This window comes from Pseudophryne corroboree, chromosome 5 (genome assembly GCF_028390025.1).
Source record: "Pseudophryne corroboree isolate aPseCor3 chromosome 5, aPseCor3.hap2, whole genome shotgun sequence".
Lineage (NCBI taxonomy): Eukaryota > Metazoa > Chordata > Amphibia > Anura > Myobatrachidae > Pseudophryne > Pseudophryne corroboree.
In genome coordinates this window covers 841248746-841320834 of record NC_086448.1, presented here as the reverse complement: position 1 = coordinate 841320834, position 72089 = coordinate 841248746, and the positions used below count along the sequence as shown (strand labels likewise).

The following is a 72089-nucleotide window of genomic DNA, read 5'->3' as shown; positions in this document are numbered from 1 at the left end:
CCACTGCTCGCCGTTGTGCTTGCCCTAGAATGACATATGTAATAATTAGGTTGTGGCTTTTAATGTTTTCAAAACATCATGTAAAAAAACATTGTTAGTTACCATGTTAAATACACATATAGGGGTAAATTTACTAAGATTCGTGTTTTCCCGTTTGAGGTCAAAGTTCAATCACGAATGACATCGAAAGTGTAAATATGCAACTTTTTGAATTGATTACAACTAATTTACTAAGCTGCCGTATTCTGCATTTTCGGGTTTTCCGATGTCGATGTCATTCGTTTTTTTTAGGCAGTGTTTTACGTGAGTGACTTGTAAAACACTGCCGACTTTAATACAATGAATCTCGGCCGGATCTGAGAGATCCGTGCTGGGCTTCATTGTGCACTTTGTTAAACAAAAAAATAAAGTTTAAATGTTAAAAAAAAATTGCGTGGGGTCCCCCCTCCTAAGGCAAACCAGCCTCAGGCTCTTTGAGCCGATCCTGGTTGCAGAAATATGGGGAAAAAATGGACAGGGGTTCCCCCATATTTAAGCAACCAGCATCGGGCTCTGCGCCTGGTCCTGGTTCCAAAAATACGGGGGACAAAAAGAGTAGGGGTCCCCCGTATTTTTTAAACCAGCACCGGGCTCCACTAGCTGGACAGATAATGCCACAGCCGGGGGTCACTTTTATACAGTGCCTTGCGGCCATGGCATCAAATATCCAACTAGTCACCCCTGGCCGGGGTACCCTGGGGGAGTGGGGACCCCTTCAATCAAGGGGTCCCCCCCCCAGCCACCCAAGGGCCAGGGGTGAAGCCCGAGGCTGTCCCCCCCATCCAATAGGCTGCGGATGGGGGGCTGATAGCCTTTGTGAAAAGTGATTGATATTGTTTTTAGTAGCAGTACTACAAGGCCCAGCAAGCCTCCCCCGCAAGCTGGTACTTGGAGAACCACAAGTACCAGCATGCGGCGGAAAAATGGGCCCGCTGGTACCTGTAGTACTACTACTAAAAAAATACCCCAATAAAGACAACACACACACACACCTTGAAAGTATAACTTTAATACATCCATCCACACCTCCATATACACATACTTACCTTATGTTCCCACGCAGGTCGGTCCTCTTCTCCAGTAGAATCCATGGTGTACCTGTAGAAAAAATTATACTCACATAATCCAGTGTTTTCGGCTCCTCGGTAAATCCTTTTGTAATCCACGTACTTGAAAAAAATAAAAAAACGGATACCCGACCACGAACTGAAAGGGGACCCATGTTTTCACATGGGCCCCCTTTCCCCGAATGCCAGAAACCCACTCTGACTGATGTCTAAGTGGGTTTCTTCAGCCAATCAGGGAGCGCCACGTTGTAGCACCCTCCTGATCGGCTGTGTGCTCCTGTACTGTATGACAGGCGGCACACGGCAGTGTTACAATGTAGCGCCTATGCGCTCCATTGTAACCAATGGTGGGAACTTTCAGGTCAGCGGTTGACCGAAAGTGACCTCACCGCTGACCTGAAAGTTCCCACCATTGGTTACAATGGAGCGCATATGTGTGTTATTACCTGAAGGTTGTAGTGATGAAGATAAAGAACAATTATGGTAAATGCAGTGATAAACTATGTGAGTTTAATATACATTTGCCGATTGAGGTCTTGTCTTGTGTCTTGTCTCGATGTACATGTTGACTGTGGTCTCTTTGTGCTTTTGCCAATAAACGCAAGCAAAGCTTTATCAATGTCCATAGACTTACAAAAAGTGTTGGGCTAGCGTAAAATTAAAAGTACTAGGGATATGGGGGTCTATGGCATAGTCCATCAGTTGTCTGTGTAAAAGGTTGTCAAATTCTTCTTTAGTCCATCTGTTGTCTGCATACAAGGTCGTCAAAATCCTCTTCCAAGCGGGTCTTTTTACCTTGGAGAAAAACAAAGGAGAAACGGGTGAAAGAAACGGACCGTGGAATCACATTTTCATCACAACATTGTCTCTATCGTTGGGTCATAAATCACATCAGTCGTTGTTATTACAGTATCTTCACTCCTTAAACTCATCACTCGGGCGCTACGTTTACACTTTGTTAAAACCCGAACGCATCTAAATATCAGACCGACCAATATGATGACACCCAGAATACACAAAAGGAATTTCCCTACATCCATGATAATTCCTTGAGTCCATTCTCCTAAACCAGAGAAGCAATTTCGTGGGTTCAACCATGACACCCAACTGGTCAGCTCATTACCCACAGCGGCAAGGGTGAGATTGTGTTTCCTTCGGAACTCCCATTTTAGTTGCAAAATGTCGTCCATCTTTTGGTCTATGACCTCGACCGGGTCCTCGGTGCTGTTTGTAATATATGTGCAGCACTTTATTCCATACTGAGTTGCTAGGGTGACACAATACCCACCCGTCACAGCTGTGAGATAATTGAGAATCATCCTATGCTGAACCAGTTCTGTTTTATAAGCTTGGAGCTCCCTTCCAGTATACCTGAATGTGTCATCATACATTTCAGTGATGTTGTCTAATAAATTTGCAAGCGCAGATATATATTTATAATTTATCACTCCTCTGGCGGTACGAGTGATATCTAACGCGATTAGGAATTGAATCCCGGTGGATTCACTGATCAGGTCAGAGGCCGGATGCTCTGTTCTCTCTATCAGGTGCCGTTTAACGATGTGCTCGTAATGAGTGTGAGTATAAGGAGCTTGGGCACTGCGGTGAATATCTTTCATTTTAGTATGTGATACAGTCATTACTTCAGGCAGTACTTTTCCAATATAACATAACCCTTCTGAGTTTGGGGCAAGCCACTTATACGCCTTCCTCCCGCATATGAAATATGCATCATCGGGGAGAACATATGGGACGGAGTAGGACATAACCATATTACACATTTTCCATATGAAATTTCCTAACCCTAATTCTTCCATCTGTTTAGTACACGTATCGGTTTGTACGATGTGTGCACAGTATCCTGGTGATACCTCGCCAACTCTCATGGTCCTACTTCCTAGGGTATACCTATATCGGAAATATTTTCCACTACCGGCTATGTGGCGTATAAGTTCTGCATCTGTAGGCATTCTATCGGCTCTGTATGAAAAGGTCATGGTTTGGTTATTCCATGACACTTCCCAATTTCCCGGCTTTCGGGGATTGGAAATGTTAAAACATACTAGGGATCTATCCACATGATATTGGTGGAGCTTCAAACTAGGAGGACTGGAGATATTAAACCTCCTGTCCACCGGTCTCTCACCACTTAGCTCAAGTACCTCCCCTATAGTTAACGGGAAGGGCACTAATCCTAATTTGCTATGGCCTTGAGGTACTTGAGAGCATACCCAACAATCTGTCTGATTTAACACTTTACCCACTAAGGAGTGATAGTCACTCAATGGATACCGGTCCATGTGGATATTAAAACTGGATTGGCATTTCTTGATACACCCATCCTCAACTACACTGTCACAGAGTCTACAGATACAGTTCTCTTCAGCTAACAATCCTTCACAATTTCTTCTATTGTCAATGCTACCAGATCGTTTTCTGATACTCGCCTTTACTCGGTGATTATGTTGTTCTTGGAAATCTACGCCTCCATCTCTGTCATCTGAACCCATTCCAGAACCTCTCTCGACCTCCATGGTACTCTCGCCAGAACAGACTGCTCTGGTCAACATCATGGTCAACAGGAAAATCCGGATCACAGTCTCTTGGGGCAAGTCCATCTTATAGGAGGAAATGGAGAAGAATGAGAAGGGGGAAAGAAACAATTGAGGGAGATGGGATGGGAAGTGGAGAAAAACAATAAAAGGGAACAGGGAATCGACAACTGCCTCCGATCTTATTATTCTCAATGCTCAGGTGCCGTCTCAGTCCTCCTGAAACAGACACTCCAGTGATACAACTTCCTCTACCATCTGTTCTTTATCACGGGACCTCTCTGGATCAGCAACCTTCTTACAATGGGACGAATGAACCCAAGTCTCTCTCTCGGCAACCTTCAATGCTGTCGTGCTAATCAATAAGACTTGATATGGTCCTTCCCATCTGTCAATAAGGCAACCTGAGCGTAGAAAATTCCGTATCATTACATAATCCCCAGGTTCAATGTCATGACAATAACTATCTGGCAAATCAGGAATCACTAACTTCAGATTGTCATTCTGATTCCTTAGCTGTTTACTCATGTTAACCAGGTATTTTACAGTCACTTCATTGTTACACTTCAAATCATCCTGAGGGTTAATCATAACATGCGGTTGTCGACCAAACAGAATTTCAAAGGGGGACAGATTAAGAGGGGACCTGGGAGTGGTTCTGATGCTGTATAGTACAATGGGTAAAGCTTCTGGCCATGTTAATCCTGTTTCTGCCATAACTTTGCTCAATTTATTTTTAATAGTGCTGTTCACTCTTTCTACTTTCGCACTCGCCTGGGGGTGGTACGGAGTGTGCAGCTTACTATCAATTCCCATCAACTTACACATTTCTTGAAAGACATCACCTGTAAAATGGGTACCCCTATCACTTTCAATTATTCTAGGGATACCGTATCTACACACAAATTCCTGCACAATTTTCTTAGCAGTAAACATAGCAGTATTTGTGGCCGCAGGAAATGCTTCGACCCAATTTGAAAACACATCTATACAAACAAGTACATATTTCAAATTTCGACAAGGGGGTAATTGTATAAAATCAATCTGTATTACCTGAAAAGGGCCGCCTGTAGGTGGGATATGAGATGGTTCTGTTGGTATTGCCTTTCCGATGTTCTTCCTCAAGCAGGTAAGGCATGACATTGCTCTCTTACCTGCATGGGATGAGAATCCTGGGGCGCACCAATATGCTCTTACCAACTTGCACATTCCCTCCTTGCCCAGATGAGTCAACCCATGTGCTGCTTCAGCTAAGCATGGAAGGTATGCTCTGGGTGCCACTGGTTTACCCTGTCCATCTGTCCAGAGTCCTGAGGACTCCTGGCCATATCCTTTTGACCTCCAAACTGCCTTTTCCTGTGTGGAACACAAATTTTGCATTTCACACAACTTCTGTGTGTTGATGGTATTGAATACCATCAATTGTGTGGTGTCTGTCTGTCTGGGGGTACCAGCTGCTAACTTAGCAGCTTCGTCTGCTCGGCTGTTACCAAGTGATACTGGGTCTTGGCTATATGTATGTGCTTTACACTTAATAACAGCCACTCTGTCAGGTTCCTGTATCGCTGTTAGAAGTCTTTTGATGTGGGCTGCATGCGCTATTGGTGTACCAGCTGCCGTCATGAAATTTCTGAGGCGCCATAGGGCTCCGAAATCATGGACTACCCCGAAGGCGTATCTAGAATCGGTGTAGATATTGGCTGACTTTCCCTTAGCCAATTCACATGCTCTGGTTAGGGCAACCAGTTCAGCAACCTGGGCTGAGTGAGGTGGGCCTAGCGGTTCTGCTTCTATGGTGCCTTGGTCATCTACGACTGCGTATCCAGTACACAAGTCTCCCGAGTCCGTCTGTCTGTGACAACTACCGTCAGTGTAGAAAGTAAAATCTACATCTTCCAGTGGGTTGTCACTGATGTCAGGCCTTGCCGTGAAATTTTGGGTCAAATATTCCATACAATCATGTGTGTCATCCCTTGTATTAAATCCTCCTTCCCCATCACTCTCGTCCTCCACCCTTTGTGCCTGTCCAGGCACACCTGGGAGATATGTTGCAGGATTTAATGCACTGCATCTCCTTATGGTGATGTTTACGGGGGCCATTAATGCCAATTCCCATCTTGTAAACCGCGCTGATGAGACGTGCCTGGTTTGGGCAGAATTCAACAAGGCTGACACTGCATGTGGCGTATGAATTGTGAGGTTGTGTCCTAGCACTACATCTTCGCTTTTTGTAACTAGCAATGCTATCGCAGCGACACTTCGCAAGCATGTGGGGAGGGATCGCGCTACCGTGTCTAGCTGAGCGCTGTAGTATGCTACCGGCCTGCTGGCATCACCGTGCTTTTGGGTTAGGACGCTTGCCGCGCAACCAGCACTTTCTGTTCCGTACAGCTCAAAGGGTTTCCCATAGTCTGGCATACCTAATGCTGGTGCCTGCGTTAGGCACTGTTTAAGTCTCTCAAATGCCATCTCGGATTCGTTTGTATGCGAAATCCGATCAGGTTTGTTTGATGAAACCATCTCCTGCAAAGGTAATGCTAGAATGGAAAACCCTGGGATCCAGTTACGGCAATACCCACACATTCCTAAAAACGTTCTGATCTGTTGCTGGGTTTGTGGCAGAGTCATGTCTCTAACTGCTTGAATTCTATCAGCGGTCAGGTGTCTCCGTCCTTGTGTTAGACAGTGTCCCAGATATTTTACTTTAGGCTGGCATAATTGTAATTTGTCTTTGGAAACCTTGTGTCCTGTGTCTGAAAGATGAAACAGGAGCTGTTTCGTATCTTTCAGGGACGCTTCCAGTGAATCTGAACACAGGAGTAAATCATCCACATACTGTATCAATACTGATCCACTCTCTGGTTGGAAAGACTGTAAACAATCATGCAAAGCCTGTGAAAATATACTTGGACTGTCTATGAAACCTTGCGGTAATCGAGTCCATGTGTATTGGACTCCTCTGTATGTAAATGCAAACAAATATTGGCTGTCAGGATGCAGGGGTACCGAGAAAAAGGCGGAGCAGAGGTCAATAACAGTGAAAAATTTCGCAGTGGGTGGGATCTGCATAAGGATGACAGCTGGATTTGGCACTACGAGGAACTGACTCTCAACTATTTTGTTAATCCCCCTTAGATCCTGTACTAGCCTGTAACCCCTCCCCCCACTCTTTTTCACAGGAAAGATGGGACTATTGGCAGTGCTGGATGTTCTTACCAGAATGCCCTGTTGTAGCAAGCGCTCTATTACGGGGTATACTCCTAATTCCACCTCTGGCTTCAGAGGGTATTGTGGGATTTTTGGAGCTATCCTACCATCTTTTACTTGCACAACTACTGGAGCTACGTTTGCCATTAATCCAGTGTCTTGTCCATCTTTAGTCCAAAGTGACTCTGGTATTTGGGATGTCATTTCTTGTACCTGGGATGGATTTCTATTTATCATAACAGTATGTGACATTAATTTTGATGGGGAGTCTAGCATGTCTCGCACTTCCTGAGCGTGATTCTCAGGTATGTCTAAGAATACACCTTCAGGAGTACAATAAATGACGCACCCCATTTTACACAAAGAATCTCTTCCCAGGAGATTAGTCGGTGCCGATGCCGCCAGCAAAAAGGAATGCTTGGTATGCAAAGGCCCTATTGTAATCTCTGCTGGTTTGCTAACAGGGTAGTGCTGTACTACTCCCGTTACTCCCATGGCTGGAATTGTCTTACCAGTGGTTCTCATGCCCACTGTTGAATTTATCACTGATTTGGCCGCCCCCGTATCTACAAGGAAGTTTAATGATTTACCAGCTACATCAATTGTGACCTCGGGTTCACTTCCAAGGCTTGCAATCAATTTCACTGGCTGCAGATTACAGGTATGGCCACACCCCTATTGGGTATGGTGACCTCCCTGAATCGTGCTGGCAGCAACTACTTGAGAAGGGGGTAAATGGGAACTACCAGAGACTTGCCAGTCTCTTTTTGGGGGATACCTTTTTGTTTCCCCTGCATGTGGCTCATGACTCCGTCTCTGCGGTCCCTGATCCCAATTTCGTGTGTCATGTCGTTGTCTAGGGGGTTGATATGATTTTTGTGTGTTTTTCGATCTACAGTCTCGTGCAAAATGTCCCTCCTTATGACAGTAATAACAGGTTACCACATTTGACTTACCCACAGGGTTTGGAGATTTATACAAAGGTTGCCTTGTGGTCAGGGCCTGTATACTTACGGCCATTAACTTATCACTTTGTGACTCCCTGTGTCTGGTGATATTCCGATCGTGATCAATAGCAGCCTCTCTCAAAGTAGCCACCGACAGACCTCGCCAACATGGTTGTGTGGTCTGTACCCTTGTCTTCAATACCTCCTTTAAACCATCCATTAACACAGATACTGCTACTTCTCTATGATTGGCATTTGTTTTAATGTCTTCTATGCCTGTGTATTTAGCCATTTCCAGTAGTGCTCTATGAAAATACTCAGCAGCTGTTTCTGACTCTTTTTGCTTAATGGAGAAAATTTTGTTCCATTTAACTACAGCTGGAAAATACTCTTTTAACTGTAAATTTATCCTCTTTACGTTGTCTTGGTTGTACACATCCGTAAGGGGTACATCTTCATCTAATTTACAGTCAGCTAAAAATCTTGCTGAGTCGACATTGGAGGGTAAACATGCCCTCAGCAATATCTGCCAGTCTTTGTTATTGGGCTCTACAGTATTCCCTAGATCTCTAATGTATTTCTGGCTAGCAACTAGATCCTTCCTAGGATCAGGGAATTCAGACACTATTGCTCTTAATTCCATTCGGGAAAATGGACAGTGCATGGCAATGTTTCTGACAGGAGTGACTCCTGAAGTGTCCGTTTTCCCATTTGGCACTGCTATTACCCTAACGGGATTAAGTCTAATAACATCATTCTGAGTAGATTCTACAGCTTGTGGTGAAATGGTTTCAGCATAGTGTATGGTGCCGTACTTACCCGTTGATACGACCTCACCTGTCCCTCCGCTAGGGGCCTTGGATACTAATCTTACGGGTTGGGTCGTGCCCACTGCTGTTTCTGATATGGTGGCTGCTAGAGAGAGTGCCGATAGTGTTGTTGACTCGTTCTCTTGATCACACTCCTGGGGAAAGTTTAAAACAGGGTACAACTTGCACGGGTTAATATTTGCATTACTCATCTTATTCATATTATCCTTAACATTTATACCGTTACTAAGTGCCTGTTTATTACACATTAGTGCGTCATTCTCTGCAACCAACTTCTCTCCCGTTATGTAAGGTGGCGGTGGTGCCGTAGCTATCAGTTTCCTGATAGGGTTAGATCCAGCCGCCTGAGCCAATCCTCTCTGAATTTCACCCTCCTGTTGCCATAACTGTAAGTAGTCATAATGTTTGATCCGTCTCTTTGTTGATTTAATGAGACATATCCTTCTCCTAAGATTTTGTAACACATCTGGGCTAAAGCTACCTACCCGGGGAAACTTCTCCCCGTCATGCACAGTCATTCTTTCCCATTCATCACATAAAACCTCTGTGTGTGAACCGTATTTTTCACACATTACATACCTTGCCGACCCGATTGGCCGGTTTACTGAATCAACCCGAACCGAGGTTGATCGCCCCCTACCTGAACAACTGGCCCCCATACTTGCAGGTGTTGCTTTCACTACCTCTGACCTTCAAATCAGGGTCTTCAGCGAACCCTTACAAAACCAAGATGTTCGGGGTAGGCCGACGGTGGCAGTTTACCGAGTACTCCACTCACTCGCCCCACGCCGACCAATACGCCCACACACTGCCTTAGCGCTGGCGTACTCGACCTAGGGCCCCTGCGACCTGAACCTCTATTTACTGGAACATGCGAGTGTGATCCGCAGAGCACTTAACCCTTTCCAGTAACTATTGGTTGCTGGATAGTTCCTGAGTGACCAGCGAACCTCCCTTAAAATAAAAAATATTACACAAATCACGTTAGAGTGTACAAATAGCGTTTATGACCCCTTTCGTACGCAAATGGTACTGGTCAGGTTACTAACTAATGCACACAATTACGTGCGGTACAATCGTTCTGCACATAAGCAACTAATCTTATGTGCGGAGCGACCAGTGGAATCGAAAATTGCGGCTGCGAATTCCTTCAGCCAGAGCTTTAATGGCCTATATGGGTTCCGCACCAACCCTTCCTGGTGTTGTGCTACTTTTCTCTATAGCGGACTTCTTAGTCTGCTGTACCTAGACCTCCTGGTCTGTTCCGGACCTCCTGGTCTGTGCTACAGTAGACCTCCTGGTCTGCTATACTCTAATGCTCAAATTTATGTTTAACAAGGGATGCCTCCCCAGCCACCATGCACGTCACTTACATGTATGTACCTCACGAGAACTCGACTTCTTGTGGTTCAACCCAAAAATTGTAAAAACTTATATATACAAACACTCACCACATGTACACTCTAATTTTATTTCTGCGCAGAAATTCCTTTCATTCAGTAAATAGTCTAGACCAGATGAGTCGCAAATTGGAGAAGGATCTATTAGCTTAAAATTTCGGACACTAAAATTGACTTGCGCTATTTATCGCGTTGCCTCCTTTTCGCCTGTTAAAAATAATACTATCGTGTGATTTGAATTATGTGGGCGTACCCGGACGCTCCGTTGCGTAATATACGCTGCGTGCGTCGGCCTTTGATTTGCGTATGCTTGTCTCACCCTTTTGTTAGAGACACGTGTATGCCAGCCAGATATGTCCACAGAAATACAATTAACACGTTTATCAATGTAGATGATCTTTAATTGTATTCATCTACCGAGCACCACACAGGTCTCTCAAAGCTGTGTGCGTGCTTTACAAATTACCCCTTAATGTATTACTTTTACTCTTTAACTACTAATAGCAACAAATCTTTCTTAGCACGTTATCAATTGTGAAATGGCAACCAAGAGAGTGATATGTGAAAATACACAAATGAAAAGAAATGCAGATGTATGTGTGCGTGCGTACGCAAGACAGAACAGAGAGAGAGGAAAAAAAAATAAAATAAGAATTTACTTACCGATAATTCTATTTCTCGTAGTCCGTAGTGGATGCTGGGGACTCCGTAAGGACCATGGGGAATAGCGGCTCCGCAGGAGACTGGGCACAAAAGTAAAGCTTTAGAACTACCTGGTGTGCACTGGCTCCTCCCACTATGACCCTCCTCCAAGCCTCAGTTAGGATACTGTGCCCGGACGAGCGTACACAATAAGGAAGGATTTTGAATCCCGGGTAAGACTCATACCAGCCACACCAATCACACCATATAACTTGTGATCTAAACCCAGTTAACAGCATGATAACAGAGGAGCCTCTAGAAAAGATGGCTCACTACAGCAATAACCCGATTTTTTGGTAACAATAACTATGTACCAGTATTGCAGACAATCCGCACTTGGGATGGGCGCCCAGCATCCACTACGGACTACGAGAAATAGAATTATCGGTAAGTAAATTCTTATTTTCTCTAACGTCCTAAGTGGATGCTGGGGACTCCGTAAGGACCATGGGGATTATACCAAAGCTCCCAAACGGGCGGGAGAGTGCGGATGACTCTGCAGCACCAAATGAGAGAACTCCAGGTCCTCCTCAGCCAGGGTATCAAATTTGTAGAATTTTACAAACGTATTTGCTCCTGACCAAGTAGCTGCTCGGCAAAGTTGTAAAGCCGAGACCCCTCGGGCAGGCGCCCAAGATGAGCCCACCTTCCTTGTGGAATGGGCTTTTACAGATTTTGGCTGTGGCAGGCCTGCCACAGAATGTGCAAGCTGAATTGTACTACAAATCCAACGAGCAATAGTCTGCTTAGAAGCAGGAGCACCCAGCTTGTTGGGTGCATACAGGATAAACAGCGAGTCAGATTTTCTGACTCCAGCCGTCCTGGAAATATATATTTTCAGGGCCCTGACAACGTCTAGCGACTTGGAGTCCTCCAAGTCCCTAGTAGCCGCAGGCACCACAATAGGTTGGTTCAGGTGAAACGCTGAAACCACCTTAGGAAAAAAACTGAGGACGAGTCCTCAATTCCGCCCTGTCCGAATGGAAAATCAGATAAGGGCTTTTACAGGATAAAGCCGCCAATTCTGACACGCACCTGGCCCAGGCCAGGGCCAACAGCATGACCACTTTCCATGTGAGATATTTTAACTCCACATATTTAAGTGGTTCAAACCAATGTGACTTTTGGAACCCAAAAACTACATTTAGATCCCAAGGTGCCACTGGAGGCACAAAAGGAGGCTGTATATACAGTACCCCTTTCACAAACGTCTGAACTTCAGGGACTGAAGCTAGTTCTTTTTGGAAGAAAATTGACAGGGCCGAAATTTGAACCTTAATGGACCCCCATTTCAGGCCCATAGACACTCCTGTTTGCAGGAAATGTAGGAATCGACCTGGTTGAAAATTCCTCCGTCGGGGCCTTACTGTCCTCGCACCACGCAACATATTTTCGCCAAATGCGGTGATAATGTTTTGCGGTTATATCTTTCCTGGCTTTGATCAGGATAGGGATGACTTCATCCGGAATGCCTTTTTCCTTCAGGATCCGGCGTTCAACCGCCCTGCCGTTAAACGCAGCCGCGGTAAGTCTTGGAACAGACAGGGTCCTTGCTGGAGCAGGTCCCTTCTTAGAGGTAGAGGCCACGGATCCTCCGTGAGCATCTCTTGAAGTTCCGGTTACCAAGTCCTTCTTGGCCAATCCGGAGCCACGAATATAGTGCTTACTCCTCTCCATCTTATAATTCTCAGTACCTTGGTTATGAGAGGCAGAGGAGGGAACACATACACTGACTGGTACACCCACTGTGTTACCAGAGCGTCTACAGCTATTGCCTGAGGGTCCCTTGACCTGGCGCAATACTTGTCGAGTTTTATAAACATGTGGAAGACTTCTGGGTGAAGTCCCCACTCTCCCGGGTGGAGGTCGTGCCACTCCCGGAATGAATACTGCTGACAGTGCTATCACATGATTTTCCGCCCAGCGAAGAATCCTTGCAGCTTCTGCCATAGCCCTTCTGCTTCTTGTGTCACCCTGTCTGTTTACGTGGGTGACTGCCGTGATGTTGTCCGAATGGATCAACTCCGGGTGACCTTGAAGCAGAGGTCTTGCTGAGCTTAGAGCATTGTAAATGGCCCTTAGCTTCAGGATATTTATGTGAAGTGATGTCTCCAGGCTTGACCATAAGCTCTGGAAATTCCTTCCCTGTGTGACTGCTCCCCAGCCTCGCAGGCTGGCATCCGTGGTCACCAGGACCCAGTCCTGAATGTGCGGCCCTCTAGAAGATGAGCACTCTGCAACCACCACAGGAGAGACACCCTTGTGCTTGGTGACAGGGTTATCCGCTGATGCATCTGAAGATGCGACCCAGACCATTTGTCCAGCAGGTCCCACTGGAAAGTTCTTGCGTGGAATCTGCCGCATGGGATTGCTTCATAGGAAGCCACCATTTTTCCCAGAACCATTTCATTGATGTACTGAGACTTGGCTCGGTTATAGGAGGTTCCCGATTAGCTCGGATAACTCCCTGACTTTCTCCTCCGGGAGAAACACCTTTTTCTGAACTGTGTCCAGGATCATCCCTAAGAACAGAAGACGAGTCGTCGGAATCAGCTGCGATTTTGGAATATTGAGAATCCAATCGTGCTGCCGCAACACTACCTGAGATAGTGCTACACCGACCTCAAACTGTTCCCTGGATCTTACCCTTATCAGGGAATCGTCCAAGTAAGGGATAACTAAAATTCCCTTCCTTCGAAGGAGTATCATCATTTCGGCCATTACCTTGGTAAAGACCCGGGGTGCCGTGGACCATCCATACGGCAGCGTCTGAACTGATAGTGACAGTTCTGTACCATAAACCTGAGGTACCCTTGGTGAGAAGGGTAAATTGGGACATGAAGGTAAGCATCCTTGATGTCCCGAGACATCATGTAGTCCCCTTCTTCCAGGTTCGCAATCACTGCTCTGAGTGACTCAATCTTGAATTTGAACCTCTGTATGTAAGTGTTCAAAGATTTTAGATTTAGAATCGGTCTCACCGAGCCGTCCGGCTTCGGTACCACAACAGTGTGGAATAATACCCCGTTCCCTGTTGCAGGAGGGGTACCTTGATTATCACCTGCTGGGAATACAGCTTGTGAATGGCTTCCAAAACTGTCTCCCTGTCAGAAGGAGACATCGGTAAAGCCGACTTTAGGAAACGGCGAGGGGGAGACGTCTCGAATTCCAATTTGTACCCCTGAGATATCACCTGAAGGATCCAGGGGTCTACTTGCGAGTGAGCCCACTGCGCGCTGAAATTCATTGAGACGGGCCCCCACCGTGCCTGATTCTGCTTGTAAAGCCCCAGCGTCATACTGAGGGCTTGGCAGAGGCGGGAGAGGGTTTCTGTTCCCGGGAACTGGCTGATTTCTGCAGCCTTTTTCCTCTCCCTCTGTTACGGGGCAGAAATGAGGAACCTTTCGCCCGCTTGCCCACGAAAAGACTGCGCCTGATAATACGGCGTCTGCTCATGTTGAGAGGCGACCTGGGGTACAAACGTGGATTTCCCAGCTGTTGCCGTGGCCACCAGGTCTGAAAGACCGACCCCAAATAACTCCTCCCCTTAATAAGGCAATACTTCCAAATGCCGTTTGGAATCCGCATCACCTGACCACTGTCGTGTCCATAACCCTCTACTGGTAGAAATGGACAATGCACTTAGACTTGATGCCAGTCGGCAAATATTCCGCTGTGCATCACGCATATATAGAAATGCATCTTTCAAATGCTCTATAGGCAATAATATACTGTCCCTATCTAGGGTATCAATATTTTCAGTCAGGGAATCCGACCACGCCAACCCAGCACTGCACATCCAGGCTGAGGCGATTGCTGGTCGCAGTATAACACCAGTATGTGTGTAAATACATTTTAGGATACCCTCCTGCTTTCTATCAGCAGGATCCTTAAGGGCGGCCATCTCAGGAGAGGGTAGAGCCCTTGTTCTTACAAGCGTGTGAGCGCTTTATCCACCCTAGGGGGTGTTTCCCAACGCACCCTAACCTCTGGCGGGAAAGGATATAATGCCAATAACATTTTAGAAATTATCAGTTGTTATCGGGGGAAACCCACGCATCATCACACACCTCATTTAATTTCTCAGATTCAGGAAAACTACAGGTAGTTTTTCCTCACCGAACATAATACCCCTTTTTGGTGGTACTCGTATTATCAGAAATGTGTAAAACATTTTTCATTGCCTCAATCATGTAACGTGTGGCCCTACTGGAAGTCACATTTGTCTCTTCACCGTCGACACTGGAGTCAGTATCCGTGTCGGCGTCTATATCTGCCATCTGAGGTAACGGGCGCTTTAGAGCCCCTGACGGCCTATGAGACGTCTGGACAGGCACAAGCTGAGTAGCCGGCTGTCTCATGTCAACCACTGTCTTTTATACAGAGCTGACACTGTCACGTAATTCCTTCCAACAGTTCATCCACTCAGGTGTCGACCCCCTAGGGGGTGACATCACTATTACAGGCAATCTGCTCCGTCTCCACATCATTTTTCTCCTCATACATGTCGACACAAACGTACCGACACACAGCACACACACAGGGAATGCTCTGATAGAGGACAGGACCCCACTAGCCCTTTGGGGAGACAGAGGGAGAGTTTGCCAGCACACACCAGAGTGCTATATATATACAGGGATAACCTTATATAAGTGTTTTTCCCCTTATAGCTGCTGTATTGTTAATACTGCGCCTAATTAGTGCCCCCCTCTCTTTTTTAACCCTTTCTGTAGTGTAGTGACTGCAGGGGAGAGCCAGGGGAGCTTCCCTCCAACTGAGCTGTGAGGGAAAATGGCGCCAGTGTGCTGAGGAGATAGGCTCCGCCCCTTTTTCGCGGACTTTTCTCCTGCTTTTTTATGGATTCTGGCAGGGGTTAAAATTCATCCATATAGCCCTGGGGGCTATATGTGATGTATTTTCGCCAGCCAAGGTGTTTTTATTGCTGCTCAGGGCGCCCCCCCCTAGCGCCCTGCACCCTCAGTGACCGAAGTGTGAAGTGTGCTGAGGAGCAATGGCGCACAGCTGCAGTGCTGTGCGCTACCTTGGTGAAGACAGGACGTCTTCTGCCAACGATTTTCCGGACCTCTTCTGTCTTCTGGCTCTGTAAGGGGGCCGGCGGCGCGGCTCTGGGACCCATCCATGGCTGGGCCTGTGATCGTCCCTCTGGAGCTAATGTCCAGTAGCCTAAGAAGCCCAATCCACTCTGCACGCAGGTGAGTTCGCTTCTTCTCCCCTTAGTCCCTCGATGCAGTGAGCCTGTTGCCAGCAGGTCTCACTGAAAATAAAAAACCTAAAACTAAACTTTTCACTAAGCAGCTCAGGAGAGCCACCTAGTGTGCACCCTTCTCGTTCGGGCACAAAAATCTAACTGAGGCTTGGAGGAGGGTCATAGGGGGAGGAGCCAGTGCACACCAGGTAGTTCTAAAGCTTTACTTTTGTGCCCAGTCTCCTGCGGAGCCGCTATTCCCCATGGTCCTTACGGAGTCCCCAGCATCCACTTAGGACGTTAGAGAAAAACAGTTTTAAAAGATACTAGCGTATTGTTCTTACCTCCGGTTCCGGATTCCTTCAGCACCCTTTACTAAGCGAAGCAGACGCTTATCGGGTCAGCACTACGAGGAATATTACCTCCCGCCCTTTGCTGATCGATAATGTCTGCTGAAATTACCTTGTACAGATATGTGAAGGACGGACGAGCCGCCAATTGATAAAGCCTAATATTTATCTTATTGAAAACCCTCTAAAAGGTTAAAGAACACAGTACGCTATTGGCGTATGGAATACCGTAAGGGTACGCACGTTGCGTATCTAACGCTTAGCCGTGGTCGAGACGCACGAGCGGCACGTTCGCTCACGGCTTAGAGCGTACAGGCAAGCACGCTATAGGCTGCCGACTAACGTAATGATACGCTATCAGCGTAGCGGATGCTCGGGACCACGAGGAGATCACTAGCGGCGCTGACGCTCACAATGTTAAACCTTTTTAACTATACCATAAACAATGTACATATACTGTAAACCCTTATGCAGTGATAAGATGTAAATGCAACACAGTGTAACCTTGTTAGTTTAAAAGCTGTATGAGCGTATGTGACGCTCAGAGAACCCCTTAGCAATATAATAAACAGTCAAATACCGGTCTAAGGGTCTAACGCCTTTTAAGGAAATGAATGAACGTTCAAAAAGAATAACACAATACAAGTTATACACTACCAAAATAACATAGAATATCTAACCAAGTAACTACACATAAAATACAATAAAGATACAATTACTTCTAAAGGGGAAGGAGAGAGAGAGAGGGAGAGAAAGTGAGAGAGAACGAGAGAGAATGGCTTATAACAATAAAGGCAATATGATTGCAGAGAAACTTACGCACAAAGGGAAACAATCGCATGCGCCTTCTGGATATCCAGCTCCCGATTATCAGCAATGAGAACCGTTGAAGAGAATAGAGAGCTGGCCCAGATCGGCTTGTCCTTTTATACCCTACACATAATACAGTACAATGGTCCTATATTCTTATTATTCATTGGACACAGGAATTCGTCTTCGCATTATAACAAAAGGTCATAGGTTGATTCATACAGGTGGGCTGTGGCTATTTCAAACTGCTCAGGTGGGAGGGAAACTGGGTTTCCCGCCGCATGGGTAATAAAGTGCAAAATACAGTAAATGTTCATAAACTTCTTATGTCCATAACTATTCGCACGAGCGATTAATCTGCTTCAAACCAACACCGGAATATTGCTAATTAAATACTCTTCCGATGGATACTAAACACCACTGTATAACCCCTGTCTGACCCTTCGTATCAAACAAAGAGGGATCTCTCTGTCCATGAACATGCTACAATAACTAAACTTTCAGATTCTATCAAAGGGACCATAATCTACAAAATACATTATATGGTTAAAATATGTAACGATTGAGTCGCCCGCTAGACGCATACAAACTCTACCGTAAATGCGCATACCGTGCGCCTGCGGGTGCACGCAACAGCGAGTATGCGCACGCACGGGAGAGCTCATGCATGCGCAGCGGGGACACGCATGAGGTGCAAATATGGCAATGTGTAGCGTGATATTTTTCTGACTTTGACAATGAGGACACAGGGTGTATATACAGTACAGTGATGATGAGGACACAGGGTGTATATACAGTACAGTGATGATGAGGGTACAGGGTGTATATACAGTACAGTGATGAGGACACAGGGTGTATATACAGTACAGTGATGATGAAGACACAGGGTGTATATACAGTACAGTGATGATGAGGACACAGGGTGTATATACAGTACAGTGATGATGAGGGTAAAGGGTGTATATACAGTACAGTGATGATGAGGGCACAAGGTGTATATACAGTACAGTGATGATGAGGACACAGGGTGTATATACAGTACAGTGATGATGAGGACACAGGGTGTATATACAGTACAGTGATGATGAGGGCACAGGGTGTATATACATTATAGTGATGATGAGGACACAGGGTGTATATACAGTACAGTGATGATGAGGACACAGGGTGTATATACAGTACAGTGATGATGAGGGCACAGGGTGTATATACAGTATAGTGATGATGAGGACACAGGGTGTATATACAGTATAGTGATGATGAGGACACAGGGTGTATATACAGTACAGTGATGATGAGGACACAGGGTGTATATACAGTACAGTGATGATGAGGGCACAGGGTGTATATACAGTACAGTGATGATGAGGACACAGGGAGTATATACAGTACAGTGATGATGAGGGCACAAGGTGTATATACAGTACAGTGATGATGAGGACACAGGGTGTATATACATTATAGTGATGATGAGGACACAGGGTGTATATACAGTACAGTGATGATGAGGACACAAGGTGTATATACACTAGTGGTGATGAGGACACAGGGTGTATATACAGTACAGTGATGATGAGGGCACAGGGTGTATATACAGTATAGTGATGATGAGGGCACAGGGTGTATATACAGTACAGTGATGATGAGGACACAGGGTCTATATACAGTACAGTGATGATGAGGACACAGGGTGTATATACAGTATAGTGATGATGAGGACACAGGGTGTATATACAGTATAGTGATGATGAGGGCACAGGGTGTATATACAGTATAGTGGTGATGAGGACACGGTGTATATACAGTATAGTGATGATGAGGGCACAGGGTGTATATACAGTACAGTGATGATGAGGGTACAGGGTGTATATACAGTACAGTGATGATGAGGGCACAGGGTGTATATACAGTACAGTGATGATGAGGACACAGGGTGTATATACAGTATAGTGATGATGAGGGCACAGGGTGTATATACAGTACAGTGATGATGAGGACACAGGGTGTATATACAGTATAGTGATGATAAGGGTACAGTGATGATGAGGGCACAGGGTGTATATACAGTATAGTGATGATGAGGACACAGGGTGTATATACAGTATAGTGATGATGAGGGTACAGGGTGTATATATAGTACAGTGATGATGAGGGCACAGGGTGTATATACAGTATAGTGATGATGAGGACACAGGGTGTATATACAGTATAGTGATGATGAGTGCACAGGGTGTATATACAGTATAGTGATGATGAGGACACAGGGTGTATATACAGTATAGTGATGATGAGGGCACAGGGTGTATATACAGTACAGTGATGATGAGGGCACAGGGTGTATATACAGTACAGTGATGATGAGGACACAGGGTGTATATACATTATAGTGATGATGAGTGCACAGGGTGTATATACAGTATAGTGATGATGAGGGCACAGGGTGTATATACAGTACAGTGATGATGAGGACACAGGGTGTATATACAGTACAGTGATGATGAGGGCACAGGGAGTATATACAGTACAGTGATGATGAGGGCACAGGGTGTATATACAGTATAGTGATGATGAGGACACAGGGTGCATATACAGTATAGTGATGATGAGGACACAAGGTGTATATACACTAGTGATGTGCACCGGAAATTTTTCGGGTTTTGTGTTTTGGTTTTGGGTTCGGTTCCGCGGCCGTGTTTTGGGTTTGAACGCGTTTTGGCAAAACCTCACCGAATTTTTTTTGTCGGATTCGGGTTTGTTTTGGATTCGGGTGTTTTTTTCAAAAAACCCTAAAAAACAGCTTAAATCATAGAATTTGGGGGTCATTTTGATCCCATAGTATTATTAACCTCAATAACCATAATTTCCACTCATTTTCAGTCTATTCTGAACACCTCACACCTCACAATATTATTTTTAGTCCTAAAATTTGCACCGAGGTAGCTGTGTGACTAAGCTAAGCGACCCAAGTGGCCGACACAAACACCTGGCCCATCTAGGAGTGGCACTGCAGTGTCAGACAGGATGGCCCTTCAAAAAAATACTCCCCAAACGGCACATGACGCAAAGAAAAAAAGAGGCGCAATGAGGTAGCTGTGTGACTAAGATAAGCGACCCAAGTGGCCGATACAAACACCTGGCCCATCTAGGAGAGGCACTGCAGTGTCACGCAGGATGGCCCTTCAAAAAAATACTCCCCAAACAGCACATGACGCAAAGAAAAAAAGAGGCGCACCAAGGTCGCTGTGTGAATAAGATAAGCGACCCAAGTGGCCGACACAAACACCTGGCCCATCTAGGAGTGGCACTGCAGTGTCAGACAGGATGGCCCTTCAAAAAAATACTCCCCAAACAGCACATGATGCAAAGAAAAAAAGAGGCGCAATGAGGTAGCTGTGTGACTAAGATAAGCGACCCAAGTGGCCGACACAAACACCTGGCCCATCTAGGAGTGGCACTGCAGTGTCACGCAGGATGGCCCTTCAAAAAAATACTCCCCAAACAGCACATGACGCAAAGAAAAAAAGAGGCGCAACAAGGTCGCTGTATGACTAAGATAAGCGACCCAAGTGGCCGACACAAACACCTGGCCCATCTAGGAGTGGCACTGCAGTGTCACGCAGGATGGCCCTTCAAAAAAATACTCCCCAAACAGCACATGACGCAAAGAAAAAATAAGATTTTACTCACCGGTAAATCTATTTCTCGTAGTCCGTAGTGGATGTTGGGAACTCCGTAAGGACCATGGGGAATAGACGGGCTCCGCAGGAGACTGGGCACTCTAAAAGAAAGATTAGGTACTATCTGGTGTGCACTGGCTCCTCCCTCTATGCCCCACCTCCAGACCTCAGTTAGGATACTGTGCCCGGAAGAGCTGACACAAGAAGGAAGGATTTTGAATCCCGGGTAAGACTCATACCAGCCACACCAATCACACTGTATAACTCGTGACACTATACCCAGTTAACAGTATGAAATATAACTGAGCCTCTCAACAGATGGCTCAACAATAACCCTTTAGTTAGGCAATAACTATATACAAGTATTGCAGACAATCCGCACTTGGGATGGGCGCCCAGCATCCACTACGGACTACGAGAAATAGATTTACCGGTGAGTAAAATCTTATTTTCTCTGACGTCCTAGTGGATGCTGGGAACTCCGTAAGGACCATGGGGATTATACCAAAGCTCCCAAACGGGCGGGAGAGTGCGGATGACTCTGCAGCACCGAATGAGAGAACTCAAGGTCCTCCTCAGCCAGGGTATCAAATTTGTAGAATTTAGCAAACGTGTTTGCCCCTGACCAAGTTGCAGCTCGGCAAAGTTGTAAAGCCGAGACCCCTCGGGCAGCCGCCCAAGATGAGCCCACTTTCCTCGTGGAATGGGCTGTTACTGATTTAGGATGCGGCAATCCAGCCGCAGAATGCTCCAGCTGAATTGTGCTACAAATTCAGCGAGCAATAGTCTGCTTAGAAGCAGGAGCACCTATTTTGTTGGGTGCCTACAGGATAAAAAAACGAGTCAGTTTTCCTGACTCCAGCCATCCTGGAAATATAAATTTTTAAAGCCCTGACTACGTCCAGTAACTTGGAATCTTCCAAGTCCCTAGTAGCCGCAGGCACTACAATAGGTTGGTTCAAGTGAAAAGCTGATACCACCTTAGGGAGAAAGTGGGGACGAGTCCTCAATTCTGCCCTATCCATATGGAAAATCAGATAAGGGCTTTTACATGACAAAGCCGCCAATTCTGACACACGCCTGGCCGAAGCCAAGGCCAATAACATGACCACTTTCCACGTGAGATATTTCAAATCCACAGTTTTAAGTGGCTCAAACCAATGTGATTTCAGGAAACTCAACACCACGTTGAGATCCCATGGTGCCACAGGAGGCACAAAAGGGGGCTGAATATGTAGCACTCCCTTTACAAATGCTTTAGGATCCGGAATTCAACCGCCATGCCGTCCAACGCAGCCGCGGTAAGTCTTGGAACAGACAGGGCCCCTGCTGTAGCAGATCCTGTCTGAGCGGTAGAGTCCATGGGTCCTCTGATATTATTTCTGTAAGTTCTGGGTACCAAGCTCTTCTTGGCCCATCCGGAACCACGAGTATCGTTCTTCCTCCTCGTTTTCTTATTATTCTCAGTACCTTTGGTATGAGAGGCAGAGGAGGGAATACATAACCGACTGGTACACCCACGGTGTCACTAGAGCGTCCACAGCTATTGCCTGAGGGTCCCTTGACCTGGTGCAATATCTAGTTTTTTGTTTAGGCGGGACGCCATCATGTCCACCTGTGGCCTTTCCCAACGGTTTACCAACAGTTGGAAGACTTCTGGATGAAGTCCCCACTCTCCCGGGTGTCGGTCGTGTCTGCTGAGGAAGTCTGCTTCCCAGTTATCCACTCCCGGAATGAACACTGCTGACAGTGCTAAGACGTGATTTTCCGCCCATCGGAGAATCCTTGTGGCTTCTGCCATCGCCATCCTGCTTCTTGTGCCGCCCTGTCGGTTTACATGGGCGACTGCCGTGATGTTGTCTGACTGGATCAGTACCGGCTGGTTTTGAAGCAGGGGTTTTGCCTGACTTAGGGCATTGTAAATGGCCCTTAGTTCCAGAATATTTATGTGTAGGGACGACTCCTGACTTGACCAAAGTCCTTGGAAGTTTCTTCCCTGTGTGACTGCCCCCCCAGCCTTGAAGGCTGGCATCCGTGGTTACCAGGACCCAGTCCTGTATGCCGAATCTGCGGCCCTCTTGAAGATGAGCACTCTGCAGCCACCACAGTAGAGATACCCTGGTCCTTGGAGACAGGGTTATCAGCCGATGCATCTGAAGATGCGATCCCGACCACTTGTTCAAGAGGTCCCACTAAAAGGTTCTTGTATGGAACCTGCCTAATGGAATTTTGCTTCGTAAGAAGCTACCATTTTTCCCAGGACTCGTGTGCAGTGATGCACCGATACCTGTTTTGGTTTCAGGAGGTCTCTGACTAGAGATGACAGGTCCTTGGCTTTCTCCTGCAGGAGAAACACTTTTTTTCTGTTCTGTGTCCAGAACCATCCCCAGGAACAGTAGGCGTGTGGTAGGAACCAGCTGTGACTTTGGAACGTATAGAATCCATCCGTGCTGATGTAGCACTTCCCGAGATAGTGCTACTCCGACCAATAACTGCTCCTTGGACCTCGCCTTTATAAGGAGATCGTCCAATTACGGGATAATTAAAACTCCCTTTTTTCGAAGGAGTATCATCATTTCTGCCATTACCTTGGTAAAGACCCTTGGTGCCGTGGACGGTCCAAACGGCAGTGTTTGGAATTGGTAATGGCAATCCTGTACCACAAATCTGAGGTACTCCTGATGAGGATGGTAAATGGGGACATGTAGGTAAGCATCCTTGATGTCCAGGGATACCATGTAATCCCCCTCCTCCAGGCTTGCAATAACCGCCCTGAGCGATTCCATCTTGAACTTGAATTTTTTAATGTATGTGTTCAAGGATTTCAAATTTAAAATGGGTCTCATCGAACCGTCCGGTTTCGGTACCACAACCAGTGTGGAATAGTAACCCCGTCCTTGTTGAAGTAGGGGCACCTTGACTATCACCTGCTGGGAATACAGCTTGTGAATTGCCTCTAGCACAGCCTCCCTGCCTGAGGGAGTTGTCGGCAAGGCAGATTTGAGGAAACGGCGGGGGGGAGACGCCTCGAATTCCTGCTTGTACCCCTGAGATACTACTTGAAGGATCCAGGGATCCACCTGTGAGCGAGCCCACTGATCGATGAAATTTTTGAGGCGGCCCCCCACTGTACCTGGCTATGCCTGTGGAGCCCCCGCGTCATGCGGTGGACTCAGAGGAAGCGGGGGAAGAATTTTGATTCTGGGAACTGGCTGACTGGTGCAGCTTTTTCCTTTGACCCGCTTGCTTTTCTGAAGCCAAAAGGACTGTACCTGATAATACAGTGCTTTTCTTAGGCTGTGAGGAAACCTGAGGTAAAAAAATTTCATCCCAGCTGTTGCTGTGGATACGAGGTCCCAGAGACCATCCCCAAACAATTCCTCACCCTTATAAGGCTCTATGTGCCTTTTAAAGTCAGCATCACCTGTCCAGTGTCGGGTCTCTAATACCCTCCTGACAGAATGGACATTGCAATAATTCTGGATGCCAGCCGGCAAAATATCCCTCTGTGCATCCCTCATATATAAGACGACGTCTTATTGTTTGAAAGGGTTACAGACCACGCTGCAGCAGCACTATCTGCAGGTCTCAGTCTAGAACCTGAGTGTGTAAATACAGACTTCAGGATAGCCTCCTGCTATTTATCAGCAGGTACCTTCAAAGTGGCCGTATCCTAAGAGTGCCACCTTTTTTTGACAAACGTGTGAGCGCTTTATCCACCCTAGGGGATATCTCCCAGCGTAACTTATCCTCTGGCGGGAAAGGGTACGCCATCAGTAACTTTTTAGAAATTACCAGTTTCTTATCGGGGGAACCCACGCTTTTTCACACTTCATTCACACATTTGATGGGGGAACAAAACACCGCCTGCTTTTTCTCCCCACACATAAAACCCTTTTTTAGTGGTACTTGGGTTAATGTCAGAAATGTGTAACACATTTTTTATTGCCGAGATCATGTAACGGATGTTCCTAGTGGATTGTGTATATGTCTCAACCTCGTCGACACTGGAGTCAGACTCCGTGTCGACATCTGTGTCTGCCATCTGAGGGAGCGGGCGTTTTTGAGCCCCTGATGGCCTTTGAGACGCCTGGGCAGGTGCGGGCTGAGAAGCCGGCTGTCCCATAGCTGTTACGTCATCCAGCCTTTTATGTAAGGAGTTGACACTGTCGGTTAATACCTTCCACCTATCCATCCACTCTGGTGTCGGCCCACAGGGGGCGACATCCCATTTTCAGCATCTGCTCCGCCTCCACATAAGCCTCCTCATCAAACATGTCGACACAGCCGTACCGACACACCGCACACACACAGGGAATGCTCTGACTGAGGACAGGACCCCACACAGCCCTTTGGGGAGACAGAGAGAGAGTATGCCAGCACACACCAGAGCGCTATATACTGTAGGGATAAACACTATCACTGAGTGAATTTTCCCCTATAGCTGCTTGTATAAACAATATTGCGCCTAAATTAGTGCCCCCCCTCTCTTTTTAACCCTTTGAGCCTGAAAACTACAGGGGAGAGCCTGGGGAGCTGTCTTCCAGCTACACTGTGAAGAGAAAATGGCGCCAGTGTGCCGAGGGAGATAGCTCCGCCCCTTTTTTGCGGACTTTTCTCCTGCTTTTTTATGGATTCTGGCAGGGGTAATTATCACATATATAGCCTCTGGGGCTATATATTGTGATTATTTTGCCAGCCAAGGTGTTTTTATTGCTGCTCAGGGCGCCCCCCCCCAGCGCCCTGCACCCTCAGTGACCGGAGTGTGAAGTGTGCATGAGGAGCAATGGCGCACAGCTGTAGTGCTGTGCGCTACCTTGGTGAAGACTGAAGTCTTCTGCCGCCGATTTTCCGGACCATCTTCATGCTTCTGGCTCTGTAAGGGGGACGGCGGCGCGGCTCCGGGAACGAACACCAAGGACGGGTCCTGCGGTCGATCCCTCTGGAGCTAATGGTGTCCAGTAGCCTAAGAAGCCCAAGCTAGCTGCAAGCAGGTAGGTTCGCTTCTTCTCCCCTTAGTCCCTCGTTGCAGTGAGCCTGTTGCCAGCAGGTCTCACTGTAAAATAAAAAACCTAATTTTAAACTTTCTTTCTAGAAGCTCAGGAGAGCCCCTAGTGTGCATCCAGCTCGGGCCGGGCACAGAAATCTAACTGAGGTCTGGAGGAGGGGCATAGAGGGAGGAGCCAGTGCACACCAGATAGTACCTAATCTTTCTTTTAGAGTGCCCAGTCTCCTGCGGAGCCCGTCTATTCCCCATGGTCCTTACGGAGTTCCCAGCATCCACTAGGACGTCAGAGAAAAAGAGGCGCACCAAGGTGTGACTAAGATAAGCGACCCAAGTGGCCGACACAAACACCTGGCCCATCTAGGAGTGTCACTGCAGTGTCACGCAGGATGGCCCTTCAAAAAAATTGTCCCCAAACAGCACATGACGCAAAGAAAAATGAAAGAAAAAAGAGGTGCAAGATGGAATTGTCCTTGGGCCCTCCCACCTAACCTTATGTTGTAAAAACAGGACATGCACACTTTAACGAACCCATCATTTCAGCGACAGGGTCTGCCACACGACTGTGACTGAAATGACTGGTTGGTTTGGGCCCCCACCAAAAAAGAATCTCTCCTTGCACAAACTGGCTCTACGGAGGCAAGATGTCCACCTCATCATCATCGTCCGATTCATCACCCCTTTCACTGTGTACATCCCCCTCCTCACAGATTATTAATTCATCCCCACTGGAATCCACCATCTCAGGTCCCCGTGTACTTTCTGGAGGCAATTGCTGCTGGTGAATGTCTCCACGGAGGAATTGATTATAATTCATTTTAATGAACATCATCTTCTCCACATTTTCTGGAAGTAACCTCGTACGCCGATTGCTGACAAGGTGAGCGGCGGCACTAAACACTCTTTCGGAGTACACACTGGAGGGAGGGCAACTTAGGTAGAATAAAGCCAGTTTCTGCAAGGGCCTCCAAATTGCCTCTTTTTCCTGCCAGTATACGTACGGACTGTCTGACGTGCCTACTTGGATGCGGTCACTCATATAATCCTCCACCATTCTTTCAATGGTGACAGAACCATATGCAGTGATAGTAGACGACATGTCAGTAATCGTTGCCAGGTCCTTCAGTCCGGACCAGATGTCAGCACTCGCTCCAGACTGCCCTGCATCACCGCCAGCGGGTGGGCTCGGAATTCGTAGCCTTTTCCTCACACCCCCAGTTGCGGGAGAATGTGAAGGAGGAGCTGTTGACGGGTCGCGTTCCGCTTGACTTGACAATTTTCTCACCAGCAGGTCTTTGAACCTCTGCAGACTTGTGTCTGCCGGAAAGAGAGATACAACGTAGGTTTTAAATCTAGGATCGAGCACGGTGGCCAAAATGTAGTGCTCTGATTTCAACAGATTGACCACCAGTGAATCCTGGTTAAGCGAATGAAGGGCTCCATCCACAAGTCCCACATGCCTAGCGGAATCGCTCTGTTTTAGCTCCTCCTTCAATGCCTCCAGCTTCTTCTGCAAAAGCCTGATGAGGGGAATGACCTGACTCAGGCTGGCAGTGTCTGAACTGACTTCACGTGTGGCAAGTTCAAAAGGTTGCAGAACCTTGCACAACGTTGAAATCATTCTCCACTGCGCTTGAGACAGGTGCATTCCACCTCCTTTGCCTATATCGTGGGCAGATGTATAGGCTTGAATGGCCTTTTGCTGCTCCTCCATCCTCTGAAGCATATAGAGGGTTGAATTCCACCTCGTTACCACCTCTTGCTTCAGATGATGGCAGGGCAGGTTCAGGTGTTTTTGGTGGTGCTCCAGTCTTCTGTACGTGGTGCCTGTACGCCGAAAGTGGCCCGCAATTCTTCTGGCCACCGACAGCATCTCTTGCACGCCCCTGTCGTTTTTTAAATAATTCTGCACCACCAAATTCAAGGTATGTGCAAAACATGGGACGTGCTGGAATTTGCCCAGATGTAATGCACGCACAATATTGCTGGCGTTGTCCGATGCCACAAATCCCCAGGAGAGTCCAATTGGGGTAAGCCATTCTGCGATGATCTTCCTCAGTTGCCGTAAGAGGTTTTCAGCTGTGTGCGTATTCTGGAAAGCGGTGATACAAAGCGTAGCCTGCCTAGGAACGAGTTGGCATTTGCGAGATGCTGCTACTGGTGCCGCCACTGCTGTTCTTGCAGCGGGAGGCAATACATCTACCCAGTGGGCTGTCACAGTCATGTAGTCCTGAGTCTGTGTTACGCACACCAGTGCTAACAGGAGTATACCAGTGTATGAACAGAGAGGGAAGCGAAGCAAACTAACTCACAGACAGTATAACATAACATACACAGGAGGTGATGGAATAACTAATAAACACAAAGTGAACGGAGAAGCCCAAAGGCTCAGGAATTGGGTGTCTCCCTAGTGTCAGGAATGCTCAGATGGAATAGAGCGGACAATGAAGCGATGTGTAGTGATTTAACATGTGGAGCACCTGAAATGATGTTGCTAAGAGCAACAGAAAAAACCCCAAAGGGTTACCAACGGGTGTGGGAATAAACTCCTTGGTCAGAGATAGAAATATAGACACAAGGAGAGTATCCACAATCCTAACCCCCACTTGCAGGGCACAGGTTCAGCTTACTGCCACTAAACTGACACCTGGACGCCCTGCACAGTGAGGGAGGATTAAGCAAGCAGGTCTGAGAGTACAGCCGCAAACCTGCTGGGTTCACAGAATAGCAAAAGAACCCCGGCAGGTCAAACAACTGACTCCAGTCTTACTGCTAGGTCCGGATTGGCAGAATGAAGTACCGAATCCCAAGGCCTATTCGCAGTAAGCAACAAGTAAATACAAAGTCACACAGTACTAGCTAACTCTCTGGAACTGACAAACAAACAAAGATTCAGCAGCATTTGCCTAGCCTGAGAGGATGGTTTATATAGCAGGTGCTGTCCACGCCCCACTCAGACCTCACAGACTGTGAGCACAAAACCAGCGCCGGATTCCCTGCCGTGCACAGAGCCTGTAACCACTACACAGTAAAAACCCGGACCGGAGTATCAGCTGCGCTCAGGTTACTTCGCTAACACTTGCCTCCCGGTTGCCATGGTGACGTGGCAGCACAGAGCAGGAGATCCTAACAGTACCCCCCCTCTGACGAGGGGTCAAAGAACCCCTACCACCGGGTTTATCGGGGAACTGCGAGAAGAAAGAGCGTATCAGTCTAGGGGCATGAAGATCACAACTGCGCACCCACGACCGCTCCTCCGAGCCATACCCCTTCCAGTGCACCAAAAATGACAGCCGACCCCGAACCATCTTGGAGTCAAGAACCCTTTCAACCACAAACTCCCTCTGACCCCGTATCAGAAGAGGAGAAGGTCTTCCACTGGAAGAAGGATTACTAACCGCCAGTTTTAAAAGGGAACAATTAAATGTTTTATTGATAACCAATGAACGGGGCAGATCTAACTGAAATGCCACCGGATTGATAAGCCTGGTGATCTTATAAGGGCCGATGAACCGGGGGCCAAGCTTATGAGATGGCTGTCTCAACTTCAAATTCTTGGTGGACAACCAGACGAAGTCTCCTAATTTGAAGCTGCAGGGTCTTCTCATTATCAAAAACCCTTTTGGTCACTAATGACACAGACACAAGGGCTTTCTTCACTTTCCTCCAAATACCCCTAAGGACCGAAACAACAGAGGAACCACCAGACGTGGAATCCAGGGGGTCAAAAGAATTGGCCTTAGGATGATGCCCATACACACAAAGGAAGTGAGAGATCCCTGTAGCAGAGTGAGCCGCGTTGTTATAAGCAAACTTCGCCATGGACAGATGAGCAACCCAGTCAGTATGACACTTGCAGACATAACACCTGAGGAACTGCTCCAAGGACTGGTTCACCCTCTCAGTCTGCCCATTAGACTGTGGATGGTAGCCTGACGACAAGCTCACAGAAATCTGGAGATCAGAACAAAATGCGCTCCAGAATTTGGCCACAAACTGGGATCCACGGTCAGAGACCACATCAATTGGCAACCCGTGGAGGCGCACAACATGCTGCATAAATAACTCGGACAGGCGTCTGGCCAATGGCAACCCAACCAGTGGAACGAAATGCGCCATCTTCGAAAACCTGTCAACGACAACCCAAATGGCTGTCATCCCCGAGGATTTGGGCAAGTCCACCACAAAATCCATGGAAATGTGGGTCCATGGCTTAGACGGAATAGAGAGTGGATGTAATGGGCCGACAGGAACCCCTCTAGGAGTTTTATTTCGGGCACAAACGTCACATGCCCGAACCCACTGATCCACATCCCTAGCCACCGAGGGCCACCACACCGCCCTAGACAGCAACTCCCGAGTTCTGGCAATACCCGGATGCCCTGCCGACCTCTTGGCATGGAATTCCAGGAACACTCGCTGTCTTAACCTAGGAGGCACAAACAAGAGACCTACCGGAAGGTCTGGAGGAGCCTGCTACTGTGCTCTAAGGACTAATGACAAGAGGTCCTGGGTAATGCCCACTTTAATACATGATGGGGACACAATGGGCAATGGCTCCTCGGTGGTCTCCTGAACTGGAGCAAAACTCAGCGAGAGCGCATCAGCCTTGATGTTTTTTGACCCAGGGCGATATGTTATCAAAAAATTAAAGCGAGCAAAAAACAAAGCCCATCGTGCCTGCCTGGCATTGAGCCGCTTCGCTGACTCTAAATATGCCAGATTCTTATGGTCGGTGAGAATTGAGACCACAAACTTAGCCCCCTCAAGCCAGTGTCTCCACTCCCCGAGTGCATCCTTTATAGCCAACAATTCCCGTTTACCCACATCATAATTCATCTCGGCAGACGAAAATTTACGGGAAAAGACAGCACAGGGATGAAGGCGATTATCAGACACCCCCATCTGAGAGAGCACTGCCCCAATACCTATCTCAGAGGCATCCACTTCTACCACAAAAGGACGCTCTGGATCTGGGTGTCGCAGCACCTTGGCCGAGACAAATGCCCTTTTGAGACGGGCAAAGGCCGCTTTGGCCTCACAAGACCAGTGAGCAACATCCGCCCCTTTCTTAGTGAGTGCCACCAAGGGGGCCACTATAGACGAAAATCCAGCGATAAACCGTCTATAAAAATTCGCAAAGCCCAGAAAACGCTGAAGCGCCTTCAAACTAGTGGGCTGCACCCAATCCAGGACTGCCTGTACCTTAGAACCCTCCATTTGGAAACCTTCTGAGGAGATAATATACCCTAGAAATGCGATTTGCTGGACTTCAAACTTGCACTTCTCCAGCTTCGCCCCAAGCTGGTGGTCTCTGAGTTTCTGGAGGACTAAGCGTACATGCTTCCGATGTTCCTCCAGGGAATGAGAGAAGATTAGGATGTTATCTAGATAAACAACTAAGAATCTATCCAAATATTCCCTGAGCACATCGTTCATGAATTCCTGGAAGATTGCCGGGGCATTAGAGAGCCCAAAAGGTATCACCAAATATTCATAATGCCCTGAGTGGGTATTAAAGGCAGTCTTCCATTCATCCCCCTCTCTTATTCGGATTAGATTGTAAGCACCGCGTAGGTCAATCTTAGAAAAAATGGTGGCAGTACGAAGCTGGTCAAACAAAACCGAAATGAGAGGCAGTGGGTACGAGTTTTTAATCGTGATACGGTTCAATTCCCTGAAGTCGATGCAGGGTCGCAACGAACCGTCCTTTTTACCCACGAAAAAGAACCCCGACCCAACTGGGGACTGTGAGGGTCTGATAAATCCCTTAGCCAAGTTCTCCTGAATGTACTCTGCCATAGCCTGAGTCTCAGGACGTGACAGGGAGTACAACCTGCTCTTGGGAAGTTTAGCATCCGGCAACAAATCAATGGCACAGTCATAGGGGCGATGGGGAGGTAGTACCTCCGCAACTTTTTTGGAGAACACATCCGCAAAATCTGCATAACATCCTGGCAATCCTGGCAAACTTAGCTGCGAGAGCCTGACTGGAAGGCTCAAGCAACTCCTGAAACAATCACTACCCCAACTAAGAATCTCCCCAGAGACCCAGTCAAATTGAGGGTTATGGGCCCTTAACCAGGGTAACCCCAAAACCAATGGGGCAAAAGAACAGACAGTCACATAAAAAGACAATTTTTCAGAGTGTGTGGCTCCAATAAACAAAGGAATTTGGCTGGTGCAGGAGGTAATTTTACCCTGGGACAATGGTTCCCCATTTAACCCACAGATCTCAATCTCTGATGCCAAAGGTACTGAGGGAACAGAGTGTTCCAGGGCGAATTGACGGTCCATGAAAACCCCATCGGCCCCACTGTCAACAAAGGCCTCAGTCTTGACAGTTTGACCGAGGATCTCCAAAGTCACCGGAATGAGAAAAGTCTTTTTAGGAAATTCTGACTTCTGGCCTGACAGGATATTTCCCATCACCCTCAGGCCCTGAAGTTTTCTGGTTTTTCTGGGCATGATACTACAACATGACCTTTATTCCCACAGTACAAACACAAACCCTGCTGTCTCCTCCGCGTCTTCTCACGCGAGGAGAGGCGGGTAGCCCCAATCTGCATAGGCTCCTCGGAATATTCCTCAGAGTCTGAGGTTCCCTTGGGAAAAAAGGAAACTGCGGTCTCCCTTTCAAGCCTACGCTCTCTCAGCCGTCTATCCACCCGGATGGATAACTGCATGAGCTGATCTAAGCTATCAGGCGAGGGATATTGTACCAGTTGGTCCTTTATCTGGTCAGAAAGGCCCCTTCGGTACTGGTTTCTCAGGGCTGGGTCATTCCACTGGGTATCATGAGCCAACCTCCGAAACTCCGTACTATAAACCTCAGCTGGCCGTCGCCCTTGCTTAAGAACCGTAATCTGAGCCTCGGCTGAAGCCATCTTGTCAGGGTCATCAATACAAAATGCCCAGTGCCGTAAAAAAAGCATCAACACTTTTAAGCGACGGACAGTCAGGCTGTAACCCATATGCCCAGACCTGTGGGTCTCCTTGTAGCAAGGAAATCACCATGCCCACCCGCTGAATCTCCGACCCAGAAGACTGGGGCCTAAGCCTGAAATATAGCTTACAGCTCTCCTTGAAACAAAAGAACTGCGAGCGATCTCCATAAAAATGATCCGGGAGATTTACTTTCGGCTCCTTAACCCCTGAACTTGCCGCTGCTGCTGCGGGAGCTCCGCTAGCGGCCTGCGGGGTGTTCATTTTAATGGACATCTCAATAAATTGTCGAGTCAGGACCTGCACCTGATCGACCACCTGTTGCAAAGTATTTTGAGGGGTATGCTTCATATTCCCACAAAATTTCAACAGGAGTAAGGCTGCTGAATATGTTACGCACACCAGTGCTAACAGGAGTATACCGGTGTATGAACAGAGAGGGAAGCGAAGCAAACGAACTCACAGACAGTATAACATAACATACACAGAAGGTGATGGAATAACTAATAAACACAAAATTAACGGAGAAGCCCAAAGGCTCAGGAATTGGGTGTCTCCCTAGTGTCAGGAATGCTCAGATGGAATAGAGCGGACAATGAAGCAATGTGTAGTGATTTAACATGTGGAGCACCTGAAATGATGTTGCTAAGAGCAACAGAAAAAACCCCAAAGGTTTACCAACGGGTGTGGGAATAAACTCCTTGGTCAGAGATAGAAATATAGACACAAGGAGAGTATCCACAATCCTAACCCCCACTTGCAGGGCACAGGTTCAGCTTACTGCCACTAAACTGACACCTGGACGCCCTGCACAGTGAGGGAGGATTAAGCAAGCAGGTCTGAGAGTACAGCCGCAAACCTGCTGGGTTCACAGAATAGCAAAAGAACCCCGGCAGGTCAAACAACTGACTCCAGTCTTACTGCTAGGTCCGGATTGGCAGAATGAAGTACCGAATCCCAAGGCCTATTCGCAGTAAGCAACAAGTAAATACAAAGTCACACAGTACTAGCTAACTCTCTGGAGCTGACTAACAAACAAAGAATCAGCAGCTTTTGCCTAGCCTGAGAGGATGGTTTATATAGCAGGTGCTGCCACGCCCCACTCAGACCTCACAGACTGTGAGCACAAAACCAGCGCCGGATTCCCTGCCGTGCACAGAGCCTGTAACCACTACACAGTAAAAACCCGGACCGGAGTATCAGCTGCGCTCAGGTTACTTCGCTAACACTTGCCTCCCGGTTGCCATGGCGACGTGGCAGCACAGAGCAGGAGATCCTAACAGTCTGCCCTGCTCCACTTGTCCACATGTCCGTGGTTAAGTGGATATTGGGTACAACTGCATTTTTTAGGACACTGGTGACTCTTTTTCTGAGGTCTGTGTACATTCTCGGTATCGCCTGCCTAGAGAAATGGAACCTAGATGGTATTTGGTACCGGGGACACAGCACCTCAATCAAGTCTATAGTTGCCTCTGAAGTAACGATGGATACCGGAACCACGTTTCTCACCGCCCAGGCTGCCAAGGCCTCAGTTATCCGCTTTGCAGCAGGATGACTGCTGTGATATTTCATCTTCCTCGCAAAGGACTGTTGGACAGTCAATTGCTTACTGGAAGTAGTACAAGTGGTCTTCCGACTTCCCCTCTGGGATGACGATCGACTCCCAGCAGCAACAACAGCAGCGCCAGCAGCAGTAGGCGTTACACTCAAGGATGCATCGGAGGAATCCCAGGCAGGAGAGGACTCGTCAGACTTGCATGTGACATGGCCTGCAGGACTATTGGCTTTCCTGTCTAAGGAGGAAATTGACACTGAGGGAGTTGGTGGTGTGGTTTGCAGGAGCTTGGTTACAGATTTAGTGGTCAGTGGACTGCTTCCGCTGTCACCCAAAGTTTTTGAACTTGTCACTGACTTATGATGAATGCGCTGCAGGTGACGTATAAGGGAGGATGTTCCGAGGTGGTTAACATCCTTACCCCTACTGATTACAGCTTGACAAAGGCAACACACGGCTTGACACCTGTTGTCCGCATTTGTTATGAAATAATTCCACACCGAAGAGCTGATTTTTTTTGTATTTTGACCAGGCATGTCAATGGCCATATTCCTCCAACGGACAACAGGTGTCTCCCCGGGTGCCTGACTTAAACAAACCACCTCACCATCAGAATCCTCCTTGTCAATTTCCTCCCCAGCGCCAGCAACACCCATATCCTCATCCTGGTGTACTTCAACAGTGACATCTTCAATTTGACTATCAGGAACTGGACTGCGGGTGCTCCTTCCAGCACTTGCAGGGGGCGTGCAAATGGTGGAAGGCGCAAGCTCTTCCCGTCCAGTGTTGGGAAGGTCAGGCATCGCAACCGACACAATTGGACTCTCCTTGGGGATTTGTGATTTCGAAGAACGCACAGTTCTTTGCTGTGCTTTTGCCAGCTTAAGTCTTTTCATTTTTCTAGCGAGAGGCTGAGTGCTTCCATCCTCATGTGAAGCTGAACCACTAGCCATGAACATAGGCCAGGGCCTCAGCCGTTCCTTGCCACTCCGTGTCGTAAATGGCATATTGGCAAGTTTACGCTTCTCCTCAGACGCTTTTAATTTTGATTTTTGGGTCATTTTACTGATCTTTTGTGTTTTGGATTTTACATGCTCTGTACTATGACATTGGGCATCGGCCTTGGCAGACGACGTTGATGGCATTTCATCGTCTCGGCCATGACTAGTGGCAGCAGCTTCAGCACGAGGTGGAAGTGGATCTTGATCTTTCCCTATTTTTTTAACCTCCACATTTTTGTTCTCCATATTTTGCGCACAACTAAAAGCCACCACAGGTATACAATGTAGATGGATGGATAGTATAGTATTATTACTTATGGTCGACGAGTGATGACACAGAGGTAGGTACAGCCGTGGCCTACCGTACTGCTATATATATAATATATACAGAATAATAATAACGGACCTGGTGGACACTGTCAGCAGACTGCTAAACTAGTATGAAGAAAAAAAAGCCACCACAGGTATACAATGTAGATGGATGGATAGTATAGTATTATTACTTATGGACGACGAGTGACGACACAGAGGTAGGTACAGCCGTGGCCTACCGTACTGTTATATATATAATATATACAGAATAATAATAATGGACCTGGTGGACACTGTCAGCAGACTGCTAAGCTAGTATGAAGAAAAAAAAGCCACCACAGGTATACAATGTAGATGGATGGATAGTATAGTATTATTACTTATGGACGACGAGTGACGACACAGAGGTAGGTACAGCCGTGGCCTACCGTACTGCTATATATATAATATATACAGAATAATAATAACGGACCTGGTGGACACTGTCAGCAGACTGCTAAACTAGTATGAAGAAAAAAAAGCCACCACAGGTATACAATGTAGATGGATGGATAGTATAGTATTATTACTTATGGACGACGAGTGACGACACAGAGGTAGGTACAGCCGTGGCCTACCGTACTGCTAAATATATAATATATACAGAATAATAATAACGGACCTGGTGGACACTGTCAGCAGACTGCTAAACTAGTATGAAGAAAAAAAAGCCACCACAGGTATACAATGTAGATGGATGGATAGTATAGTATTATTACTTATGGACGACGAGTGACGACACAGAGGTAGGTACAGCCGTGGCCTACCGTACTGCTATATATATATAATATATACAGAATAATAATAACGGACCTGGTGGACACTGTCAGCAGACTGCTAAACTAGTATGAATAAAAAAAAGCCACCACAGGTATACAATGTAGATGGATGGATAGTATAGTATTATTACTTATGGACGACGAGTGACGACACTGAGGTAGGTACAGCCGTGGCCTACCGTACTGCTATATATATAATATATACAGAATAATAATAACGGACCTGGTGGACACTGTCAGCAGACTGCTAAACTAGTATGAAGAAAAAAAAAGCCACCACAGGTATACAATGTAGATGGATGGATAGTATAGTATTATTACTTATGGATGACGAGTGACGACACAGAGGTAGGTACAGCCGTGGCCTACCGTACTGCTATATATATTATATATACAGAATAATAATAACGGACCTGGTGGACACTGTCAGCAGGCTGCTAAACTAGTATGAAGAAAAAAAAGCCACCACAGGTATACAATGTAGATGGATGGATAGTATAGTATTATTACTTATGGACGACGAGTGACGACACACAGGTAGGTACAGCCGTGGCCTACCGTACTGCTATATATATAATATATACAGAATAATAATAACGGACCTGGTGGACACTGTCAGCAGACTGCTAAACTAGTATGAAGAAAAAAAAGCCACCACAGGTATACAATGTAGATGGATGGATAGTATAGTATTATTACTTATGGACGACGAGTGACGACACAGAGGTAGGTACAGCCGTGGCCTACCGTACTGCTATATATATAATATATACAGAATAATAATAACGGACCTGGTGGACACTGTCAGCAGACTGCTAAACTAGTATGAAGAAAAAAAAGCCACCACAGGTATACAATGTAGATGGATGGATAGTATAGTATTATTACTTATGGACGACGAGTGACGACACAGAGGTAGGTACAGCCGTGGCCTACCGTACTGCTATATATATAATATATACAGAATAATAATAACGGACCTGGTGGACACTGTCAGCAGGCTGCTAAACTAGTATGAAGAAAATAAAGCCACCACAGGTATACAATGTAGATGGATGGATAGTATAGTATTATTACTTATGGACGAGTGACGACACAGAGGTAGGTACAGCCGTGGCCTACCATACTGCTATATATATAATATATACAGAATAATAATAACGGACCTGGTGGACACTGTCAGCAGACTGCTAAACTAGTATGAAGAAAAAAAAGCCACCACAGGTATACAATGTAGATGGATGGATAGTATAGTATTATTACTTATGGACGACGAGTGACGACACAGAGGTAGGTACAGCCGTGGCCTACCATACTGCTATATATATATAATATATACAGAATAATAATAACGGACCTGGTGGACACTGTCAGCAGACTGCTAAACTAGTATGAAGGAAAAAAAGCCACCACAGGTATACAATGTAGATGGATGGATAGTATAGTATTATTACTTATGGACGACGAGTGATGACACAGAGGTAGGTACAGCCGTACCCTACCGTACTGCTATATATATAATATATACAGAATAATAATAACGGATCTGGTGGACACTGTCAGCAGACTGCTAAACTAGTATGAAGAAAAAAAAAAGCCACCACAGGTATACAATGTAGATGGATGGATAGTATAGTATTATTACTTATGGACGACGAGTGACGACACAGAGGTAGGTACAGCCGTGGCCTACCGTACTGCTATATATATAATATATACAGAATAATAATAACGGACCTGGTGGACACTGTCAGCAGACTGCTAAACTAGTATGAAGAAAAAAAAGCCACCACAGGTATACAATGTAGATGGATGGATAGTATAGTATTATTACTTATGGACGACGAGTGACGACACAGAGGTAGGTACATCCGTGGCCTACCGTACTGCTATATATATAATATATACAGAATAATAATAACGGACCTGGTGGACACTGTCAGCAGACTGCTAAACTAGTATGAAGAAAAAAAAAGCCACCACAGGTATACAATGTAGATGGATGGATAGTATAGTATTATTACTTATGGACGACGAGTGACGACACAGAGGTAGGTACAGCCGTGGCCTACCGTACTGCTATATATATAATATATACAGAATAATAATAACGGACCTGGTGGACACTGTCAGCAGACTGCTAAACTAGTATGAAGAAAAAAAAGCCACCACAGGTATACAATGTAGATGGATGGATAGTATAGTATTATTACTTATGGACGACGAGTGACGACACAGAGGTAGGTACAGCCGTGGCCTACCGTACTGCTATATATATAATATATACAGAATAATAATAACGGACCTGGTGGACACTGTCAGCAGACTGCTAAACTAGTATGAAGAAAAAAAAGCCGCCACAGGTATACAATGTAGATGGATGGATAGTATACTATTATTACTTATGGACGACGAGTGACGACACAGAGGTAAGTACAGCCGTGGCCTACCGTACTGCTATATATATAATATATACAGAATAATAATAACGGACCTGGTGGACACTGTCAGCAGACTGCTAAACTAGTATGAAGAAAAAAAAAGCCACCACAGGTATACAATGTAGATGGATGGATAGTATAGTATTATTACTTATGGACGACGAGTGACGACACAGAGGTAGGTACAGCCGTGGCCTACCGTACTGCTATATATATAATATATACAGAATAATAATAACGGACCTGGTGGACACTGTCAGCAGACTGCTAAACTAGTATGAAGAAAAAAAAGCCACCACAGGTATACAATGTAGATGGATGGATAGTATAGTTTTATTACTTATGGACGACGAGTGACGACACAGAGGTAGGTACAGCCGTGGCCTACCGTACTGCTATATATATAATATATACAGAATAATAATAACGGACCTGGTGGACACTGTCAGCAGACTGCTAAACTAGTATGAAGAAAAAAAAGCCACCACAGGTATACAATGTAGATGGATGGATAGTATACTATTATTACTTATGGACGACGAGTGACGACACAGAGGTAGGTACAGCCGTGGCCTACCGTACTGCTATATATATAATATACTGTATAATAAGTGGACCTGGTGGACACTGTCAGCAGACTGCTTAACTACTAGTATAAAGAAAAAAAGCCACCACAGGAGTGTTTTTCAGGCAGACAAACGTATACTGGACTGGTGGTCACTGTCAGCAAAACTGTGCACTGTACTCCTGCTATAACTGCTCCCCAGTCCCCACAATTAGGCAGTGTGAGCAGTGCACTCAGCACAGATATATCATGCAGCACACTGAGCACAGATATGGTATGGAGCGTTTTTTTCAGGCAGAGAACGGATTAAACTGGTGGTCACACTCACTACTATCAGCAAAACCCTGCACTGTACTCCTAACAGCTGCTCCCCGTCCCCAATCCTCCCCACAATTATAACAATGTCACTCTTAGTCTTTTCTATTATGACTATAACGGAGAGGACGCCAGCCACGTCCTCTCCCTATCAATCTCAATGCACGTGTGAAAATGGCGGCGACGCGCGGCTGCTTATATAGAATCCGAATCTCGCGAGAATTCGACAGCGGAATGATGACGTTCCGGCGCGCTCGGTTTACCCGAGCCACACGGGAGAATCCGAGCACGGCTCGGACCCGTGTAAAAAGGCTTAAGTTCGGGGGGGGGTTCGGTTTCTGAGAAACCGAACCCGCTCATCACTAATATACACTAGTGATGATGAGGGCACAGGGTGTATATACAGTACAGTGATGATGAGGACACAGGGTGTATATACAGTATAGTGATGAGGGCACAGGGTGTATATACAGTACAGTGATGATGAGGACACAGGGTGTATATACAGTACAGTGATGATGAGGGCACAGGGAGTATATACAGTACAGTGATGATGAGGGTACAGGGTGTATATACAGTATAGTGATGATGAGGGCACAGGGTGTATATACAGTATAGTGATGATGAGGACACAGGGTGTATATACAGTACAGTGATGATGAGGGCACAGGGTGTATATACAGTACAGTGATGATGAGGGCACAGGGTGTATATATAGTATAGTGATGATGAGGACACAGGGTGTATATACAGTATAGTGATGATGAGGACACAGGGTGTATATACAGTATAGTGATGATGAGGACACAGGGTGTATATACAGTACAGTGATGATGAGGACACAGGGTGTATATACAGTACAGTGATGATGAGGGCACAGGGTGTATATACAGTATAGTGATGATGAGGACACAGGGTGTATATACAGTACAGTGATGACGAGGGCACCGGGTGTATATACAGTATAGTGATGAGGGCACAGGGTGTATATACAGTATAGTGATGATGAGGACACAGGGTATATATACAGTACAGTGATGATGAGGGCACAGGGTGTATATACAGTATAGTGATGATGAGGACACAGGGTGTATATACAGTATAGTGATGATGAGGGCACAGGGTGTATATACAGTACAGTGATGATGAGGGTACAGGGTGTATATACACTAGTGGTGATGAGGACACAGGGTGTATATACAGTATAGTGATGATGAGGACACAGGGTGTATATACAGTACAGTGATGATGAGGACACAGGGTGTATATACAGTATAGTGATGATGAGGGTACAGGGTGTATATACACTAGTGGTGATGAGGGCACAGGGTGTATATACAGTATAGTGATGATGAGGACACAGGGTGTATATACAGTATAGTGATGATGAGGACACAGGGTATATATACAGTACAGTGATGATGAGGACACAGGGTGTATATACAGTACAGTGATGATGAGGGTACAGGGTGTATATACACTAGTGGTGATGAGGGCACAGGGTGTATATACAGTATAGTGATGATGAGGACACAGGGTGTATATACAGTATAGTGATGATGAGGACACAGGGTGTATATACAGTATAGTGATGATGAGGGCACAGGGTGTATATACAGTACAGTGATGATGAGGACACAGGGTGTATATACAGTACAGTGATGATGAGGACACAGGGTGTATATACAGTACAGTGATGATGAGGCACAGGGTGTATATACAGTATAGTGATGATGAGGGTACAGGGTGTATATACAGTATAGTGATGATGAGGGCACAGGGTGTATACAGTACAGTGATGATGAGGGTACAGGGTGTATATACAGTATAGTGATGATGAGGGCACAGGGTGTATATACAGTACAGTGATGATGAGGGCACAGGGTGTATATACAGTATAGTGATGATGAGGACACAGGGTGTATATACAGTATAGTGATGATGAGGATACAGGGTGTATATACAGTATAGTGATGATGAGGGTACAGGGTGTATATACAGTATAGTGATGATGAGGACACAGGGTGTATATACAGTACAGTGATGATGAGGACACAGGGTGTATATATTGTGATGATGAGGACACAGGGTGTATATACAGTATAGTGGTGATGAGGGCACAGGGTGTATATACAGTATAGTGATGATGAGGACACAGGGTGTATATACAGTATAGTGATGATGAGGACACAGGGTGTATATACAGTATAGTGATGATGAGGGCACAGGGTGTATATACAGTATAGTGATGATGAGGACACAGGGTGTATATACAGTATAGTGATGATGAGGACACAGGGTGTATATACAGTATAGTGATGATGAGGACACAGGGTGTATATACAGTATAGTGGTGATGAGGACACAGGGTGTATATACAGTACAGTGATGATGAGGACACAGGGTGTATATACAGTATAGTGGTGATGAGGGCACAGGGTGTATATACAGTATAGTGATGATGAGGACACAGGGTGTATATACAGTACAGTGATGATGAGGACACAAGGTGTATATACACTAGTGGTGATGAGGGCACGGGGTGTATATACAGTATAGTGATGATGAGGACACAGGGTGTATATATTGTGATGATGAGGACACAGGGTGTATATACAGTACAGTGATGATGAGGACACAGGGTGTATATATTGTGATGATGAGGACACAGGGTGTATATATTGTGATGATGAGGACACAGGGTGTATATCATAGTTGCCTACCCTCCCTCATTCTGCAGGAGACTCCCTGAAATAGCAGCAATCTCCCGCACTCCCTGAATAGTCCAGCAATCTCCCTGATTGCCCCTTAAGGGCCGTATTCACGGGCCGAAGTGGGAGAGTTGTGTGCTGAGCGTGCGCGGGGAGACGGGGGGGGGGGGCGCTCATTTCACCCAGCGGCTGCGCATAGCTATCGCTGTGGGGGCTACACACGGAGCGACCATGCTTAAAATCTAAGCAATCTAGTCAGATTGCTTAGATTTTAAGCAGCGATCGCTCCGTGAGTACCCCCCTTAACTCCCATTATGCAGCTATTGCATTCTTGGGGGGAAAAGAAATCAGAGCTACATACATTCAATGGGATCATCAGCGCCATTTCCCTGCATTGGTTATAAGGAACAATGAACCTATGGCCACATACAGTATATGGAAGCTCTTGTATAACACAATACACAAACAAATCCTGCAAAATATCAGTGTCTTTTCTTCAACAGGTAGATCTTACTAACTTTGGGGCTCATTTACATGTGGATGTAAGTCATATTCATGACACGCCTCTCCGATGTAGCAGTACACTCCTGCACTGATAGGTGCTACTTTCACAATCTCCCTGAAATACTTTTTCAAAAGTAGGCAGGTATGGTGTATATACACTAGTGGTGATGAGGGCACAGGGTGTATATACAGTATAGTGATGATGAGGGCACAGGGTGTATATACAGTACAGTGATGATGAGGACACAGGGTGTATATACAGTACAGTAATGATGAGGACACAGGGTGTATATACAGTACAGTGATGATGAGGGTACAGGGTGTATATACAGTACAGTGATGAGGACACAGGGTGTATATACAGTACAGTGATGATGAGGACACAGGGTGTATATACAGTATAGTGGTGATGAGGGTACAGGGTGTATATATTGTGATGATGAGGACACAGGGTGTATATACAGTATAGTGGTGATGAGGGCACAGGGTGTATATACAGTATAGTGATGATGAGGGCACAGGGTGTATAATCAGTACAGTGATGATGAGGACACAGGGTGTATATACAGTACAGTGATGATGAGGACACAGGGTGTATATACAGTACAGTGATGATGAGGACACAGGGTGTATATACAGTACAGTGATGATGAGGACACAGGGTATATATACAGTACAGTGATGATGAGGGCACAGGGTATATACAGTATAGTGATGATGAGGACACAGGGTGTATATACAGTATTGTGATGATGAGGACACAGGGTGTGTATATACAGTACAGTGATGATGAGGACACAGGGTGTATATACAGTACAGTGATGATGAGGACACAGGGTGTATATACAGTACAGTGATGATGAGGACACAGGGTGTATATACAGTATAGTGATGATGAGGACACAGGGTGTATATACAGTACGGTGATGATGAGGACACAGGGTGTATATACAGTATAGTGATGATGAGGACACAGGGTGTATATACAGTATAGTGATGATGAGGACACAGGGTGTATATACAGTATAGTGATGATGAGGACACAGGGTGTATATACAGTACAGTGATGATGAGGGCACAGGGTGTATATACAGTACAGTGATGATGAGGGCACAGGGTGTATATACAGTACAGTGATGATGAGGGCACAGGGTGTATATACAGTACAGTGATGATGAGGGCACAGGGTGTATATACAGTATAGTGATGATGAGGACACAGGGTATATATACAGTATAGTGATGATGAGGACACAGGGTATATATACAGTATAGTGATGATGAGGGCACAGGGTGTATATACAGTACAGTGAGGATGAGGACACAGGGTATATATACAGTATAGTGATGATGAGGGCACAGGGTGTATATACAGTACAGTGATGATGAGGACACAGGGTGTATATACATTATAGTGATGATGAGGACACAGGGTGTATATACAGTATAGTGATGATGAGGACACAGGGTGTATATACAGTACAGTGATGATGAGGACACAAGGTGTATATACACTAGTGGTGATGAGGACACAGGGTGTATATACAGTACAGTGGTGATGAGGACACAGGGTGTATATACAGTATAGTGATGATGAGGACACAGGGTGTATATACAGTATAGTGATGATGAGGACACAGGGTGTATATACAGTATAGTGATGATGAGGACACAGGGTGTATATACAGTACAGTGATGATGAGGGCACAGGGTGTATATACAGTACAGTGATGATGAGGACACAGGGTGTATATACAGTATAGTGATGATGAGGGCACAGGGTGTATATACAGTATAGTGATGATGAGGACACAGGGTGTATATACAGTACAGTGATGATGAGGGCACAGGGTGTATATACACTAGTGGTGATGAGGGCACAGGGTGTATATACAGTATAGTGATGATGAGGACACAGGGTGTATATACAGTATAGTGATGATGAGGACACAGGGTGTATATACAGTATAGTGATGATGAGGACACAGGGTGTATATACAGTACAGTGATGATGAGGACACAGGGTGTATATACAGTACAGTGATGATGAGGACACAGTGTGTATATACAGTATAGTGATGATGAAGACACAGGGTGTATATACAGTACAGTGATGATGAGGGCACAGGGTGTATATACAGTACAGTGATGATGAGTGCACAGGGTGTATATACAGTATAGTGATGATGAGGGCACAGGGTGTATATACAGTATAGTGATGATGAGGACACAGGGTGTATATACAGTACAGTGATGATGAGGGCACAGGGTGTATATACAGTACAGTGATGATGAGGGCACAGGGTGTATATACAGTATAGTGATGATGAGGGCACAGGGTGTATATACAGTATAGTGATGATGAGGACACAGGGTGTATATACAGTACAGTGATGATGAGGGCACAGGGTGTATATACACTAGTGGTGATGAGGGCACAGGGTGTATATACAGTATAGTGATGATGAGGACACAGGGTGTATATACAGTATAGTGATGATGAGGGCACAGGGTGTATATACAGTACAGTGATGATGAGGACACAGGGTGTATATACAGTATAGTGATGATGAGGACACAGGGTGTATATACAGTATAGTGATGATGAGGACACAGGGTGTATATACAGTACAGTGATGATGAGGGCACAGGGTGTATATACAGTACAGTGATGATGAGTGCACAGGGTGTATATACAGTATAGTGATGATGAGGGCACAGGGTGTATATACAGTATAGTGATGATGAGGACACAGGGTGTATATACAGTACAGTGATGATGAGGGCACAGGGTGTATATACAGTACAGTGATGATGAGGGCACAGGGTGTATATACAGTATAGTGATGATGAGGGCACAGGGTGTATATACAGTATAGTGATGATGAGGACACAGGGTGTATATACAGTACAGTGATGATGAGGGCACAGGGTGTATATACACTAGTGGTGATGAGGGCACAGGGTGTATATACAGTATAGTGATGATGAGGACACAGGGTGTATATACAGTACAGTGATGATGAGGACACAGGGTGTATATACAGTACAGTGATGATGAGGACACAGGGTGTATATACAGTATAGTGATGATGAGGACACAGGGTGTATATACAGTACAGTGATGATGAGGGCACAGGGTGTATATACAGTACAATGATGATGAGTGCACAGGGTGTATATACAGTATAGTGATGATGAGGGCACAGGGTGTATATACAGTATAGTGATGATGAGGGCACAGGGTGTATATACAGTATAGTGATGATGAGGACACAGGGTGTATATACAGTACAGTGATGATGAGGGCACAGGGTGTATATACAGTACAATGATGATGAGTGCACAGGGTGTATATACAGTATAGTGATGATGAGGGCACAGGGTGTATATACAGTATAGTGATGATGAGGGCACAGGGTGTATATACAGTATAGTGATGATGAGGACATAGGGTGTATATACAGTACAGTGATGATGAGGACACAGGGTGTATATACAGTATAGTGATGATGAGGGCACAGGGTGTATATACAGTATAGTGATGATGAGGACACAGGGTGTATATACAGTATAGTGATGATGAGGACACAGGGTGTATATACAGTACAGTGATGATGAGGGCACAGGGTGTATATACAGTACAATGATGATGAGTGCACAGGGTGTATATACAGTATAGTGATGATGAGGGCACAGGGTGTATATACAGTATAGTGATGATGAGGGCACAGGGTGTATATACAGTATAGTGATGATGAGGACACAGGGTGTATATACAGTATAGTGATGATGAGGGCACAGGGTGTATATACAGTATAGTGATGATGAGGACACAGGGTGTATATACAGTATAGTGATGATGAGGACACGGTGTATATACAGTATAGTGATGATGAGGGCACAGGGTGTATATACAGTATAGTGATGATGAGGACATAGGGTGTATATACAGTACAGTGATGATGAGGACACAGGGTGTATATACAGTATAGGGATGATGAGTGCACATTGTGTATATACAGTGATGACATAGGGAGGGTATATATAGGGGCACAGGGAGGGTATACATAGGGGCACAAAGAGGGTATATGGCTGCACAGCACATGGTGAGGGAGCTGTGTCTCTCCTCTGTGCTTCTGCGGGAGGAGGCGTGACGCTGTGAGAGTGTGAGTCTGTGACGCTGTGATTGGCTGGAAGTGGCGGGAGGCGGTGAGCGAAGAGTGACGTGAGCGGCCAGACAGACGGGGGGAGGAGCCTATGTGACGTCACCGCACACCTCTCTTCCCGTGTCGTCACATCCGGTCGTTCTCTTTCGGCGCCGCGATCTTTTGGCGCCTCATCTCTTTTTCCGCTGCGGTGAGAACGGTGCTGGCGGGGTGTGTGACCGGGGGGCGGCGGTGGCAGAGCGAGCGGTGTGACCCGGAATCCGGGCATCGGGCGGTACAGCTCACCGCACAGGGCGCCCGCGAAGGGAGCGGCGGGCAGCGGGCTGCATGTCACTGTCCGTGCCGCGGCGGGGAGCATGAGGGGCGGGTTTCGGGTGTAGTGATGTCCTCCTTAGTGACCCTGGAGAGAGGACGGGGAGGTGACCCCGTTGTGTGGTCGCCACTTCTTCGGGGTGGAGGGGGGCGGGGGTCTCGGGGGGGGGGGGGGGGGTGGTTTCTGGGACTCCCGGGGATCTGTATTCTTTATGTTAGGGGGGTCCGGTCTCTGTGTGCAGATCTGGTGGAAGTAGGGGAGGGGAGAGACTGCTGGGGGTAGAAGGGGGAGATTATGGAGGGAATACTTGTGGGGAATGAGGTCACTGGTGAATGGGGGGCACTTTGTGATTTTGGGTGTGTAGGGGGAGATCTTATGGGTGGATGGGCAATTCTCAGGGGTGTGGACTCTGAAAGCGGAGAGGAGACCCCTGGATGAGCTGTGTAGGGATATAACATGGGCATGGAGAGGAGACCCCTGGATGAGCTGTGTAGGGATATAACATGGGCATGGAGAGGAGACCCCTGGATGAGCTGTGTAGGGATATAACATGGGCATGGAGAGGAGACCCCTGGATGAGCTGTGTAGGGATATAACATGGGCATGGAGAGGAGACCCCTGGATGAGCTGTGTAGGGATATAACATGGGCATGGAGAGGAGACCCCTGGATGAGCTGTGTAGGGATAGAACACTGGCATGGAGAGGAGACCCCTGGATGAGCTGTGTAGGGATAGAACACTGGCATGGAAGGGAGACCCCTGGATGAGCTGTGTAGCGATAGAACACTGGCATGGAGAGGAGACCCCTGGATGAGCTGTGTAGGGATAGAACACTGGCATGGAAGGGAGACCCCTGGATGAGCTGTGTAGCGATAGAACACTGGCATGGAGAGGAGACCCCTGGATGAGCTGTGTAGGGATAGAACACTGGCATGGAAGGGAGACCCCTGGATGAGCTGTGTAGGGATAGAACACTGGCATGGAGAGGAGACCCCCGGATGAGCTGTGTAGGGATAGAACACTGGCATGGAGGGGAGACCCCCGGATGAACGGGGTAAGGTTATAACACAGGGGCATGGAGGGAAGTCCCCCGTTGAGCGGTGTAGGGATACAACACAGGGGCATGGAGGGGAGACCCCCGGATGAACGGGGTAAGGTTATAACCCAGGGACATGTAGGGGAGACACTCGGATGGATGATGTGACTGTACGTGGCTTTGGTTATAGTCTGGTTATAAGTGGGGATAGAGAACTGCTGTGGGGTATGGGAGGGTGTATTTCGGGGATACAGGTATGTGGTTATTCCCATGTCTTATGCACTGGTAACAGGAATATGAGCCATGGCCGGGATCTGGGAGTGATGATCGGGGTGTATATATGGTTGTTGGTGTATAAAGGGGAATAGAGCTGCCAGCCATGCAGCTAAATACAGTGGGGTGAATAGGACATGGGAAGCCTTAGATGAAAGACATACTGTACTGTATAAAGAGGGTTCTGGAGCATAATGTGCAGATAGTGGGACAGGTAATGGTCTGTATGTAATGACGGCTTCCCAGACTGTCCGTGTCTGCCCGCACTTACACCGCGCTGTCTGCCAGTGCGACTGCAGCTGTAGTATATTAAAATATTTTGGTTCTAGCTGACTTGTATCACCCTCATTTGCCTTATGTCATGCTGGAAATGTTATATATATATATATATATATTAGTATAAAATAATTATAGGCAAAACGTGGATGATGCTCAATTTCTTGCATCATATGCCCTGTTAGGGCACCAGAGGATGGGGAGGGCAGTTTTAAAGTATGGTCAGTATAGAAGTGAGGTATATAGGGAATGATGGGAATTATTACTGTGATAGGATATTTGGGCAGAATATTTAAGGCATACCCAGTTTTACTAAGAAATGTGGCTGATTACGTAAGTATATTAGGAACACGTTTGCTTTGCCGTCAGGTACAATCACCTGCTCGGATGTACAGCGCTGTGCAATCTGGTTTCAGAGACTAGTAACATAATACAGAAGAACTTGTGTTGTATATGGATGGTGCTGAGGACAGAGGGAGACTGATGATCCAGGGGTGTCAGAGATTCAGCTGCCTGTCTACATAGGAGTATCTGCTGGGAAACGCTTGTAGCAGCAGCTGCACAGAAATAAGACTAAATTATGACTGGACAATGACCACATTTCTGACCACTTCATGGAGATTTCTCGTTTTATCCCGCTGCATGTGCTGATAGCTGCCATTGGTGCAGGATGAGTTCTAGTTATTGTGCACTTATCTCACGTGTAAGAAAACGGATCTCCCGGCGATCTTGGTGCTTTTATGGTGGTCTGTTTTATAAATGCTGTTTCTATTAATGGGGTGTACAGCAGCTCGCAGCACTGGGTGCAGAGGGAGCGAGTGACTGATCGAGAGAAGTCATTTACATGGGAATTAGTCACTAGATATAAAGCGTTTTCCTATCTGGCACCAAGTTTTATAATCCCTGCGGGAATGTCTTCTAACATGCGTCTCCTCTCTCCGCAGGCGGCTTCCGGTGCTGGCAGCACTGCTGACATTGTGCCACTGGGGTGTTTCCACATTTACCTGCTGGTCTGCTTTCTCTGGTGAGTACTTCTGGATGCTCTATGACCCTGGTCCTCTTACCCTTCTCCTCTGTCTTGCCTGGGAACCAGCTTGTAGTGAGTGGAGATGTTGCCTTAGTACCCCTTCTCCACCCAACAAACCCCACTTCCCCCAACCCTGCTGATCTCTTCCTGCTGTAGGACCAGTAAGATGAGAAATTGGGAAGTAACTGGTTAATGGAAACGGCAATATCCTTATGTTATCCCTGGTGGAGACACAATATCTCCGGCATGGCAGTGGGGGACTGACCTTAAGGCCCATACACATTAGACGATGTCGCTCTGTGAGCGACATCGTCTAACGTTTCCCCCTCCCGGGCTGGCCGGTCGGCGGCCGCCTGTACGCACTGAGCGATATGACCGCTCATATCGCTCAGTGACGTCACGCCCCCGCCAGCCCTGCATGAAGGTCGTGGACGACAGTCCACATCCTTCATGCATGCCCTACCGACAGCGACGATCGTTGTCGACCCGCGGGGCCGCGCATCGGTCGTCGCTGGCGGCATACACACTTGACGATAAAATGAGCGACGTCGCTCAAGGAGGGGGAAAATGAGCGACGTCGTTCATTTTATCGTTAAGTGTGTATGGACCTTTAGACTTGGGAGTCATTTGGGACTGGCGCTGTGTTATATCTGGGTATAGAGTGGGACTGCATGATGTGATTTCGTAACGGGTTTATTTACTAAACAGAGTGCCACTTCCTGGCACCTTTAAGCCCAACATGTAAGAGATGTGTTTAGAGAGAGCCATGTTAAACTACAGATGTGTCCCCATTCATCTAGCCTCAAAGCTGTGTAGTTCCCAAGACTGCACAGTTTTATTTAATACGTGACACTTGTATATCTGTACGCAATCTGTATATGAAGCACAACGGAACTTGGTGTAGAAAAGTGTCCGCTGCGTCGTAGCGCTTCTCAATACAGATACAGACTCTGCCACACACTGATATACAAGTGTTATATTCATCTGTGCAGTCGCATGAAGTGGGTTTGTTGCATGGCGTTCGGGTGAGAGAGATGCTCGCTGAGAGCAGAGTTGCACGCCGTGAAAGGATGCAATAATGGTGAATGAGGACACTTCCGTTCTGTGCACAAGACGCTCACTATATAGTAAAATAATGGCAGAAAGGACACGGGCGTGTCCCAATTATTGCGGCTGATGTAAAATGGTCATTTGTGTTACTGTACCCATAAATCTTATAGAGCTGTTCGGTTTATGTCTCTTAAACTGATTGGGTGGTTTGCTAACTTTCTGCTGTTATTATTCAGATAAAAGCAAAGGGTTCTCTGCTGCAGCCTCCTCTCTATAGTGCTCTGCCAAACCGTGTCAGTAACACACAGATATGCTATATACAAGCAGCGTTACACAGCATGGTATAGAGGTAGCAGAGTTACACAGCATGGTATATAGGTAGCAGAGTTACACAGCATGGTATATAGGTAGCAGAGTTACACAGCATGGTATATAGGTAGCAGAGTTACACAGCATGGTATATAGGTAGCAGAGTTACACAGCATGGTATATAGGTTGCAAGCAGAGTTACACAGCATGGTATATAGGTTGCAAGCAGCATTACACAGCATGGTATATAGGTTGCAAGCAGCGTTACACAGCATGGTATATAGATAGCAGAGTTACACAGCATGGTATATAGATAGCAGAGTTACACAGCATGGTATATTGGTAGCAGCGTTACACAGCATGGTATAAAGATAGTTACACAGCATGGTATATAGGTTGCAAGCAGCATTACACAGCATGGTATATAGGTTGCAAGCAGCGTTACACAGCATGGTATATAGATAGCAGAGTTACACAGCATGGTATATAGATAGCAGAGTTACACAGCATGGTATATAGATAGCAGAGTTACACAGCATGGTATATTGGTAGCAGCATTACACAGCATAGTATATAGATAGCAGCGTTACACTGCATGGTATTTAGGTTAGCAAGCAGCGTTACACAGCATGGTATATAGTTAGCAGAGTTACACAGCATGGTATATAGATAGCAGCGTTACACAGCATGGTATATTGGTAGCAGAGTTACACAGCATGGTATATAGGTAGCAAGCAGCGTTACACAGCATGGTATATAGGTTGCAAGCAGAGTTACACAGCATGGTATATAGGTAGCAAGCAGCGTTACACAGCATGGTATATAGGTAGCAAGCAGCGTTACACAGCATGGTATATTGGTAGCAGCGTTACACAGCATAGTATATAGATAGCAGAGTTACACAGCATGGTATATAGGTAGCAAGCAGCGTTACACAGCATGGTATATTGGTAGCAGCGTTACAGAGCATGGTATATTGGTAGCAGAGTTACACAGCATGGTATATAGATAGCAGCGTTACACAGCATGGTATATTGGTAGCAGAGTTACACAGCATGGTATATAGGTAGCAAGCAGCATTACACAGCATGGTATATAGGTAGCAAGCAGCATTACACAGCATGGTATATAGGTAGCAAGCAGCGTTACACAGCATGGTATATTGGTAGCAGAGTTACACAGCATGGTATATTGGTAGCAGAGTTACACAGCATGGTATATAGGTAGCAAGCAGCATTACACAGCATGGTATATAGGTAGCAAGCAGCATTACACAGCATGGTATATAGGTAGCAAGCAGCATTACACAGCATGGTATATAGGTAGCAAGCAGCGTTACACAGCATGGTATATAGATAGAGGAGTTACACATCATGGTATATTGGTAGCAGCGTTACACAGCATAGTATATAGATAGCAGCGTTACACGGCGTGCTGTATAGGTAGCAAGCAGCGTTACACGGCGTGCTGTATAGGGAGCGAGCAGCGTTACCTGGCATGCTGTATAGGTAGCGAGCAGCGTTACAAGGCGTGCTGTATAGGGAGCGAGCAGCGTTACCCGGCGTGCTGTATAGGTAGCGAGCAGCGTTACCCGGCGTGCTGTATAGGGAGCGAGCAGAGTTACCCGGCGTGCTGTATAGGGAGCGAGCAGCGTTACCCGGCGTGCTGTATAGGGAGCGAGCAGCGTTACCCGGCGTGCTGTATAGGGAGCGAGCAGCGTTACCCGGCGTGCTGTATAGGGAGCGAGCAGCGTTACCCGGCGTGCTGTATAGGGAGCGAGCAGCGTTACACGGCGTGCTGTATAGGGAGCGAGCAGCGTTACACGGCGTGCTGTATAGGGAGCGAGCAGCGTTACCCGGCGTGCTGTATAGGGAGCGAGCAGCGTTACCCGGCGTGCTGTATAGGGAGCGAGCAGCGTTACCCGGCGTGCTGTATAGGGAGCGAGCAGCGTTACCCGGCGTGCTGTATAGGGAGCGAGCAGCGTTACCCGGCGTGCTGTATAGGGAGCGGGCAGCGTTACCCGGCGTGCTGTATAGGGAGCGGGCAGCGTTACCCGGCGTGCTGTATAGGGAGCGAGCAGCGTTACCCGGCGTGCTGTATAGGGAGCGAGCAGCGTTACCCGGCGTGCTGTATAGGGAGCGAGCAGCGTTACCCGGCGTGCTGTATAGGGAGCGAGCAGCGTTACCCGGCGTGCTGTATAGGGAGCGAGCAGCGTTACCCGGCGTGCTGTATAGGGAGCGAGCAGCGTTACCCGGCGTGCTGTATAGGGAGCGAGCAGCGTTACCCGGCGTGCTGTATAGGGAGCGAGCAGCGTTACCCGGCGTGCTGTATAGGGAGCGAGCAGCGTTACCCGGCGTGCTGCTTGCTCATCCCCATTGTAAATTAGGAATAAAGGAGAATGGTCAGATGGTTTATTGTCTTTTCACGCTGCATTTTTGTCCTTGTACACCTTGCGTCTATACGCCATACATACAGAATAATTACCATTTTATTTATATAGCGCTTTTCTCCCATAGAACAGTCGCTTTACAGACTTCAAAAAACCTTTTACATGATACAGAGGTTTTAGAATTACAAGTCCAAAACTACACAGAAATAATGAACAAAATCCTAGGGAGCACAATAAGCATAATTGCAGGGGTATGGGTCATTGGATTGACACAATTTAGGTCAACAGGTCATTCGGTCGTCATGAGTTTTTGTTAACGTGTTTTTGGTGTTTTCTTCGTAAAGTAACGGGTAACCCCGATTAGTGCACAGTGTCCCCTCACATGATGCCTCTCTGCAAGGGTTACTATTCCCTATCGAAGTCCACGTGGATCGTAAAGTGTGAAAATCCAAAAATTTAAAAAAAAGTTAAACTCATGTCGACCTAGTGACCCTATCCCAATTGCAGGGTTTGGCACAGACATTTTGGGTAATGACATGAGCCGCTCAGGAGTATTGTACAGTCTCTTGCAGCTTAGTTACCACTCTGTGATCCTGACATGCTAGGGTGCAACTGTAAATGCACAGGAACTGGTGTAACGTGTACAAATTCCCAGATTAGTCATGACTGAACTGTGCGTGAGGAATATCTGCGGCCGCTGCACGCGAGCCCGTTTTGCACAGATTCAGACTGTCGCACACAGATGTGCAAGTGACTCGCATGAAACGGATCTATGACATTTTGTTGCTCCAAGTTATTTTATTCATGCGATTAAGATGCCCCTTTTTTAGCGAGAAACATGTTTGGCGCTGCCGAGTTGCCTGGGACCTTGTGTGTTATGTGGCGCAAGTAAATCCAAAGCGTAAAAGGACAATTCTGTATGGGATTATTTTTCCATCCAAGACGGCGAGATTTAAGCGTTTTGCAAAACACCTGACCAATGAGTGATATGAACTTAATAATCTGATCTAGTTTCCATTGGGATGCCGTCAGGAGGCCGACGCTGTTGATGTCACTAAGACGACCTCGCCATATTGGCGCTGTGATCTCCAAACAGCTGAAATGTTCCTTGCGTTTCACCTGTGTGGGTGTTACATCTACAAGCAGGCTGGTACTGACATGTATAGCATATCAACCGCACGGGTGTAGCGCTCTAAGTAGTGTTTCAGCCATGTGGAGATACTTGTGCCGAGAGAGTGATTGGTGACATTGACTTTTTATTGTTGGGGCGGACACATTAAAGAACTGCAGTCATTGTCTAGATGTTGCTTGCACTGTGTGGCTGTAATACAGTAGTTAGTGCATAGCGTTGTCTACAGTACAGTCAGCACCTGCTGTGACACAGACACCCTGTTGGTAGCGAGTCTCTGCATTTATCACCTCCTCCTTCTTACTTTCCAGACTACAGAAATGGATGACGGTACTCCCCATGTAGACACAATCGATGTTTACATCGAGCCTGACCCAGAGGAGGTAGAAGAGAAGAAGAAAAGGCAGGTGAAGAGACCCCGCAGGGACGAGCCTGCAGATGAGGAGGGGGAAGATGATGATGAAAGCGCTGAAGATGATGATAATGACAGTGACTACTCTCCCCCGACCCATGGCAGGAATCTGAGAAGACGCCGACAATATTATTGCTCTGAGTGCGAGAAATGCTACAAGCACAGCGCCGCTCTAGAAGCCCACCGCAAGAGCCACAAAGCTGGCGACAAGACCTTCAAGTGCGATGTCTGCGATGCCCGCTTCAGTCTAAAGTCTGACCTAACTGCTCACCGCACCAAGCATGTCACCAATAACCGCGTGGAGAGCCCTCACACCAGTATGTCCCCGACTGAAAGCTCCAATTCTAGTGGAAGCAGCAGCCCCCTCCTGGAAGGGAAACTTCACCCATGCAAGTTCTGCGAGAAAAAGTTCAGGGACAAGTCCATTCTGGAAGCCCACCAGAGGATCCACACCGGGAAGCTTGCCTATCCTTGTCCGGTGTGTGACGAAAGTTTCTCCAAGCCGGCTCTACTTGCGGCTCACAGCAACATCCACCGAGAGGGAAAGCCCTTCCATTGTGACCAGTGTGACAAGAAGTTCAACGACCAGTCTCTCCTGGTCGCCCACAAGAGAACCCACACTGGGGAGAAGCCTCAGAAATGCAACCATTGCAACAAATGGTTCCCCAACCGCAGCAGCCTGGAGGCCCACGGAGAGTGTCATCTGAAGCCCAAGCCGTACAAGTGCCGACACTGCGATAAGAGCTTCAACGACAAGTCCTTGCTCATCACTCACGAGGGAGTGCACACAGACACTAAGCCCTTCAAGTGCTCTCAGTGCAACGAGAGCTTCTTCCTGAAGACGCAGCTGGTGTCTCACCAGGCGGCACATGCCCCCGACAAGCCCTTTCCATGCAGCCAGTGCGACAGGAGCTTCAACAAAGAGGAGACATTACAGGCTCATATCCGGGTCCACAACCTGCAGAGCGCGGAAAAGCCAAAGTCTCATAATTAGCTGTTTTTAAGAATAGAATTTACACTTCAATGTTTGTTTTTAAAATTTCAAGCTGACCCCCTTTACTGCTTCCAGCTGAGCCCCAGATTGGCGTTCTCCAACGTTCTTTATATTATGGCCACATTGTCATTCTCACAGCTATCAAAAGGGATGTTCCACGCCTATAAGATTACATTGTGAATATAGTACAAATGTATATATCATGCTCCATAGAAGAATGTTGGGGTAAGATCGTCTGCCACAATAATCTGGAGACTTCTGCATGCAAGCCAGCGCCAAAGTGCTGGACCTCCCTGCCGGATGGATGGGGGCGACATGTGCGGCGGCTGCATCTCTGAAGTGATGGGGGTCCTGGGATCACGTTTAGGAAAAGAACTATACGCACGGGATAGATAGCCTTTACGTTGTCAGATATATCAGTCTGCACAGTCCCTGTGCCTTGCTGGGTTTCTTCCCTTTTGTCTGTGGGCATAGTTCTCTCGGACCATCTGTCCTGGTGTACATACCGCCTGATTGCTACCATGTTCATTCTCCTTCCACCGCCTGCTCTGCAGCAGACCGATGCGCCTCGCACTGCGCATTGCACTGCTCAGATGCTGGTGACCGTGGGCTCTGGTAAAATACTAGTTGGTAAACTTAGCTCTTTTTTCTTAAGTTTTAAATTTGTCTTTTCGGTCTGTATAAAATGAAATGTTTTGTCCTGCAGTTTCATCCTGTCGTAGTTTAAGCAGCCGTTACGTTGGAAATACAGAGCTTTTTTCATTTTGAAATAAAGACGTGTAACATTAACAAACTTATGTGTGTGTGCAAAAGTTTTCATGTTGTGCGTCTGGGTTTCAGATTTTATAATTTTGTGTTTCCTTGTTAGCTAGCAGAGTATAAGCTATTGTTCTCCGTTATCAACTGTGGTAGGTAGAGTATCTGTGAGGGTCATCAGACTAGAGAAAGGATTCCTAAACATGGCGGCCGCTCAGTAAAGCGAACCATGTTGTTGACGCTTGTAAATAGATATGTTTGCTTTTTGGAAGCTGATCCTTTTTACAGAGGGCATCTGTACTTTTTATTCACAGGGATACAGAAGTGGCCTGGTTCAATAGCACAGTCATGTCAGCCACATCGCTAACACCGAGGCGCTACCTGAAGGACAACAAGTGCATGTCCGCTACACCCAATGGCGCTGCTTCTGTTACTCGCTACTGATTATTGTGCAAGTGCCCCCCTGACCCAGATAAGATTGATGGTGAAATAAAGAAGCACAGTGGCTCTGTCTTTATTTTAAAAAGTTTGTGTATTTATATAAAAACGTGTGGGGATCTATAAAAATATGAAGTGATAAAAAGGTCTTCTCATTGGCTTTGGGGAACCTCTGAGTTCCCGCACAAGTGTTGGTGATGACACAAAGTGCTCTGGACACTTCTGTTATTATATGTATTTCTCTAACGTCCTAGAGGATGCTGGGGACTCCGTAAGGACCATGGGGATAGACTGGCTCCGCAGGAGACATGGGCACTTTAAGAAAGAATTTTAGTTCCTGGTGTGCACTGGCTCCTCCCTCTATGCCCCTCCTCCAGACCTCAGTTTGAGACTGTGCCCAGACGAGCTGGGTGCTTTTCAGTGAGCTCTCCTGAGTTTACTGATGGAAAGTATTTTGTTAGGTTTTTTATTTTCAGGGAGCTCTGCTGGCAACAGACTCCCTGCATCGTGGGACTGAGGGGAGAGAAGCAGCCCTACTCTCTGAAGCTAGGTCCTGCTTCTTAGGCTACTGGACACCATTAGCTCCAGAGGGATTGGTACGCAGGATCTCACCCTCGCCGTCCGTCCCGGAGCCGCGCCGCCCCCCCCCTCGCAGAGCCGGAAGATAGAAGCCGGGTGAGTATGAAGAAAAGAAGACTTCACAGGCGGCAGAAGACTTCATGATCTTCACTGAGGTAACGCACAGCACTGCAGCTGTGCGCCATTGCTCCCACACACCTCACATACTCCGGTCACTGTAAGGGCGCAGGGGGGGGGGGGGGGGGCGCCCTGGGCAGCAATATAAACCTCTTATTTGGCAAAAGGAGCATATATACAGCTGGACACTGTGTATATGCAGGAGCCCCCGCCAATTTTACACTTTTAGCGGGACAGAAGCCTGCCGTTGAGGGGGCGGGGCTTCTCCCTCAGCACTCACCAGCGCAATGTTTCTCTATCGTCCTAGTGGATGCTGGGGTTCCTGAAAGGACCATGGGGAATAGCGGCTCCGCAGGAGACAGGGCACAAAAAGTAAAGCTTTTCCAGGTCAGGTGGTGTGCACTGGCTCCTCCCCCTATGACCCTCCTCCAGACTCCAGTTAGATTTTTGTGCCCGGCCGAGAAGGGTGCAATCTAGGTGGCTCTCCTAAAGAGCTGCTTAGAAAAAGTTTAGCTAGGTTTTTTATTTTACAGTGATTCCTGCTGGCAACAGGATCACTGCAGCGAGGGACTGAGGGGAGAAGGAGTCAACTCACCTGCGTGCAGGATGGATTGGCTTCTTGGCTACTGGACATCAAGCTCCAGAGGGACGATCACAGGTACAGCCTGGATGGTCACCGGAGCCGCGCCGCCGGCCCCCTTGCAGATGCTGAAGTCAGAAGAGGTCCAGAATCGGCGGCTGAAGACTCCTGCAGTCTTCTAAAGGTAGCGCACAGCACTGCAGCTGTGCGCCATTTTCCTCTCAGCACACTTCACACGGCAGTCACTGAGGGTGCAGGGCGCTGGGAGGGGGGCGCCCTGGGAGGCAAATGTAACCTATATAAAGGCTAAAAATACCTCACATATAGCCCCCAGAGGCTATATGGAGATATTTAACCCCTGCCTGATTTCTCTAAATAGCGGGAGACGAGCCCGCCAGAAAAGGGGCGGGGCCTATCTCCTCAGCACACGGCGCCATTTCCTCTCACAGCTCCGCTGGTCAGGACGGCTCCCAAGTCTCTCCCCTGCACTGCACTACAGAAACAGGGTAAAACAGAGAGGGGGGGCAAATTTATGGCGATATTTTGATATAACAAAGCAGCTATAAGGGAGCACTTATTATAAGGCTTTCCCTGGTGTATATATATATATAGCGCTTTTGGTGTGTGCTGGCAAACTCTCCCTCTGTCTCCCCAAAGGGCTAGTGGGTCCTGTCTTCGTTAGGAGCATTCCCTGTGTGTCTGCTGTGTCGGTACGTGTGTGTCGACATGTATGAGGACGATATTGGCGTGGAGGCGGAGCAATTGCCAAATATGAGGATGTCACCCCCTAGGGAGTCGACACCAGAATGGATGCCTTTATTTATGGAACTACGGGATAGTGTCAACACGCTAAAGCAGTCGTTTGACGACATGAGACGGCCGGACAATCAATTAGTGCCTGTCCAGGCGACTCAAACACCGTCAGGGGCTGTGAAACGCCCTTTGCCTCAGTCGGTCGACACAGACCCAGACACAGGCGATGACTCCAGTGGTGACGGTGACGAATCAACCGTATTTTCCAGTAGGGCCACACGTTATATGATTTTGGCAATGAAGGAGGCGTTACATTTAGCTGATACTACAGGTACCACTAAACGGTATTATGTGGGGTATGAAAAAACTACCTATAGTTTTTCCTGAATCAGAAGAACTAAATGACGTGTGTAATGAAGCGTGGGTTGCCCCTGATAAAAAGCTGATAATTTCAAAGAAATTACTGGCATTATACCCTTTCCCGCCAGAGGTTAGGGAGCGCTGGGAAACACCTCCTAGGGTGGACAAGGCGCTAACACGCTTATCTAAACAAGTGGCGTTACCCTCTCCTGAGACGGCCGCACTTAAAGATCCATCAGATAGGAGGATGGAAAATATCCAAAAAAGTATATACACACATGCAGATGTTATACTACGACCAGCTATAGCGACTGCCTGGATGTGCAGTGCTGGGGTAGTTTGGTCAGAGTCCCTGATTGAAAATATTGATACCCTGGACAGGGACAATATTTTACTGTCGTTAGAACAAATAAAGGATGCATTTCTTTATATGCGTGATGCACAGAGGGATATCTGCACACTGGCATCACGGGTAAGTGCGATGTCCATTTCGGCCAGAAGAGCTTTATGGACGCGACAGTGGACAGGCGATGCGGATTCAAAACGGCATATGGAAGTTTTGCAGTATAAAGGGGAGGAGTTATTTGGAGTCGGTCTATCAGATTTGGTGGCCACGGCTACAGCCGGGAAATCCACCTTTCTACCTCAAGTCACTCCCCAACAGAAAAAGGCACCGACCTTTCAACCGCAGCCCTTTCGTTCCTTTAAAAATAAGAGAGCAAAGGGCTATTCATATCTGCCACGAGGCAGAGGTCGAGGGAAGAGACAGCAACAGGCAGCTCCTTCCCAGGATCAGAAGCCCTCCCCGGCTTCTACAAAAGCCTCAGCATGACGCTGGGGCTTCTCAAGCGGACTCGGGGACGGTGGGGGGTCGTCTCAAAAATTACAGCGCGCAGTGGGCTCACTCGCAAGTAGATCCCTGGATCCTGCAGATATCTCAGGGGTACAGGTTGGAATTAGAGACAGATCCACCTCGCCGTTTCCTGAAGTCTGCTTTACCAACGTCCCCCTCCGAAAGGGAGACGGTTTTGGAAGCCATTCACAAGCTGTACTCTCAGCAGGTGATAGTCAAGGTACCTCTTCTGCAACAAGGGAAGGGGTATTATTCCACTCTTTTTGTGGTACCGAAGCCGGATGGCTCGGTAAGGCCTATTCTAAATCTGAAGTCCTTGAACCTGTACATAAAGAAGTTCAAGTTCAAGATGGAGTCACTCAGAGCAGTGATAGCGAACCTGGAAGAAGGGGACTTTATGGTATCCTTGGACATCAAAGATGCGTATCTCCACGTTCCAATTTACCCCTCACACCAGGGGTACCTCAGGTTCGTTGTACAAAACTGTCACTATCAGTTTCAGACGCTGCCGTTCGGATTGTCCACGGCACCTCGGGTCTTTACAAAGGTAATGGCCGAGATGATGATTCTTCTTCGAAGAAAAGGCGTATTAATTATCCCATACTTGGACGATCTCCTAATAAGGGCAAGGTCCAGAGAACAGCTAGAGATGGGATTAGCACTGTCTCAAGAAGTGCTAAAACAGCACGGGTGGATTCTGAATATTCCAAAATCCCAGTTAATGCCGACAACTCGTCTGCTGTTCCTAGGGATGATTCTGGACACGGTTCAGAAAAAGGTTTTTCTCCCGGAGGAAAAAGCCAAGGAGTTATCCGAGCTTGTCAGGAACCTCCTAAAACCAGGAAAGGTGTCTGTACATCAATGCACAAGAGTCCTGGGAAAAATGGTGGCTTCTTATGAAGCAATTCCATTCGGCAGATTCCACGCAAGAATTTTCCAAAGGGATCTGTTGGACAAATGGTCAGGGTCGCATCTTCAGATGCACCTGCGGATAACCCTGTCTCCAAGGACAAGGGTGTCTCTTCTGTGGTGGTTGCAGAGTGCTCATCTATTGGAGGGCCGCAGATTCGGCATACAGGATTGGATCCTGGTGACCACGGACGCCAGCCTGAGAGGCTGGGGAGCAGTCACACAAGGAAGAAACTTCCAGGGAGTATGGACGAGCCTGGAAACGTCTCTTCACATAAACATCCTGGAACTAAGAGCAATCTACAATGCTCTAAGCCAGGCAGAACCTCTGCTTCAGGGAAAACCGGTGTTGATCCAGTCGGACAACATCACGGCAGTCGCCCATGTGAACAGACAGGGCGGCACAAGAAGCAGGAGTGCAATGGCAGAAGCTGCAAGGATTCTTCGCTGGGCAGAGAATCATGTGATAGCACTGTCAGCAGTGTTCATCCCGGGAGTGGACAACTGGGAAGCAGACTTCCTCAGCAGACACGATCTTCACCCGGGAGAGTGGGGACTTCATCCAGAAGTCTTCCACATGCTGGTAACCCGTTGGGAAAGACCAATGGTGGACATGATGGCGTCTCGCCTCAACAAAAAACTGGACAGGTATTGCGCCAGGTCAAGAGATCCGCAGGCAATAGCTGTGGACGCGCTGGTAACGCCTTGGGTGTACCAGTCGGTGTATGTGTTTCCTCCTCTGCCTCTCATACCAAAAGTATTGAGAATTATACGGCAAAGAGGCGTAAGAACGATACTAGTGGTTCCGGATTGGCCAAGAAGGACTTGGTACCCGGAACTTCAAGAGATGATCACGGAAGATCCGTGGCCTCTACCTCTAAGGAGGGACTTGCTTCAGCAGGGTCCCTGTCTGTTTCAAGACTTACCGCGGCTGCGTTTGACGGCATGGCGGTTGAACGCCAGATCCTAAAGGAAAAAGGCATGCCGGAAGAAGTCATTCCTACTTTGATTAAAGCAAGCAAGGAAGGAAGTAACCGTGCAACATTATCACCGAATTTGGCGAAAATATGTTGCGTGGTGCGAGGATCGGAGTGCTCCGACGGAGGAATTTCAACTGGGTCGATTCCTACATTTCCTGCAATCAGGATTGTCTATGGGTCTCAAATTGGGATCTATTAAGGTTCAAATTTCGGCCCTGTCGATTTTCTTTCAAAAAGAATTGGCTTCAGTCCCTGAAGTCCAGACCTTTGTTAAGGGAGTGCTGCATATACAGCCTCCTGTGGTGCCTCCAGTGGCACCGTGGGATCTCAATGTGGTTTTGGACTTTCTAAAATCTCATTGGTTTGAACCACTAAAAAAGGTGGATTTGAAATATCTCACATGGAAAGTGACCATGCTTCTAGCCCTGGCTTCGGCCAGGAGAGTGTCAGAACTGGCAGCTTTATCTTACAGAAGCCCATATCTGATTTTCCATTCGGACAGGGCAGAACTGCGGACTCGTCCGCATTTTCTCCCTAAGGTGGTGTCAGCATTTCATCTGAACCAGCCTATTGTAGTGCCTGCGGCTACAAGTGACTTGGAGGACTCCAAGTTACTGGACGTTGTCAGAGCATTAAAAATATATATTGCAAGGACAGCTGGAGTCAGAAAATCTGACTCGTTGTTTATATTGTATGCACCCAACAAGATGGGTGCTCCTGCGTCTAAGCAGACGATTGCTCGTTGGATCTGTAGCACAATCCAACTTGCACATTCTGTGGCAGGCCTGCCACAGCCTAAATCTGTAAAGGCCCACTCCACAAGGAAGGTGGGCTCATCTTGGGCGGCTGCCCGAGGGGTCTCGGCATTACAACTTTGCCGAGCAGCTACGTGGTCAGGGGAGAACACGTTTGTAAAATTTTACAAATTTGATACTCTGGCTAAGGAGGACCTGGAGTTCTCTCATTCGGTGCTGCAGAGTCATCCGCACTCTCCCGCCCGTTTGGGAGCTTTGGTATAATCCCCATGGTCCTTTCAGGAACCCCAGCATCCACTAGGACGATAGAGAAAATAAGATTTTACTTACCGATAAATCTATTTCTCGGAGTCCGTAGTGGATGCTGGGCGCCCATCCCAAGTGCGGATTATCTGCAGTAATTGTACATAGTTATTGTTAACTAATTCGGGTTATTGTTGAAGGAAGCCATCTTTCAGAGGCTCCGCTGTTATAACTGTTAACTGGGTTTAGATCACAAGTTGTACGGTGTGATTGGTGTGGCTGGTATGAGTCTTACCCGGGATTCAAAATCCTCCCTTATTGTGTACGCTCGTCCGGGCACAGTACCTAACTGGAGTCTGGAGGAGGGTCATAGGGGGAGGAGCCAGTGCACACCACCTGACCTGGAAAAGCTTTACTTTTTGTGCCCTGTCTCCTGCGGAGCCGCTATTCCCCATGGTCCTTTCAGGAACCCCAGCATCCACTACGGACTCCGAGAAATAGATTTATCGGTAAGTAAAATCTTATTTTTTCTCCACAGCACCGCTGAGAGGAAGCTCCCCGGACTCTCCTCTGCTTATACCACGGTAGAAGAGAGGGTTTTAAAGAAGAGGGGGGCACATAATTCGGCGCAGATAATAACAGCGCTACTGGGTAAACATTAAATTGCTGTGTTTTTTCCTGGGTCATATAGCGCTGGGGTGTGTGCTGGCATACTCTCTCTCTGTCTCTCCAAAGAAGGGCCTTGTGGGGGAATTATCTTCAGATGAGCATTCCCTGAGTGTGTGGTGTGTCGGTACGTGTGTCGACATGTCTGAGGTAAAAGGCTCTCCTAAGGAGGAGATGGAGCAAATGTGTGTGTGAGTGGTGTCTCCGTCGACAACGCCGACACCTGATTGGATATGTGAAATTAAGTGCTGAGGTAAGTTTATTGCACAAAAGATTAGAGAACAGACAGTGAATCTACACAGGTCTGTCCCTATGTCGCAGAGACCTTCAGAGTCTCACAATGCTCACTATCCAAAATAATAGACACTGATATCGACACCGTCTGACTCCAGTGTCGACTACGATAATGCAAAGTTACAGCCAAAATGGCAGAAAAGTATTCAATATATGATTATTGTAATAAAAGATGATTTGCATATCACTGATGACTCATCTGTCCCTGACACAAGGGTACACATGTTTAAGGGGAAGAAAGCTGAGGTAAATTTCCCTCCTCATGAAGAAAAAGAGCGGGAATCTCCAGACAAGAAGCTGCAGCTTCCCAAAAAGAATTCTCAGGGAGTATCCTTTCCCTACTAGGGCCAGGATACGAGGGGAATCTTCCCCTAGGGTGGACAAAGCTTTGTCACGTTTACCCAAAAGGTAGCGCTGACTTAACAGCTATCCTCAGGGATCCTGCAGATAGCTTGCAGTAAAAGTACTTTGAAGTCCATTTACACACATGCTGGTACACTACTCAGACCGGCGATTGTGTCGGCATGGGTTTATAGCGCTGTAGCAGCGTGGACAGATACCTTATCAGCGGAGATTGATACTCTAGATAAGGATACCATGGTATTGACCCTAGTGTGTGTGTGTGTGTGTGTAATATATATTTCTCTAACGTCCTAAGTGGATGCTGGGGACTCCGTAAGGACCATGGGGAATAGCGGCTCCGCAGGAGACTGGGCACATCTAAAGAAAGCTTTAGGACTATCTGGTGTGCACTGGCTCCTCCCCCATGACCCTCCTCCAAGCCTCAGTTAGAGCTTTGTGCCCGAACGAGAAGGGTGCACACTAGGGGCTCTCCTGAGCTTCTTAGTGAAAGTTTTAGTTTAGGTTTGTTATTTTCAGTGAGACCTGCTGGCAACAGGCTCACTGCATCGAGGGACAAAGGGGAGAAGAAGCGAACTCACCTGCGTGCAGAGTGGATTGGGCTTCTTAGGCTACTGGACATTAGCTCCAGAGGGACGATCACAGGCCCAGCCATGGATGGGTCCCAGAGCCGCGCCGCCGGCCCCCTTACAGAGCCAGAAGGCAGAAGAGGTCCGGAAAATCGGCGGCAGAAGACGTCCTGTCTTCAACAAGGTAGCGCACAGCACTGCAGCTGTGCGCCATTGCTCCTCAGCACACTTCGGTCACTGAGGGTGCAGGGCGCTAGGGGGGGGGCGCCCTGAGCAGCAATAAAAACACCTTGGCTGGCGAAAATACATCACATATAGCCCCCAGGGCTATATGGATGAATTTTAACCCTTGCCAGAATCCATAAAAAAGCAGGAGAAAAGTCCGCGAAAAAGGGGCGGAGCCTATCTCCTCAGCACACTGGCGCCATTTTCCCTCACAGCTCCGTTGGAGGGAAGCTCTCCTGGCTCTCCCCTGCAGTCACTACACTACAGAAAGGGTTAAAAAAGAGAGGGGGGGCACCAATTACACGCAGTATTAAAGATACAGCAGCTATAAGGGGAAAAACACTTATATAAGGTTATCCCTGTATATATATATATATATATATATATATATATATATATATATATATATATATATATAGCGCTCTGGTGTGTGCTGGCAAACTCTCCCTCTGTCTCCCCAAAGGGCTAGTGGGGTCCTGTCCTCTATCAGAGCATTCCCTGTGTGTGTGCTGTGTGTCGGTACGTTTGTGTCGACATGTATGAGGAGAAAAATGATGTGGAGACGGAGCAGATTGCCTGTAATAGTGATGTCACCCCCTAGGGGGTCGACACCTGAGTGGATGAACTGTTGGAAGGAATTACGTGACAGTGTCAGCTCTGTATAAAAGACAGTGGTTGACATGAGACAGCCGGCTACTCAGCTTGTGCCTGTCCAGACGTCTCAGGCCGTCAGGGGCTCTAAAGCGCCCGTTACCTCAGATGGCAGATATAGACGCCGACACGGATACTGACTCCAGTGTCGACGGTGAAGAGACAAATGTGACTTCCAGTAGGGCCACACGTTACATGATTGAGGCAATGAAAAATGTTTTACACATTTCTGATAATACGAGTACCACCAAAAAGGGGTATTATGTTCGGTGAGGAAAAACTACCTGTAGTTTTCCTGAATCTGAGAAATTAAATGAGGTGTGTGATGATGCGTGGTTTTCCCCCGATAACAACTGATAATTTCTAAAATGTTATTGGCATTATATTCTTTCCCGCCAGAGGTTAGGGTGCGTTGGGAAACACCCCCTAGGGTGGATAAAGCGCTCACACGCTTGTAAGGGCTCTACCCTCTCCTGAGATGGCCGCCCTTAAGGATCCTGCTGATAGAAAGCAGGAGGGTATCCTAAAATGTATTTACACACATACTGGTGTTATACTGCGACCAGCAATCGCCTCAGCCTGGATGTGCAGTGCTGGGTTGGCGTGGTCGGATTCCCTGACTGAAAATATTGATACCCTAGATAGGGACAGTATATTTTTGCCTATAGAGCATTTAAAAGATGCATTTCTCTATCGTCCTAGTGGATGCTGGGGTTCCTGAAAGGACCATGGGGAATAGCGGCTCCGCAGGAGACAGGGCACAAAAAGTAAAGCTTTTCCGATCAGGTGGTGTGCACTGGCTCCTCCCCCTATGACCCTCCTCCAGACTCCAGTTAGATTTTTGTGCCCGGCCGAGAAGGGTGCAATCTAGGTGGCTCTCCTAAAGAGCTGCTTAGAGAAAGTTTAGCTAGGTTTTTTATGTTACAGTGATTCCTGCTGGCAACAGGATCACTGCAGCGAGGGACTGAGGGGAGAAGGAGTCAACTCACCTGCGTGCAGGATGGATTGGCTTCTTGGCTACTGGACATCAAGCTCCAGAGGGACGATCACAGGTACAGCCTGGATGGTCACCGGAGCCGCGCCGCCGGCCCCCTTGCAGATGCTGAAGACAGAAGAGGTCCAGAATCGGCGGCTGAAGACTCCTGCAGTCTTCTAAAGGTAGCGCACAGCACTGCAGCTGTGCGCCATTTTCCTCTCAGCACACTTCACACGGCAGTCACTGAGGGTGCAGGGCGCTGGGAGGGGGGCGCCCTGGGAGGCAAATGAGTACCTATAAAGGCTAAAAATACCTCACATATAGCCCTAGAGGCTATATGGAGATATTTAACCCCTGCCTGATTTCTCAAAATAGCGGGAGACGAGCCCGCCGGAAAAGGGGCGGGGCCTATCTCCTCAGCACACGGCGCCATTTCCTCTCACAGCTCCGCTGGTCAGGACGGCTCCCAGGTCTCTCCCCTGCACTGCACTACAGAAACAGGGTAAAACAGAGAGGGGGGGCAAATTTATGGCGATATTTTTATATAACAAAGCAGCTATAGGGGAGCACTTATTATAAGGCTATCCCTGATATATATATAGCGCTTTTGGTGTGTGCTGGCAAACTCTCCCTCTGTCTCCCCAAAGGGCTAGTGGGTCCTGTCTTCATTAGGAGCATTCCCTGTGTGTCTGCTGTGTGTCGGTACGTGTGTGTCGACATGTATGAGGACGTTATTGGTGTGGAGGCGGAGCAATTGCCAAATATGAGGATGTCACCTTCTAGGGGGTCGACACCAGAATGGATGCCTTTATTTGTGGAATTACGGGATAGCGTCAACTCGCTTAAGCAGTCGTTTGCCGACATGAGGCGGCCGGACACTCAATTAGTGCCTGTCCAGGCGCCTCAAACACCGTCAGGGGCTGTAAAACGCCCCTTGCCTCAGTCGGTCGACACAGACCCAGACACAGGCACTGATTCCGGTGGTGAAGGTGACGAATCAACCGTATTTTCCAGTAGGGCCACACGTTATATGATTTTGGCAATAAAGGAGATGTTACATTTAGCTGATACTACAGGTACCACTAAACAGGGTATTATGTGGGGTGTGAAAAAACTACCAGTAGTTTTTACCGAATCAGAAGAATTAAATGACGTGTGTGATGAAGCGTGGGGTGCCCCGATAAAAAACTGCTAATTTCAAAGAAGTTATTGGCTTTATACCCTTTCCCGCCAGAGGTTAGGGAGCGCTGGGAAACACCTCCTAGGGTGGACAAAGCGCTAACACGCTCATCAAAACAAGTGGCGTTACCCTCTCCTGAGACGGCCGCACTTAAAGATCCATCAGATAGGAGGATGGAAAATATCCAAAAAGGTATATACACACATGCAGGTGTTATACTACGACCAGCTATTGCGACTGCCTGGATGTGCAGTGCTGGGGTAGTTTGGTCAGAGTCCCTGATCGAAAATATTGATACCCTGGACAGGGACAATATTTTACTGTCGTTAGAACAAATAAAGGATGCATTTCTTTATATGCGTGATGCACAGAGAGATATCTGCACACTGGCATCACGGGTAAGTGCTATGTCCATTTCGGCCAGAAGAGCTTTATGGACACGACAGTGGACAGGCGATGCGTAGAGGAGTTATTTGGGGTCGGTCTATCGGATTTGGTGGCCACGGCTACGGCCGGGAAATCCACCTTTCTACCTCAAGTCACTCCCCAACTGAAAAAGGCACCGACTTTTCAACGCAGCCCTTTCGTTCCTTTAAAAATAAGAGAGCAAAGGGCTATTCATATCTGCCACGAGGCAGAGGACGAGGGAAGAGACAGCAACAGGCAGCTCCTTCCCAGGAACAGAAGCCCTCCCCGGCTTCTACAAAAGCCTCAGCATGACGCTGGGGCTTCGCAAGCGGACTCGGGGGCGGTAGGCGGTCGTCTCAAGAATTACAGCGCGCAGTGGGCTCACTCGCAGGTAAATCCCTGGATCCTGCAGATAATATCTCAGGGGTACAGGTTGAAATTAGAGACAGAGCCACCTCGCCGTTTCCTGAAGTCTGCTTTACCAACGTCCCCCTCAGAAAGGGAGACGGTTTTGGAAGCCATTCACAAGCTGTATTCTCAGCAGGTGATAGTCAAGGTACCTCTTCTACAACAAGGGAAGGGGTATTATTCCACTCTTTTTGTGGTACCGAAGCCGGATGGCTCGGTAAGGCCTATTCTAAATCTGAAGTCCTTGAACCTGTACATAAAGAAGTCCAAGTTCAAGATGGAGTCACTCAGAGCAGTGATAGCGAACCTGGAAGAAGGGGACTTTATGGTATCCTTGGACATCAAGGATGCGTATCTCCACGTTCCAATTACCCCTCACACCAGGGGTACCTCAGGTTCGTTGTACAAAACTGTCACTATCAGTTTCAGACGCTGCCGATTGGTTTGTCCACGGCACCTCGGGTCTTTACAAAGGTAATGGCCGAGATAATATTTCTTCTTCGAAGAAAAGGCGTATTAATTATCCCATACTTGGACGATCTCCTAATAAGGGCAAGGTCCAGAGAACAGCTAGAGATGGGTTTAGCACTATCTCAAGAGGTGCTAAAGCAGCACGGATGGATTCTGAATATTCCAAAATCCCAATTAATGCCGACAACTCGTCTGCTGTTCCTGGGGATGATTCTGGACACAGTTCAGAAAAAGGTTTTTCTTCCCGAAGAAAAAGCCAAGGAGTTATCTGACCTGGTCAGGAACCTCCTAAAACCAGGAAAGGTGTCTGTACATCAATGCACAAGAGTCCTGGGAAAAAATGGTAGCTTCTTACGAAGCAATCCCTTTCGGCAGATTCCATGCAAAGGGATCTGTTGGACAAATGGTCAGGGTCGCATCTTCAGATGCACCTGCGGATAACCCTGTCGCCGAGGACAAGGGTATCCCTTCTGTGGTGGTTGCAGGAGGCTCATCTATTGGAGGGCCGCAGATTCGGCATGCAGGATTGGATCCTGGTGACCACGGAGGCCAGCCTGAGAGGCTGGGGAGCAGTCACACAGGGAAGAAATTTCCAGGGAGTGTGGTCGAGCCTGAAAAAGTCTCTTCACATAAGCATTCTGGAACTAAGAGCAATCTACAATGCTCTAAGCCAGGCGGAACCTCTGCTTCAAGGAAGACCGGTGTTGATCCAGTCGGACAACATCACGGCAGTCGCCCATGTAAACAGACAGGGCGGCACAAGAAGCAGGAGGGCAATGGCAGAAGCTGCCAGGATCCTTCGCTGGGCGGAGAATCACGTGATAGCACTGTCAGCAGTATTCATCCCGGGCGTGGACAACTGGGAAGCAGACTTCCTCAGCAGACACGACCTTCACCCGGGAGAGTGGGGACTTCATCCAGAAGTTTTCCACATGCTATTAAACCGTTGGGTAAAACCAATGGTGGACATGATGGCGTCTCGCCTCAACAAAACACTGGACAGGTATTGCGCCAGGTCAAGAGATCCGCAGGCAATAGCTGTGGACGCGCTGGTAACACCTTGGGTGTACCAGTCGGTATATGTGTTTCCTCCTCTGCCTCTCATACCAAAGGTATTGAGGATTATACGGCAAAGAGGAGTAAGACTAGTGGCTCCGGATTGGCCAAGAAGGACTTGGTACCCGGAACTTCAAGAGATGGTCACGGACGATCCGTGGCCTCTACTTCTGAGAAGGGACCTGCTTCAGCAGGGTACTTGTCTTTTTCAAGAATTACCGCGGCTGCGTTTGACGGCATGGCGTTTGAATGCCAGATCCTAAAAGGAAAAGGCATTCCAGAAGAAGTCATTCCTACCTTGATAAAGGCAAGGAAGGAAGTCACCGCGAAGCATTATCGCCGTATTTGGCGAAAATATGTTGCGTGGTGCGAGCAGCGGAGTGCTCCGATGGAGGAATTTCAACTGGGTCGTTTTCCTACATTTCCTGCAATCAGGATTGTCTATGGGTCTCAAATTGGGATCTATTAAGGTTCAAATTTCGGCCCTATCAATATTCTTCCAAAAAGAATTGGCCTCAGTCCCTGAGGTCCAGATTTTTATCAAAGGAGTACTGCATATACAGCCTCCTGTGGTGCCTAAGGTGGCACCGTGGGATCTAAATGTAGTTTTAGATTTCCTCAAATCCAATTGGTTTGAACCACTAAAGAATGTGGATTTGAAATATCTCACATGGAAAGTGACTATGTTACTGGCCCTGGCTTCGGCCGGGAGAGTATCTGAACTGGCGGCTTTGTTTTATAAAAGCCCTTATTTAATTTTCCATTCGACATAGGGCAGAGCTGCGGACGCGTCCGCATTTTCTCCCTAAGGTGGTATCAGCGTTTCACCTGAACCAGCCTATTGTAGTGCCTGCGGCTACAGACGACTTGAAGGACTCCAAGTTGTTGGACGTTGTCAGAGCCTTAAAAATATACATTTAAAGGACGGCTGGAGTCAGAAAATCTGACTCGCTGTTTATACTGTATGCACCCAACAAGTTGGGTGCACCTGCTTCTAAGCAGTCGATTGCTCGTTGGATTTGTACCAAAATTCAACTTGTACATTCTGTGGCAGGCCTGCCACAGCCTAAATCTGTTAAGGCCCATTCCGCAAGGAAGGTGGGCTCATCTTGGGCGGCTGCCCGAGGGGTCTCGGCATTACAACTCTGCCGAGCAGCTACGTGGTCA

At 47.2% G+C, this 72089-nt stretch overlaps 1 protein-coding gene across 2 annotated transcripts; it reads left to right on the top strand.

Moving 5' to 3' along the window:
- Positions 1–47208: 47208 nt before the first annotated feature.
- LOC134928659 (gastrula zinc finger protein XlCGF8.2DB-like) lies at positions 47209–57128 on the top strand. Of its 2 annotated transcripts, none has more exons than XM_063924621.1 (3): positions 47209–47317; positions 49970–50049; positions 55241–57128. In XM_063924621.1, exon 3 carries the CDS (start codon positions 55250–55252, stop codon positions 56333–56335), a length of 1086 nt encoding a protein of 361 aa, XP_063780691.1. In that variant the 5' UTR covers positions 47209–47317; positions 49970–50049; positions 55241–55249; the 3' UTR covers positions 56336–57128. The 2 variants fall into 2 exon arrangements, with proteins under 2 accessions (XP_063780691.1, XP_063780692.1); XM_063924622.1 differs by lacking the exon at positions 47209–47317 and adding an exon at positions 48470–48494.
- Positions 57129–72089: the final 14961 nt, after the last annotated feature.

Excerpts from the sequence above, each read along its gene's own strand:
- LOC134928659 (XM_063924621.1), top strand. The coding sequence starts at position 55,250 with ATGGATGACGGTACTCCCCATGTAGACACAATCGATGTTTACATCGAG.